Raw genomic sequence first — 72,089 nt, forward strand, 5'->3', positions numbered from 1 at the left:
TTTACTTAAAGTTGTAGGATACAATTTAATTATATGTAAAAAGCAAACTTCTTTATAATAAAATTATTAAATCTAGTGCTTGATATTTTAATTGCCCATTAATTGCAACTTATTACTTTAATATTATACTTGCTTATTAGGTTTAATTAATATTGGTTATTTGTATGTATTATTTGTAAATTGCAATGATGTTAACATATTTTCAAGATTCAAACAATATGAAATTGATCATAATTATAATAATCTAAAATATAATCAAAATATTTATCAAATTATTTCATAGCATAGTTACTTTTAATACACAGCATATAAACATTTAGCAAATGTAAATAAGTAAATGTAAATTGTACCTTAACTAACAAAGAAAGCTTTACAAGAAATTCTTAATTTATAAATTAATTGCTATTATTAACAAATAGAAGATCATATTTTTAATTATTATGGAATTTAATGTATTATGCAATACATTTAAATATTATATCGGTAAAGAAGTATATACATAGTATTTACATAAAGAGAAAATGTAGCCCACGCCCTCTTGACCCAAAGGCATTATGACTTGCTTCAAGTAATGTAGGCTTAGGTTAATGTGTTTCGTCTTGGATTCAAAATCGTGGTATATTATCACACTTTAATGTATTCAGAATGCGAAAAAATTTTGAGATTTTTGTATCATAAATCGTGGTAAAGTAAAAACTTGGCGTACTCGAGTAATACTATACAATAATTATGTTTTATAAATTTATAGTATGAAATATTATACATATATTATTATTGTATATTATTAAATATTATTTATTAATTATATGTACTAATAAAAAATTTATATACAATAATTGTAAAAATGTATAAGACTGCATTAATACGATCCGGATACGTTAGGTTTTTGCTTCACTACGATTCTATTAGCTATTTTAGTTACTTTAAAATTGTTTTATAAAACTTGAAATTGTATAAAAACACAATGTCATTAAACATTTCCTGCATGTTAAAACACAAGGAGTATTCTAATTTTTAACGTAAAAAATGTCTACTGTAATGATATTACAATGTACCAAATGTTAAAAAAGCGTTTTCTCTGGAATCTGTAACAACTACCAAACATACAAAACTTTAATAGTACATATTCTGTAAATTAATTGGAGTAAAAAAATTTATATGTAGGTAATAATATCAAAGTACTGACATTTTTTTGCAGTTTATTTTATGCAATTTCTTAGTTCTCAAATTCTATTAATTTACAATAATAATATAACAATTCTCAGTTATCCCCCTCTCCCTCCTTCCCCTCCCTCTCTCCCTCCCTCCCTCCCTCCCTCCCCCCTCCCCCCTTCTCTCTCTCTCTCTCTCTCTCTCTCCCTCTCTACTAACTGAAAACTTACATCAAGAATGTAAACGAATAAAACTTGTTCAAATTAGTTGATAATATTTCGTTATTCTCCCAATTGTTTCTTGTAATCTTCATAATAAATTATGAAATTATTACTCAAGATTAAATACAAGATTAAATATAAATTTGTCTTGATATACAGGGTGTCTCAAAACATACTGGTCAACGCTCGTAAAAAGGTAGAAGGAATTGAGATGGACATAAAAGTCCAATATTGCCTTGGGTTAGGTCCACCAATAATCGAGATATTAACGTATAAAATTGACAAATAATCTAATTAATTTCTATCGTAATTGTGAACAGTAATTTAATAAAAGCTTGTTATACATCCACGATAGATTTTTTTCCGTGTTATGGCTCGAGCGAATCGAGCTCTTCTCTCGGCGCGCTTTCATTCGCATAATTTGAAAAATTAATACCTCAATTATTGGCGGACTTAACCCAAAACCTAACTCAAAATCTAACCTATCCAAAGACAATATTGGACTTTTATGTTCATCTCAATCCCTTCTACCTTTTTACGAGCGTTGACTAGTATGTTTTGGGACATCTTGTATATACATATGTATGGTGTGTGTGTGTGTGTGTGTGTGTGTGTGTGTGTGTGTGTGTACACACATACATATGTATATACAAGATGTCCCAAAACGTACTAGTCAACGCTCGTAAATATATATATATATATATATATATATATATATATATATAAGTAAATACTATAACCTAGAATTGTGTAAAATTTTTATATCTAATCCCTGTGAATAATTCACAAATAAAAACATTATTTAACTAAACAATACTGTATATTAATTACATTTAACATGTGATGTCTACTTTTTATAAATATAATGGATATACTTTTATATTTTATATTTTATAAAAATAAGAATTTTTATACATGTAGGTGATACATTATAAGTTCACTCAAAATTCTCGTGTTACTCTCGATAGAGAATGAGCTACTTCAATATTTTGCAGCAATTCACTGCAATCTGATCATTTCGATATATATCTCGAAATGTCTGTTCGATTCGAGAAATCGATTCAATTATGAGCGCACGAGAGAAGACTGCGCCGCGCGCCGTCGCCTTGACGATGATGACGATGTCGACGTCGTTTTGACGTCGGCGCAGTGCGTCGTCGTGTAACCAGAGCCACTGCGTCGGGTCGACGATCTATCCGATGGCAAGCCAGTGTTCCGACTTTTCTCGGCTTTTGCGTCGCGTATTCTGCTTCCGTCCCAACGCCGCCGCCGTCGCCGCCGCCTCTTCATTGTCATTATGCTGTCCGATCGTTAATATCAGCACTGTCTGATCGCATTAATCTTGTATTCAATAGTTGTCACGTCAAATTTGTATACGTTAACTAGACATTGCTCCGAAATTTTCACAAAGTCATTTGACTCGCCGACGACGTGTAACATCGTCAGACGATACTGTCGGAGATACCTAATGTTAATTTTTATAAACACCATGGCGTAAGAAACCATCGGGACATGTGCCTTTCCGCTTCTTATTGATCGGCGCATTCCGACCGGCGCGGCCCTCAAAAGATTTGGTAAGAGCTCTAATATGATGCCTATTCTTTCTCATAATTATCTGAAACAGCTATTTATTTTGCTGACAAAGTACCTTAAGCATTAAATAAATATTTTATAAAAATAATTTAACGTTATCAAACTCTAAGTATGACTAATAAATGTCAAATGTCACTTACATCAGAACGTGCGCGCGCGCGCGGGTGTGTGTGTGTGTGTGTGTGTGTTTGCGCGCGCGCGTGCGTGCGTGCGTGCGTGCGTGCGTGCGTGCGTGCGTGCGTGCGTGCGTGCGTGCGTGCGTGCGTGCGTGCGTGTGCGTGTGTGTGTGTGTGTGCGTGCGTGTGCGCGCGCGCGCGCGTATGTATTTTTGTGTTTTTTATAAAAATGCATTACAATAAAATACAGAAAATAATATAATTGTTAAGTATACATTTTTCAATAATTTTATTCCTACATATTTGTGCAATATTATTTTGAGAACGCTGATAATGAATAAATATTCTAATATATGAAAATAAAATTAATATCTTAAATATAAACAAATTTCGTAAATTTGATACCTTTTTATATATTTTAAATATACTGTAATTTTTAGTACAAAATATGAGATAAAATATCTTGTTTTAAAAAGAAAAGAATTTTAAAGAGAAAATAATTTTAGTGATTAAAAAAGTTTTAAAAGTTGTAACCCTGAAAAAAATGCTTATTAGTTGTAAGGTTTGATCTGGAAACAATTTTTTTTTTAATACAAAGAAAATACAAAGTCCATAATTTAAATGATTACGATAAAAGAGAAATATTTTCTATTATACATATGTACTTAAATTTATAATAAAGGTACTCAAAATAAATTAAACTTTAAAAGTAGCTTTCTTATGTTGTTCGGTACGCCATTGTTTCAGGCTCTTTGTTATAATAATATTTAATGTATATTTATTTTTAAATAAACTACCACATTAACACTTTAATAAATGCAACCATATGTACAACAATAATGCAATTAGGGTGAATAAAGCGATTTAATTAAACAATAACTAAAATTGTGAGTCTAAACTGTTAATGAAATTAAAAACTATTATAAATTAAATACTATTATAACTGTCGTGCTAGATGATCGGGAAGAGGATTTTGGTTTTCTATAATGTAATTTACAATCTATAGATTTGAAAAACTGTCAACATTTTTAGTTGCGATCAATTAAAAGTCATTGATTAATTTGCATAAGTATAGTCAAAAATTAAGTGTGCAGCTAATTAATAAATATTAGATATATCATATCGATTAATTTCTTAATCTCTTCTTATTTTGTTTATATTTCACATATACATAATGAAGTTTATTAATATATCAATTCTAAAGGCATTTCTCAAGATATTCTCTCTTTCCTCCTCCCCCCCTCCTTTCTCTCTCTCTCTCTCTCTCTCTCTCTCTCTCTCTCTCTCATGCCATTTAACATACAATACAGGGTTATATGTATTACAATTAAAAAAATAAATAGCGCATTGCGATAGGGCTCGCTTGACATTTGAAAAAGTTAGTAATTACGTACACAAATTCCATATGCTACTTATTAAATTATTATTATATTGATATTTAACATCAGAAACTAAACCATTGTTATTCAACCGATAAGTACACATACATATGTCAATTTATTTTATCTTTTCTTACTTATTTTTGAAATAAAACAATTTTTAGGAAATGCAATAATTTGAAATCTGTTACGCTGTAATTTCTTTCAAATTCTTTTAAAAATTAATGTTAAAAATATTTATTAACTAAAACCAAATATAGAGTTTATGTATATAAAATAACAAAAGGCTCACTCGCATTTTTAACACTTATTACTATTTTTGCTATGTCTTTACGATCACACTCATGTAATCAGACATTATATACATATATAAAAATACTGAAACATTTTACATATGCATATTATTTTACAAAAGTAACATGTATAAAACGATAAACATGAGTCTTTATTATTTTTCTCGTAGCTGTTTCTAGAAATAATAGACTAAATACAAAGTTATAGAAATAATAGACTAAATACAAAAAAAACAACAAAATTATGTAACAGTTTATGTACACAATATAGTTACTTTTATAGTGGATTGAGTCGTGTTTAAGATTTGAACGGTATATATTTATAATCAAGAGTTTTATAATTAGCTCACTTATAAGAAAAAGTACATATCATTATATCAAGGTACCAAATATTTAGAAACGGATTGCATATGCCGTATAAACTTTCCAATGACTCCGTCTATAGTCTCTTTTCGCTTTTACGTGAACTATTTTCGGCATCCCTTGTACCGATGCAGTGATACTTCTCACAACCTAACCTATATTTTATCACGTCATTTTATCTTATTATCAGTCTTATTCTTTTTTATATTGTAAAAAATGAAATTTTTACATTAAAAATTTTACAATAATAGTAAATTAATTCTTCGACCGATAATATTTTAAACATATCGACAAAGTTGAAATTGCCTTTTCGGTCTACAGCGGATCTTGGTGTTGAATATAATTTTTCTATTAATTTATAATAATGTGCTTAGCTCATATAACTACGCGCCGACAATTTCCTTAGTCTTGAAAGAATTCCCATAAGAAAAAATTATGCAAAAATTACTGCACAAAAAACTGCATATTTTTATGCATGAATTTCTGCAGTTTTTATAGATTTTTGTACAAAATTTTCGCCTTCAGAATTTTTCTGCAGAATATTTTGTAGAATATAATTTTTTCTGAAAACAAAAAACTTCAAAAAACATTACATAAAATTCTGTACAAACTTACTTTGTACAAAAATCTGTAAAAACTGCAGAAGTTTATGTACAAAAATATGCAACTTTTTGTGCAGTAATTTTTGCATAATTTTTTTCTACGGGTTATTAAGATAAATATTGATACTCAGAATCATCTTAAAATCTTCTCTTACCCGAAAAAACTAAATAATTTATTGCGAAAAATTATAGTTATATAAACTAAGAGTATTAAATTAAGTAAAAAATTATATTTAGCACCAAATTCCGCTACTGTACAAATATGCAATCTCTACTTTATCAATGTTTAAAATTTATATTAAAAATTTTAATTTAAAAATTTTTTTATATTGTATATTGTAAAAAATGAAAATGACAAATTATTCGAGTAAAAAACTTAAAATTAAAAAACACGATTGTTAATTGATTATAATGTAAAGAACATAATTAATTATAAATATCTAAAAGAATATATTATTCGTAAACTGATAGAAAAATATGATATTTGTGACTATAATTGCATAGTAAAATAATTATAGTAGTATTATTTTTATAGTGATTATTACTATAATATTAACTAATAATAACCGTATACTTGTACCTGTGCTACCAACTGTAAAAAAATTGTATTATAAATTATATAGTTTTAAAATATAGCATATGGTTGTTATTACTAAAGTTATAGTATTAATTACTATAAAAATGTTATTCTCAACTATAATTATTCTATTATGTAATTACAGTCACAAATACAACACATTTTTCTATTAATGTACTCATAATTCTTCCTAATCAAATAATTTTTTATATAAAATAATGTTGAGGTTTGACAAGCAGGCTTATAAACACTGTGTATTTAAAGCTAATTATATATCTTGATGATTGCGATAAGATTCTGTTTCATAAACGGACAATTAGCAAAAATATAAATAAATTAATAATCGTTGGAGTCATAAAGCGATTGCTTCTAATTGAATTGTCCGTTTTTTCGTCAAAGAAAAGACAATAAAATCAATAACTCTGTATTCACATCGACGAAAGTAAAGAAGTGTCATGTGGGTTATCGACCACAGCTGTCAACTTCCTAGTAATATTGTATACCTTTAAAGCTTTCTTGACACAACATATCATAAGGAGAAAGAAACAGTTCAAGTTGCTGAAAATCCTCATAAGAGATTTTTCTCGTCAAGTTGTATACTTTCTTTTTTTAATTTCAATATTTTATAGGATATTTACGCAAGATATCTGATATTAATAATTAAAACATGAAGTGATGCAGATTGAAATTTATTGACAATGATCATACATATGGCAATAATGTTTTGGTGCAATAACATATGTGGGTAATACTTGTATATATATTTAAATTATTTATTTAAAAAATAGTATACATACCATACGTATAACTAAATCTGGTTAGCACAATAATTATTACGCACACGCATACATGTGTGTGTGTGTGGGGGGGGGGGAGTGTAAGTAATACAAATGTGTAAACATTTTATTTCTACAAATAAAACTAATAATATTATAAATTATAATTTTTAATAATAGATTGATAAAATGTTACAAAAATACATATTAATTTTACACACATATATTTAATCCTTACCCAGTACACTTCAGTGGAATTTCATAACCCATATCCTAGAGTCTATTGAGAACGAACAAAATGCATGAAAAAATGATTTAGATATAATTATATATGACGTCATATACAATTATATATAATTATATATGATTTATATAGACCAGCATATATAATTATATATAAATTATTATATATAGACTTCATTGTTCTTGCCGCGTTATATCTGAAGAACTGCAAATACTTTATATGATTATATATAATAATATCTGGTCATATCCAATTGGATCTATTGAAGTTGAGTGATCATATATAGATATATATATATATATATATATATATATATATATATATGTATATAGTTATATAAAATCATATATAGTTTTATTATGAAAGAACAAGAACAACGGAGTCTATATATAAGTCATATATAAATTATATATGAGACCCATATATTTTTATAATTTATAATTTATAAATAATTATATATCCTGGTATATATAAATCATATATAATTATATAAATTTGGATATAATTATATGTATATAATTGTATATGACGTCATATATATAATTATATCTATAAAATCATTTTTTCATGGAATATTAACATTAATAACTTAAAAACTTTACAGATTACTTCTTAAATATTTTATTTTGTGACAAAATAGTTGTTTTAATTAAAATTTAAGTGTGTAAAAAAATTTTCACGATTTCCGTGAATTTTCGATAATTAATTGAATGTTGAATTTAGTTGGGGTCTAATTGATCCCACAGTACCGAATAAGGATTAAGAAATATTACAATGATTATTACAGTATCTTCCAAATGTGTAACAATAAACGCACTTTTATAACATTGCACACATTACAATTATACATAGTATAAATACATAAAAATTGATGTTTTATTGAAAGATTAATGTTAAATAAATTCGTGATTTATTCACACTAGTATCAATTGCAGTCTATTTTCTTATTTGTAGTTCTCTTAAGTAATTTTTCTTTCTTAAATCTTATATGTGTAAACCTTAAAAATAAATCTTTTATATTAAAAGTTTTATTTACAAATAAGTCAGAGAAGGACGGTATATTTATCAAAACATTGTACACGCATGCAAATGAAATTTATAGATTATGGTCATAAAAACGGTATATTAACATATTATTCTTTTGAAAAGAATTATAATGCATTTTAAAATAAACTATTATATTAAATAGTAATCGTTTTTTAAACATAATTATTATGAACACAACAAAAGAAAGAATCCAAAATGATTCAAGCATGTTCGTGCAGATTTGTGCATATTGTTCGATATATGATTAAAATTTATATTTTAACGCTTATATCTTACAAAAATCCCTTTTATACACTTTTTACTAGCTTTTTATTTTATTAAATCTTTAAGAATTTATTGTAAAAATATTTAAAATACAATTTTAAACGAGTGTAGTCTTGAATTTAAATTTTACTGGGAGAAAAGTTAATTCTAAATTGGCAAAAAGATTTACATAAACAAAAATACGGACAATCTAACACTTAATAATATGCGCATTATGTTACATAATTAAAGACTAATATAATCATTACTTTTTGTTATTGTTAATATAATTATCACTATGTACTCCTTTTATAATAGCATTATATATATATTATAGCATATACGTAATGATATGAAGACTGTTGAATGTCATCTCAATACAAGTAAATTACAGCTAGAGAGATAGCACAGTCACTCGACAATTGGTAGCAATTGACAACAATTAAGGCCAGTCAAAAATGTTGTGATTTTATATCGTGTTGATAATTTACAATGAGGACAAACAATACCTTTAAACTTTAAGTTCTAAATGATGTGCAAAATTATTAAAGCGATCTTGAAAACAACACACGTTTCTTATGACACACATACACATTCAGGAAATACTACTGCAAAATAATTATTTTTGAATGAAGAAGAGTATATATGTAACAATATTAACAGTAATAAAGAAAACATTTATTGATAATATTTAATTATACAATATTATGCTATTGCATTTTTCAGGTTTTTTATATTTTCATATTTATCTTTTTGCTTATTTTACAAAAAATAACTTATCTTATGAACATTGAATATAAATAAACATTCATAAAATCTAAATCAGCAACTGATCTTAAATATTTAATCAAATAATAAAATAAGAAGAAAATATATTTTATTCGAAAGTAGTAAAACGAATATAATGCAAGTGGTAGAGTCCTTAGACAGATGTTTAGTCCACAGCGCAAGGGTCCAGTTCCCCTATCAAGAATTATCCCGAGAACTACCCTCCATTGATGATTACGGCATATGAGTGCAGCATCGGCTGCTAGTACCCACGACAATAGTCCTACTATTGCTACCTCTACCCTTCTGAGCTAAGCTTAAGGGACACGTGACATGTACTTGCTTGGGAACAAACGCACACAAATACAAAACACACACACACACTTAATACATGTGCCGCTTTCTAAACAAAATTTGTCAGACCCTTCTAGGCTGTCTCGGCGTTCGGTTTATTACATGGACTTCTCGCGTGGATAAAGATTTATGGAAATATGCAAAAATGCTGCTTTAGTTACAAAATTGTGTTCCCGTAATATTTATGTGACATTGTTTTGTGAATATATAGTGTATTACCAGAAGTAATCACGCGCGGTAATAAATAAAACATAAATAAGTGTAATAAAAACAATAAGTGTTATGAAGAGAAAAGTGCATTTGATTTGGGATATGTAAGTTAACAAATTATTATCAAAAACTAATTAAATGGCATTGCCGTACTAACAATATATGTTAATATAATTTTTAAATAGTAAAACAAATTTGGTAATTATATTTTTGTGTAATATCTGCGTGTATAAAAAATACGAAGTAAAACGAAAAAGTAAAAGATATAGTTTATTATTTAATATATATAGTACTATTATATTTATTATTCAACTTTATACTTATTACATATTCATTAAGTATAAATTTTAATGTAAAAAACGTTGATAAATTAACAATGAGAAAGTATAAACAAAATTTGTTTCTAAGATTTTTGTGTTTAACAATATGTTTTAAGCAAAATAAGTTATTTTAAAGTGTTAATGCAATGACAGTTGTACAATGTTGAGAGAAATTCTTCACATTGACAATATGAATTAAATGTAGAGAATGAGAGAGAGAGAGAGAGAGAGAGAGAGAGAGAGAGAGAGAGAGAGAGAGAGAGAGAAAGAAAGAATAACAGACACTGCGTATCTCCCTAAAGACCACCGAAGGGCGATGTTTAATGCATATGTGCGAGCAGTTAAGTGTTATTTTCTAATGTAAACGAATATACACTTGGTAATTGGCAATTGTGAAGCGGAAATAACCAATACTTTCATTGTCGATGCATGAAATTCTGCGATACAGATTATAAAATTCATTATTAATGGATATCGTTAACTGCTGTATTATACTTATTTATTGCATGTTATTTATTACAATATTATATTATTCTGATATCTATTATATTACTCTACAAAATCAAAGAACTAAAAAATAAATTTTAAATCGTTTTTGTACTTATTGATTCTATTTTATATATAAATTATTTTTTGTAGTGTATATTTATATGTGTGCGTACGTGCGTTCGTGCATGCGTGCGTGCGTGCGTGTGCGTGTGCGTGTGCGTGTGTGTGTGTGTGCGTGTGTGTGCGTGCGTGTGTGTGTGCGTGTGTGTGTGCGTGCGTGTGTGTGTGTGTGCGTGCGTGTGTGCGTGCGTGTGTGTGTGCGTGCGTGTGTGTGTCTGTGTGTGTGTGCGTGCGTATTCACGCATATGTACACACACACACGCACGCGCGTGTATATATGTATACAGGAGAAAATTTTTATAGTAACAATTATTATGTACGATAGCAGTTACGGATTATAAGAAGAAATTTTAGAATATTATAAGTAGTGTGTAAATATTACAATAATTTAATGAAAAACATAATAAAAACTTTCATAATTTCTTGCTTGGTCCGCGCTTATTATTTACCATACACTGAGAAAAAAATGTTAATTTAATTAAATTTTTCAATTAAATTAAATTTTGTTTATTCAAGTATTTATATATTTCGATTAACTATATAAAGTTGACTTGAATTGAAATTTGTGCACTTAAGTTAAATGCATAAATTCTTGAACTGACAAAATTTTAATTTATTTGAAAAATTTTGTCACATTAACATTTTTTTTTTTTTTTTGGTGTAGTAATTTTTACTATAAAATTTTTTTCGTGTACATAATTATTATATATATATAATAATTTAAATATTTCAAAAAAATGTGCTGTATTGACTAGTAACTGTAATTTGCACTGTAGTAACATTAACTAATCAATTAATTAATTAAAGTTATTAATTTAATTACTTTTTATTTGCCTTGAAATTAATGTTCCACATTACTTAATTAGCGATTATGTAACTACTATATTTTCTAATCGCAAAACATATTCTTTTATATGTACAGACTTTCCGCATCAAGGAATATTTATTACGGCGAAAATTTGTTTCCGTATTCATAATACCATCATAACGTGCGTCTAATGATGTTGTCACGCGTCGTGATAATACATTGTGTCGTAGAAAACTTTTTCGTCACCTACTACAAACAGATATGAGCATGTATTATTGATTTTTTTGATATTTTTGTGCACAATTTTTTTTTCTAAATAATGTGTAATTCTATGTGTAAATTCTATTTGATAATACGAACTAAAACTTTTGCTATGTATTCAAGCATTTAATGTCTGTTGCATATGGCATAATTGTTTCTTCTATTATTCGTTTCTGTTTGCGATTGTTATTCGAAAGATATTCTAAGATTAAGTTCAGTTAAATTTATGATAAAAAAGGAGAACAAATTATAAGAGAAATTCGGTTACGTTATTTGTTTTGATTTACATTTTTATTTTGCATTAGAAAAGAGAAAAATATATCCAGAAATTCAAGTCTATTTAACCATGTATTGCGGTTGTAATTATTTTCCTGCTGTCAGTACAGTGTTACACAGGCTGCGTTCCGAAATTTACTGCCAGTACTGAAAATCTATAGTACATGTTACATAAACTATAAATTTTCAATACTACCAGTGAATTTCGGAACATAGCCACAATAAAAATTGTATATTAAATTTAACACATTTTACATGGTCCTAAACGGCCTGTTCATTTTTTGTTGTGTTAACGCATAATAAATATATAAAGTAACACAAATATTATGCAAAAAATTAACATAAAAAATGTAATAATTTTATTAAATTGGGGAAACATATATCTGTAGTGAAGTTAACACTTATAATATGTTAATGCTTGGATTTTATTTAATTACCTTAGAATTTATTTTTTATATCTGTATTATGTTTATTTACCCGTACATCGCGTTATTTTAACACTAAGAAGTTAGTCAACACAAAATACAATTATTATCGATAGTTAAATGATTTATTAATCAGATATTTGGTTCAAAAGAAAAATCCATAAAATCCTTATAAGTGTACAAGTGCATTCATGTTTTTCATCTATTGAATCCATACTAGGTCAATAGAACTAACATTTTTAAGTTAGAGAGAGAAAGAGAGAGAGAGAGAAAGAGAGAGAGAGAGAGAGAGAGAGAGAGAGAGAGAGAGAGAGAGAGAGAGAGAGAGAGAGAGAGAGAGAGAGTGTGTGTGTGTGTGTGTGTGTGTGTGTGTGTGTGTGTGTGTGTGTGTGTGTGTGTGTGTGTGTGTGTGTGTGTGTGTGTGTGTGTGTGTGTGTGTGTGTGTGTGTGTGTGTGTGTGTGTGTGTGTGTGTGTGTGTGTGTGTGTTAAGTGCCAATCCAAACGGATATTATTTCTAACGCTTTTATTGCATTCCGTTTGCGATTTAACTAAAAAAATTTCATGCATGAAGACTCTCTCTCTCTCTCTCTGCGCGCGCGTGTGTGTGTGTGTGTGTGTGTGTGTGTGTGTTTATATTATTATAAAAGCACAGGATTAAATGTATATTGTTTTAAGAAAATGACAAAATAATTGCGTAACATTTATAAATTCCGTTCAAATCTGTTTTATGCAGATAATTTGACCAATTTTAAAACAGTTATTAGAAATGGTACAAATATCCATAACAAATGTCCAATCACGTTACGTGCCAAGAAATAAGAATCAGTCTTTTTAAAAGTTATTTAAATGCTGCGGTCATACGTCAGATCTTTGCGACTAGTGAATTAAAATGCGCCTTCTATCGGATCGGAGCACCGTTAACGTGAATGTTGGGGCACGGCCATTTACTAAATTCATTCTAAAACGCACCTCGGGTCAGTGTGTCACAGTTTGCATCAAATAGCAGGTAACAGATCGGGATATGCTTCTGATATCACTTGTGCCTTATTGAACAAATTTTATTTTAAACCAAAATATTAATAAATTATTAATTATTTAGAAAAAATTATAAATAAAGACACGATATTCTAAATCATATATTTTTAATATCATAATTTAATATAATTATAAAATTATATTATTATTTCACAATTAGGAACTAAAAAAATTTGTGTATGTTACGTTACATATATTATTTAATATAATTAATTCATAAATTAAAACATTTATCAACAAAAAATATCAAAATGTTAAAATATTTTTAATTAAAAAAATAAGAACAATCTTAAAATTTACATTTTTACATTTTATCTCTCATAATGTTCAGTATCTAATTTAAATTATTTAAAATTTTTATTAACAATAATTTTATATTAATATATTTAATATCAACAATTATTTTACTAACAATAGTAATAACTCGAGAATTCAATGATGTATAATGTAGAATATTAATTATTTTCGTAGTCAACCAACATATTCTCTATTGCAACTACAACTAACTACTAAATTAATAACTGTCGTTATAAGAAATAAAGAAACCATATTTAACAGTATTTTATTATATATATATATGCAAACTTTAACAACTATGTGTGTATGTTTACGTATATTTAAGAACTCTAAAATTTACTAGATATCTATTTGTTTAAAAACATTAAAATTTATTACATATGATTACAAATATTATTAATAAAAAAAAACAAAATACCGGAAAATGTATATAACGTGTGAAAAGAAGGGATGTTGAAAAATGCGAAATTTTATTATACAAAATTGTCATAATTAAAAGGCGGTCGCGTAAAAATAACGAAAATAATTCTAAACTTAGCTGCAAACGCATCTACACTGAATATTAGACAAGCCGGGTTTTATTTGTTGTAAAGTAAAATAGACGCAATAACGTATAACAGAACGTAAAATATGAATCACAAATGACATGTGAATACCTAAATAATTTTTTTCGGCATTGTATATACAAGAGGTAATTCTACAATGTTATATATTATAAATAATTTTAAAAAATACTAAATTATCCAAGCTGATACTAAATAAAATATTCATTAAAAAATACATAAACAATTTGTATTTCATTTATTATTAATATTATTTGTTAATTTAATTAATCTACTAATTACACAAGCATTATCACATTTAACTCTAATAGAATTTTACTAAATGTTTAATGCAATGTTTAATTTGCATGATTAAAAATGAAAAGGATTAACTGAAATTGACAAATTATTACGTATGTACATCAAAATAGTGTACATGCATTAATATACCGTTGATTTAAAAATAACGATGCGAGATTATTTGATGTGTAGTCGGAGTACTAAATGTCAAAAGTGAGACAGAGAATATAAGAATACCATTGCGGCGGAAGAGAAAGGAAGATATCGCATAACGGGTCTTCTCTTCAGTAGGTCGATACATGCAATAGTTGACACCGATTAGGATGCCAAGGAAAATGCATTTCTATGTATATCCATATTTTCTCAATAATGTCCGAAGTTATTACTTTTATCAAATAATCTTATATTACAAAAAGCAAGAAAGTGATTCAGAAAAAGAATAGAAAAAGAAATAAAATTTGAATACTTTGCAGCATTCCATCGTTTATTACGACTATTTTAATCAGTACATATTAAACAATATTCACAGACAGCTTCTATGAGATTATAAGCTTCTATAACATTATAATATATTCTGTACTTTTATCGGTTTCTGTACTTTTATCGGTGTACTTTTAACAGTTTATTGTTATATATATATTAATGACAATATACACGTGGAAATAATAAATATTATAAAAATTTATTATAATAAATATTATAATAAAGATCACAAATTATTACGTCAAATTAACTGATAGATTACTATTTATAGAATATAGAAACTTTATTCTTGAAATTCTTTTTGCTCAGTCGATTCTAAAAAATTTAAAACATAACTTTTATCATAATTATTGTATCTCATATAATTGCCATGTATTCCACATGTTTATCTTCCTTTTTTTAACATATTTAAAATGTTAAAAATATTATGTACTTTGTATTCTAAAATTAAATTATTACCGAATAAAAGAGTGACCTCACGAACACGCGCGCACTTGTTTTTGCGCAAAGGTTTCCTTTTTTATTTTTATATAATACTTTTTTTTATTTTATACGGATTTAGTATATATATACTTATATATACTAAATCCGAATAATATAAATGCCAAAAGTCTATTAAAGGACTGTATATGTACACTTTTTTAGCAAAGCAAGTAAGCAAACAATGTATGATCCACTAACTTTATCATTAGTGAGTTGTATGAATATCTCCACAAAAAAAAGACAAAGAAATGTACATGGTAATTCGAAAGTTTATTTATAATACTTATCTTCTCTGATTGTGTTATCGCCAAATACTAAACGTCAAAATTTTATTTTCTAGCACATCCCAGCACGCATAAAAACGTTAATTACGTTGAACTTCTCACAAGAAAATAGCTCGATTCGTTGTTTACACGCCTGTTAGTAACGTTAGCCCGATTGCTAATTGTAATATACTCGACTGGCTTAATTCAATCTAATTACGTAGAATTGTTAACAATCTTAGAAATGCGATCCGCGCAGAATAAGATTATTAAAATGGGCAGTAATAGAAGTTATTCTGATAGAACACAATAAAATTCTCCTTCTCTTTCTCTCAGTTATGCAGGACAAGAAAAGCATAAAAGTGCATGTGCAGGAAAGAAAGAAAAAATATTCTAATGGTCATGCTCTTCATTTTTCTTCTTCTTGAAAAACCAGTCGTCGCGCATCAACGACGAAATGACAAGAGTGCATTTCGCTCGGCAAGGCTGCCGAGTATCACAGGACAAACAAGAACAAAACATTTTCTATCATGCGCCAGATCAACTACAACAGATCACGACAAACAAGAAACAAGGAACACGATTTGAGGTCTAAGAAACTCTCTCGGATTCATTCCGCATGCATGGCATACATATGGCAAACCAGCTGGTTGCGACACTCCTTTCTTATCTTTGTTCATTCTTATGACGTGCTTGTGTTTAAGCATTTCAAACAACAATGATTGATTTTCCTCACCCCCTCTTCTCGCAAATATTTTAATTTATTACTTATTATCTGACTCACACCCAACTGCAAAGAATAAACACAGAATGTTTCATAACTCATAATCTTAAATTTTATTAATAGATTCTCTAATTGTCTCTATTTAAATGCTCTTTCAAATAATAATTTTTTATAAACATTAAGGTTTTATTTAAATGCTATTTCTTAATAATTCTATTTCTTAATGAAGAAACATTTGTTAAGGAAACAATGATAACATGAATAAAGATAACATAAAAATATAGAAGACATACAGAAAATAAGTATTAAGGAAATAATTAATGTTTTTGTTTTTCAAAATAAAAATATACATATGTTATTAAAGTATTAAAAGTTTTTATAAAAATGCTCGTGATAATATTTTAGCGAGCAAATTTTTTTAACATTTGGTTCAGCTTTCTCTCATATTTACTAAAAATTTATGTTTATATTGAACGTAAATCAATTTTTGTGCGATGTGAATTACAAATAATATTCCTGAGTTTTACCTCAGGCCCACATTGATCCAAGCATTCGTGGCAAAGAGATCCTAATGCGCGCAAGTAGGCCCCCCTTCTTTCCAGAGCCTGGTCGGAGGATCCCTAGGTGCACCTGTACAGGTTGAGAGGTATTTTCACCTGGCAGTTCAACCTACAATCGCAAGCAAGAACGTTCCGCGGACGAGACCATCCGCTGTCTCGTTCAAAACGACCATAAAAGTCGACTTACTATATTCATGATCGAACTTTTGATCATCATTGTTTGCTATCTAGATTGTTCATTATCTATATTGTTGAAACTTTCAATAATTATAATAAATACAAGCGTGAAATATTTTAATGAGTGACAGATTTTATGTTGACAACATTGTGCTACTAAGCGTTCAACTTTTTTCAACAAAAATCAACTTTAGTTGTTAGAAATGAAGAAAGAGAATTAATAAGATTCTAAAAGATACTTTTTGAAGTATAAAAGAAAGACAGTGAAGTGAATAAAAAGAAAATGATTTTTTGTGATAAAAATTAAAATTACAGGTCAGCAAAAATTATTTTATTATAACTTAAAGATAAATTTCAAAAATTGATATTAAATATTAAGAAATTAGTCAAAAATGAGAAATAGAAAATAATGACAGATTTTGTTACAAATTGATTAACTTTTATTAAAATTATTTTTTGTGGCAAAAATGTAATCTTGAAATATACTTTTATTTAAAAATTAGACAACAAAAATTAAAGAATGGAAATGTAAACAAATATACACTGTAAAATAATTTTGTAATAAAAGTCAAATCCAGTAATAAAAAGAAAATTATTATAAAAATATGTTGTATTCAACTAATTTAATTTTATTGCTAATTTTTTTTTTGAAAGATAAAATATAACTATAAAACTGATATAATAAAAGTATAACTTCAAGTATTATTAAACACATAATATTTTATATAGCTAAAAGTAAATTTAAAAACTTTAATAAAAAATTTAGCAAAGATTTTTGTAATGTAAAACATTATATAACTAAATAATTAATTAAATATTTTAATTGTATATAAATTTTTTTAAATAAATACATAAAAAAACAAATTGCAATTAAAGAATTTGATTTAAAATCTTTAATTTGTTGAGCTTTTTTCTAAAATAAAATTCAGCTCAAATACAACATATCGATCATGAGTATTAAAGAGAAAGCATAAATATTTTATTTATCACAAGAACTATTTTATAAGGAGGAAAGCTTCGATGCCACATATAACTTCCACAATCCACAATTGGAATCTAGCAAAACAATTAAAACATCCTTGTTATTTATCAAAATAAAGTCTAATTAGTATATTCCAAATGTTGAGCTCAAACTCTGTTTAAGACGCAATGTAATTCTGTGATATGACCCGCCGGCAAATATTGATAATTTTTACTTACAAAACCAGGAACTTTCGAACGGATACACGACACAAGATGTTTTGCTTCTCGGTTTAAAAGAAGACCTTTATTTTGAAGAAGAAATTAACAAAATAAAAAATGGACATTATGTTGGAGAAAATGGGAAAACTAAATCTGGTAATGTACATAGTTTAGTATAATATAGTTTAATAAACATTGTTACATAAGTTATATATACATAAGTTAAAACATATTACATAAGTTATTATAACATACTGTTATGGGATATTAGCAATCTAAATAATAAATGCCGCTTTTGTATGCTGTAAATCGTAATTGCAATTGTCTAGTTGCACTAAATATAACAATTGTATAATTGTACAATTTAAAGAATAAGAACCTGAATTGTTTATATATTTTGTTAATATAAATTTCAAAAAGATTTATAATAGAAATTGCGGATTAAATATATATGTATAAAAACTCCGTATATAAATGTATATCATATACAATATTTTAAATAGTGACTTCTCTTTTCTTTGGACTTAACCTTTTCTTCAATAATTTTATTGAAAAAAATGTCTAATAAATGTCTAATAAATAAAAAAAATGTATAATAAATGTCTAATAAATAAATAATGTTTAATAAAAAATGTCTAATAAATAAAAAGTAATAAAAATAACAAACAATAATATGTTTAAATTTGTAATTAAAGTAATCTTTTTTAATAAAGCAAATCTATTATTATATTGTTATTATATTAATTAATTAATTTTGTATCATATAACACATGAAAATATGATCGAAAGTACATTATGTGTACTTACTATGTGATTGAAAGTACATTATGCATACTCAATTACTACATTAAAGTCTTATTAACTTTCTAATACGTGATTGTTCATATATGAACATATGACGAAATGTCCGTAATACTTTTTTGATAATAAATTCTGAAGAAAGTAGTTTGAGGTACAATAAAATGTACGTATCAAAATTTTAATTAATATATATGCACCTTTAAGGAAGCATTTCAGCACTATTTTTCTTCTAAACTCTTTCCATTTTCTTAAATATTTAAAATGTTCTTCAAATGTTTATCTTAATTAATTATTATAATTATTTATATTTAATATATATACTAATTATTAAAATCTGATTCTATCATAAATATTAATTATAATTGTCAACATAATAATAAATATACAAAATGATACATGCAGTATATTCGAGTAAGTATCCGTAAAAATGTATATAAGTTAGTAAATTATATAAAATAACATAAATAAATAAATACTGCTAAATAAAAATGTTACTTTTTTAAATTATTTAATTTTTGAATCCACCAAAAGTTAATAAGTGCTTTTTCGCACTTGCATTGAATAAATAAGATATTTGTTTGCTTCAATAACTTAAAGATTCAAATATGTGCACAAATTAAAACAAAGTTCTTCCGATAAACTTATCTAAACTTTTTGTTTTTTGCGTACTTGTTTAAATGCTATGCGATAACACACGGCGCTATTATGTCTCCCATAATGGATTGGTTAACCTGATTTATTCGTTTACATGTATGTAGTATATACTATGTACATGTAAACATAATAAATACTGAACAAAAGATGATTTAATTGAAGTCCAAGAGATAAATAAGAATCTACTTATTTTAAAACACTCACGTTTCATATCATGCTTATCCATATCTGTAATTTGTCACATATCTGTTTACGTGGTTAAATTATTCGTGAACATGAATATTATACCTCAATATCGATTATTCTGTATTGCTGGTTCAGGAGCAATGTCTATATCATTATTACGATAGAAAAATTTGCACGCTTTCTGAACTTGTTGCTCATTTCACGGACAGTACATCGAGTAATTCATACTCTTTTAGACATTTTCGAAAGTATATTACATCATAAATAGAACATAATTGCTTACTATTATTCTATTCTATATATATGATATTTTTTTATAATTAAATATTACTTTTGAAATAATAATTCTATTATTAATTCTCGCTGTAAGTAGAAAGTTTAATCCTAAACGAGAGTATAGATTAACAATCCAAATAATGTCAATAAGAAAAAAGTAATTATAATTTAAATATCTCTAACGAAAATACTTATAAAGGAGAAAGAGGGAGGGAGGGAAAAAGAGAGAGAGAGAGAGAGAGAGAGAGAGAGAGAGAGAGAGAGAGAGAGACATATAAGAGATCAAAGAAGTAAAAAGATAAATAAAAAAATTAATGTTATAAAAGAACGAAAGATATTAAGTAATTCACCTATTTTTTATTGTTTATTAATTTATAAGTACTTTAAGTATAAATTTGTTGACATATATAAATATTGATGAATACAATTTATTTTATATTATTTATTTTATATTAAATAGAAATTTTACAAAAAAGAAACTAATATAAATGTATGTAAACATATTTTATATACATTTTTAAAATTTTATACATGTAATAGATAATTACTAAGAAACAATCTATTTCATTATTTATATATACATATATTACATTTGTTTTTTACATTACTTATTTGATCCATATCACTCTCGTACATTCTAAATTTTTTTAAGGTTACATTTTAACCAATAAGTGTTATGTAAATGTCATATACGAAATAATAAGATAATTACATCTTTTTTATAAGAAAAGGTGTAATAATATTAAATAATAATTTGTGTAATGCATTTTCTCGTAAAAATTTAATAGTCACTTCATTTACTGATTTAACTATTCGATAACACTTTGTGAGCTTGTACGGTGGTTTAATAAGTGCGTATTAATTAATAATGTTATAATAATATGTAGCAAGTGGAAAAGTCTTATTACATGTTTTTACCTTGAAAATATATTTGATAGCAGATGCGCAAAAGTTTCATTGAATTTTCAAGCTATTTTAAAATTGAAATAAATTTTAACAATTTCTAATGAAATAATTAGTAAACTTAATTTTTTCTATTTTTATTAAAGCTAAATATTTCAATCTTTTATTTGTTATGGTTAATTATATATTTAATGACTTTATATATTTAATGTGATTAAACGAAACTTTTTATTAAAAATATACAGGGTGTCCCAAAACATGTGGGTCAACGCTCATAAAAAGGTAGAAAAGATTAAGATAAAATAAAAGTTCAATATTATCTTGGGTTAGGTCCACCAATAATCGAAATATTAACGTATGAAATCTGCAAATAATCTAATTAAATTCTATCGTAATTCTAAACAGTAAATTAATAAAAGCTTATCGTACATTCACGATAATTTTTTTCTTCTGTTATGGCTCGAGCGGATCAAACTCTTCTCTTGGCGCGCTCTTTGTAATGTAAAAAACAAATGTAATATTCGCATAATTTGAAAAATTAATACCTCGATTATTGGTGGACCTAACCCAAGACCTAACCAAAAACCTAATCAAAGACAATATTGGACTTTTATGTTCATATTGGACTTTTAGGTTCGATCTCTTGTACCTTTTTACGACCGTTGACCCACATGTTTTGGGACACCCCATAATTCTTTTCATTAAATGAACAAAGAAAAAATCTGTCATTATGTTTACAAATGATTAACGTAACCAGGTTTTTTGCAGTTTTTTCTCATAACCAAAAAAAATTAAATTATATGAAAGTTTGTTACGGAGGTAAAAATAAGTTGCAAAATAAATCTTGTAAAAATTTTGTTGGCGTATCATAAAATACTTATAAATAAATTTTTATGTGTATAACGATTTATTTATAATTATATTATATAAATACGGCTAACGTATATAATTATTTGATTTGAATCACGTTATAAAAACGATTAATATGTAGATTGTTTTGTTGAATTATATTATCTTTTTTTATGTCACATAACATCAAATTGTCACAAATAGAACAATGTAATTATAATATACTACTATTACAACACAGTAATTAATAACTATTTTTTTAAACCTAAATATTATTTAATCTGTACTTACGATATACTTTTAACGTAAACCCGAAAATTACTTTATATTATTTCTTATAATGAGATTTCTTAAGATATTACTGTCACACGTATTGAATAAAAATGTAAAATGTTTGTTGATTTATAATACGATATTTATAATTGTGAATATCAATGATTATCGGTTTATCACGATAAGTCCATATACATATCTTTTCTTTTATTAAGAAAGAATTTTTAAAAGGTGAATTACAAACCATGAAGCTTTGAAAATATTATGTTTACAAGTCCGTAAATTGTTATGGTGTAATCTTCCTGCAAATTTAATAAACTTGCATTGAAAATAATAACCTTCTTAATTACTTACTTTAAGATTAAAATATAAACATTTATTTGAAATAAATTACAATTTTATTCAAGGAATTTATTTTAGTATCTGTGATATTCATTTTGTTTGCAGAACTTTTACACGTTTTTTATTGGTTTTTATAAATAAACGTAAATACAATAATAAAAGTTAATTGATTAAAAATGAATAAATATAAAATTGATAATTTTAGACTTAAATATAAAATTAATAAATTGAATAAAAATAAATGATAGTATCGAGTATTATACACATATCCAATTTTCAAAAAGCTTTTTACTCTACAAAAAATAATAGCAGTCTCAAAGAGTCTGAAAGAATAGCAATCAGCTGGTTTCACCGAGGACATCACAATGATATGCATAGTCGCACGATAACTCGCACACAATAGTTGACGTTGTACTGTTTTTTCCAACGAGATAAGAATTTCAACGTACGAGATAAAGAAGTGTCTTACCTATGGAATTGGTTAGTAACTCGAATACTCGAGTATTTACCTACATACGTATAGAGTGGTTTCATCTTCGAAGTGTGCAAAAATAACAATTATAATTAATTATAAAGATTAATTATAATTAATTATAAAGATTACAATTGGAATCGTGCCAGATGCTTTAAGCGTGATAAGCCAGATGCTTCTTTCACTTGATTATGGCTGCGGTCGGCTTGACGCTACAAATGTTTGATTGACCATCGAAACAATGAACTTTACGAATTGACCGATCAAGGAATGCTTTGAAGCATTCGTAGTGGCAACTCGATCACATCCTATAGCATAAAAAAATGATCTAACTGATACTGACATGTCCTCTAACAATAAAGATCGAGATATAAAACCTTGCCTGGAATCTAGAATTGAAAGAAGGCTTTTTTCACGTAAATGTTATTAAAATATAAAGAAATTTTGTTAGCCAGAAGTTTTTACTACGTTGGTTTATAATTCCTTATTATTGTATAATGTCATATTGTTCCCGATTTACTCAATGCGTTGTATTTAAGAAAAATAAAATTAGGAATAAAATTTTAATTATAAAAAATTTTCTTACGTATCTTATTACATATAAAATAGAGTTTAATCCTTTTAGTATAAACAATTATTATACAAAATAAGTAACAATACGTGAATAAAAAGATATGGTATATGTCTTAATAATAAAAAAATTTTTATAATTAAAATTTTATTTCCAATTTTATTCCCCTCCCCCCCCCCCCCCCCCTCTCTCTCTCTCTCTCTCTCTCTCTCTCTCTCTCTCTCTCTCTCTCTCTCTCTCTCTCTCTCTCTCTCTCTCTCTCTCTCTCTCTCTCTCTCTCTCTCTCTCTCTCTCTCCTTCTCTCTCTCTCTCTGTCTCTCTCTTTTTCTCTCTCTCAAATATGTAACGAGCAATTCAGGAGCAATGTCACATTACAATACTATACATAACAATAAACAATAAAAAAAAATACACACATATATACATATATTTTTTTTATGTACAAATTTTAAAAGAATTAATATATCTACATATATGTACATATATGTACATTATATTGTAAATTTTTTTGTACAAAATTTTATATTATTAACATTCAAAATAATAATTTTTTAATAACTTGTATGTTACTTTACAAAAATTTAATTTTGTTATATGATTTGCAGAGAATTCCAAACTGTCCTGCGAAAACTTCTCAACCTCTGAAGGAATTTGTTGGTAGGTGCCAAACTATGCCATCACGAGTAAAGAAATCATTTTGTGGGTGCCTTCAGGTAGGATTCTCAATACAATTTTTGTACAAACAAATATAACCATTAATTCAATTTAAAAAAACTTACTAACAAGGGAACCTCGCAAACCCGAAAATTCTGATTTTAATGAAACTTGGCATAAATGTAGAAGGGGTAAATACATAAATTTAGAAATTAAAAGTTGGTGCTTATAAACGGTTTAAAGGGTTGAAACCACCCTTCAAAAATGTTGAATTTTTGTCTTTTCTCGATATATCTCGTAAACTAAACAAAGTATTAATAAATGTTTCATACAAAAGTTTTACAGTATAAATACCTCTATTTAACTATGCTATTTATTTTTTCAAAAAAAATTTTTTTCAAAAACAAATTTTTTTTCTTTGAAAAAAAAATTTTTTTGATTAAAATAAATAGCATGGTTAAATAGAGGTATTTATACCGTAAAACTTTTGTATGAAACATTTTTTTATATTTTGTTTAGTTTACGAGATATATCGAGAAAATGCAAAAATGTCTTAACTTTCAAGTGTGGTTTCACCCCTTCAAACCGTTTTTGAACCAAAATAAAACATTTCTAAATTAATATATTTACTTCCTCTACATTTATGCCAAGTTTCATTAAAATTAGAAAATTTTTTGTTTAGGCTTATAAACGGTTTGAAAGAGTGAAACTATCCTTTAAAGGTTGAGATATTTTTACTTTTTCTTGCTATATCTCGTAAACTAAACAAAATATTAAAAAATGTTTTATACAAAAGTTTTACAGCCTAAATACTTTCATTTAACTACACTGTTCATTTTTCAAAAAAAATTTTTTTTTTATTAAAATAAATTTTCAATAAAATTGACTTTTATGTATATAGCATTTATACAATAATTATACTATCTTATACTACGTTCTATTTATATCATCTATGTGTATATTATGTATGTTATATGTTATCTATGTTATAATACTATACATTTATATTATCTGCATCCCTATATGTATTAGTTTTCATCTAACAGTTGCGCAATATTAGAGTAGTCACGTTGCTTTCACACAGTTCATTCTGTCTACGTCACATATTTCACATTCAAGTTTTATATTTGTCATATCACGGTATATATCAAATATGAAATGGAAATCACGTATTAAAGTTTGATATCTTTATTAATGATGTTACGCGTCATTTTCACATCTGTATCAAGTCTAACGTGTGCTTGATCAGTACATCAGTATCACATCTAACGTGTGCTTGATTTTTCTGTTAGATTATTAAATTAAGCGAAGCATAATGTTACACGTAAATGTTGCGAATGTTCTTAATATGTTAATTATTTTATTTCAAATTATACATATTCCACCTATAAATGAAAGAGAAATACAATTACGTGATGTGATAGAGGATATTATAACAAATGATATTATAACAGTGAATGTGACTTATCATTTGATGTACACACTGATACTGCTTTAGAATTTTAAAATTATTGGGAAGTGGATTTACCTGACATAGAATATGTAACAAATGTTGAGGAAGAATTTTTTAAAAATGATAATTGTGGTAGGGACTTCACCTTTCTGAAGCGACGTTGCACTCCTAAAAGAGAGTGTCGGCCTTTTATCACTTCTCCAATATTCGACGGCTTTCCTTTTATAGCTACTATTTAAAATTTCGTCTTCTGGTTCACAATTATATTTATTATCAGGTTCATAATCAACATTATCATTTTCTAAAAATTCTTCCACTTTATCTGTTACATATTCTATGTCAGGTAAATCCACTTCCAAATAATTTTGAAATTCTAAAGCAAAATGAGTGTGTACATCAAATGATAAGTCATTCACTGCATTTGTTATAATATCCTTTATCACATCACGTAATTGTATTTCTCTTTCGCGTATTTTTATAGGCGTATGTGTAATTTGAAATAAAATAATTAACATATTAAGAACATTTGCAACATTTATGTGTAACATTATGCTTCGCTTAATTAAAAACAATCTAACAAGAAAAATCAAGCACATGTTAGATGTGATACTGATGTACTGATCAAACACACGTTAGACTTGACACTGATGTGAAAATGACGCGTAACACCATTAATAAAGATACCAAACTTTTATTAATACGTGATTTCATATATGATACATACCGTGACATGACGAATATAAAACTTGAATGTGAAATATGTGACGTAGAGAGAATAAACACTGTGTGAAAGTAACGTGACTACTAATATTGCGCAACTGTTAGATAAAAACTAATACATACAAGGATGCAGATAATATAAATGTATAGTATTATAACGTAGATAATATATAACATATATAATATACACATATATGATATAAATAAAACGTAGTATAAAATAGTATAATTACTTTATAAATGCTATATACATAAAAGTCAATTTTATTGAAAATTTATCTTAATTAAAAAAAAATTTTTTTTTTTAAATAAACAGCGTAGTTAAATAGAGGTATTTATGCTGTAAAACTTTTGTATAAAACATTTTTTTATATTTTGTTTAGTTTACGAGATATATGGAGAAAAGGTAAAAATATCTCAACCTTTGAAGGGTAGTTTCACTCCTTCAAACCGTTTATAAGACCAAACAGAAAATTTTCTGATTTTAATGAAACTTGGCATAAATGTAGAGGGGGTAAATAAATTAATTTAGAAATGTTTTATTTTGGTTCAAAAACGGCTTGAAGGGGTGAAAGCACGCTTCAAAGTTGAGACATTTTTGCATTTTCTCGATATATCTCGCAAACTAAACAAAATATTAAAAAATGTTTCATACAAAAGTTTTACGGCATAAATACCTCTATTCAACTATCATATTTATTTTTTCCAAAAAAATTTTTTTTCCAAAGAAAAAAAAATTTGTCTTTGAAAAAAAATTTTTTTTTTAAATAAATAACATAGTTAAATAGAGGTATTTATACTGTAAAACTTTTGTATGAAACATTTTTTAATATTTTGTTTAGTTTACAAGATATATCCAGAAAAGGCAAAAACTCAAAATTTTTGAAGGGTGGTTTCAACCCTTTAAACCGTTTATAAGCACCAACTTTTAATTTCTAAATTCATGTATTCACCCCCTCTACATTTATGCCAAGTTTCATTAAAATCAGAATTTTCGGGTTCGCGAGGTTCCCTTGTAAGTCATCATTACCATTAAATGATTAAATTATACAAGTACTCTTTTGATAAATAAAAATTTATAATATAATTATAATGATAATTATTTATACATAATGTACAATAAATTTGAGTATTATAAAAATTTTACAGTACATTAGTATTTAGTAGTACATTAAAATTATTAATTATAATATAAATTTTTTGTAATAGTATAATAATAAAAAAATATTTCATGCAAAAGCTTATAATAAATAATATAATAAAATTAATATTTTATAAATAATAAAATTATACTATTTATATTTTTGAATTAAAAAAAGAGTATTAATTAAATGTTTACACATACACACACAAACATTACACCTGTTTCCTTTTCTCCAACTATACTTTCCGTAAAACGTTTGTAAAAGAAAAATACACATATATAAATTAGAAAATACAGAAAATGTAACAAATATAATTAGTTAATGTAGATAGAATGCAGTTATATTAATCGGTTACATTAATTTAGATTTATGATAGTTTGTTTAACTTTTTGTGCCTTCATAAATGTTAACTTTAAAATGTTTCAATACACTTATCTACACGTTATTTTTGAAAAGTCCACAGTATGTAGCTATCATCTTTATTTTAACAAACTTGAAAAATTTCCATAAGAGCCATACATTTATTTCCCATTACAAGCTGGCACATGATTATACGTTTTATTAAGAGCATTAATTAAAACATGGCTAAAATAGGCATATTATTAATAACTGTAAAAGAACGATCAATGTAATTATAAATGTACCATTACAATTTAGCTACAATCTTAACTGTAAAATAGCAATAAATATAATGCTATTAAATTGATGCAAAGAGAATGAAAAGTAAAATATGGGATAACGTATATTGTACCATTTACAAAAAAATAAGTTAGAGAATCAAAAATATAAATAAAAATTTTGAATATAATCTTTGTAAATGTATGAAAAGAATTGTCTTAATTAGAATAAATTATTTCGGGAACAAAGTATTTAAATATTTACTTTTTAGTTTTCGATTTGATTAAAAACCTTATCTGTATATTTCTGTGCCTTATCCGTATATCCAACTCATGTAGAATGCATGACAGTTACTAAATAGACAGACGTAGAGATAATCTTTCTCCATATAAACATCCATATAAATATATCTCCAATATTACAACATGTGACCACGTCATCTGTAAGCCAGCTAAGCAACATTATTAGACTGTATACTTTGTAATAGTTTTAGACATGATTTCATGTTTTTTACCTATTTCAAAATCTAAAAAAGATGGTTGTACAATATCTTTAAGAGCCACACAGCTGCAATACAATATTTTTTTAATAAAAATATAACATTTGTAACTATTCTCTTACCTGGCCTGCCCATAAGATAATGACATACTTGAAGAACTAGAAAGTACACCCTCAAATAATCCTTTCAATATAAATTGCCCTGCCAATTCTCTATATGATAGTTCACTCAATTTAAAAGAGAATGAACCTCGATAAATTCTTATCAACAGCAACACACACTGTAAATTCTGAGCTTTGATATTTTACTCATCCACTCTTTTCTTTTTTTATTCTTCTTCCGATTCAAATCAAGTGTTTCTTCCTCTCTTTAATAACTAAAAATAAAACATAACACAAAGTATTACTCTTATATCAGAATACTTATTCCATACAAAAAAGAAAAATTTTGTGCAACTTATCTGATTATACAACGCAGTATTGTTATACTAATCTTCAAATTAGGCACAGCCGTATTTCCCTCCACGATGAAATCCACGATGTAATATGCAAATTATGCATAAAACTAAAATCACAACTAACCTCGCGCACGTCAACACGTCTCTAACCTCGAACTGTCACTCGATCAACACGCGGCAGCGCGGACTCGACCACCAATCACATATAAGATGTCTGTTTAAGTTAGCAACCCCACCACAAAAATTCGAAAAAATAATTAAGCAAAAATTATGTGCTAATTTTGTGCTCCATTCGTGATTTTTGTGCTCAAGCGGTTTAGCGGGAGATCGTAAATGAAAATGGGGTTGCTAGCTTAACATAACTTAGCACCCCCACTCATTGAAATTATACGCAAGACAAAAAAATTACTATGATAGAATTATGTGCTTTCAAACGCATTAAACAAAATTAGCCTATCTGTAATAATTTAAAAGATATACAACAAAAAAGATCGATATATCACAAATACCAAAGTAACCCAGGTAGCAAGGTGTCGTCTAATTGACGGCATTTTGTGGTCATTTTATGACGAACCAGACGTCATAATGTCGACATAAAATGACGTCTAAATGTCGTAAAACTGACGTACATTTGTCTCATCTTAACGACGTCATATATTGACGTCAAAAATACGTCATTATTTTCATATTATTGACGTCATTTTCAAAAAGCTAGTATCGTACATTTGGCGGTATTTTACTGTTATTTTTATGACAAAACATAGGTTTTTAGATTACATTTAATAAAGACGACATTTTAACGTCATTTTTATGACTATCCCAGGTAGTAAAAGCCGTTACCATTATTTTGACGCTTTAGAAAATATTTCGGGTACATGTCCTATATATGCAGTACTTGCATTATGAAAATATCGAAATAACATAATTATAATGTAAAAAAAAAATTTACGTTGTTTCTCAACAAGCATCGTTACCCACCAAACCATAGTCACATACAGAAAATCATACGCAACCTAGCACTTTGTGATGATCCATGAACACTTGATGCTCATGAATACATATTTGTTATAGATCAGTTCAATAGATGCAAGAAACATGAAACTTGTAGTTAACTAATATTTTTATAAATAAATTTACAGTTTTTTTCCTGATTTTTACTTATGCAAAATAACATTATGTGGAATAACTTATAAAAATATATTTTTGCTCTGTTCTTTTGATAAAGCTAAATTATATCCCATACAACACGCAATATTTATAAAATATTTATAATATTTATTTAAATATTTTATAAATATTATCCAAATATTTTATAAATATTTTTGTGGTCTTAGATTTGACAAATCATAAAAATTTATCATAAATGTGTAAAATATAAAAATATTTATAAAATATTTATAAATATTTACAAAATATTACTTATACAAATCTTTATCTTTTATTCACCATAAATATTATATAAAATATTTAGTCTATATTTTAATAATATGTTAATTGAATAAAGATTTTTTTCTTTGTGTATATAAAATATTGTGTAAAATATTTATATAATATTTTGAAAAAATAAATATTAATAAATATTAATAAATATTTATCATAAATATTATACTGTCTGGGATAATTTTAAAATAATGATAATATTAATTATATAAAATATTATATTAATTATTAATAATATTTTGTTTATTAGCGAATCTTTAAATAATGATTAATAGTTATAGGTAGCAAGTTGTCGTCCACCGGACCTCAATAATTCGTCATTTGAGGTTAAATCGTCAATTATTACAAAGAATTATAGTTAACGTCAGTAATTAGTCACTAATAAAACCTTATTAATATGTCGTAGAATGATCAATTAGCTGACGTTATTAATTAGTCAAGAATATGACGTCGAAAATACGTTATAGTATGGATAAATAACTGACGTAATTAATAGGTCAAAAAATAACGTTACTATTACATCTTAATTTGGTAACATGACGTCCGCGACCTTAAATGACGAATTATTGACGTCCAGTGGACGTCACCTTGCTACCTGGGTAAAGTGTCAGTTAAAATAGAGATAGCAAAATGATTCTCGTCTTAAAATCTTTCTACATTTATGTGCTTCTAAAATATCCACAACAGGATTTTTGTGCTCACTCCCATCGTTCGAAAAATCACCCTCAACTACCCATACAGCACAAAAGCTTGCAGCAACATTGCTGCAACGTTGCAACATTGCATACCCACATAGCACATGATATCATTAGAATATCCTGTACTCATACTGTGAACATACGTACCGTATATAATGTACTAAGAATATTCTTATAATATTTTCTATAATATATCATTATTCGTATATTATTAGAACGGACCTGTTATATCTAAATTAGTATATTATTTCTCGTACATTCTTAGAATTTACTTTTGCAATCTAAATATCTTTTAATGTTTAAAGTTTATTTTCAGTGTCAAAAAATGTAACGTTACCAAAAATGACGAAATAATTTCTTTATTTTGATTACTGTACTGTAAATATATATACCGTACATAATATAGTGAGAATATTATAATAAGATCTTCTATTTTATATATATGTATATCATTATTCCGCAGCAGCCGCGAGTAGTTCGCGAGATCGCTGCTAGGCGATGGCACGGCGCTTCTTCTTCTCGTGAGAAAATTTACATCAAAAGACTTATAAAAGAAAATCACCCACAGCAACAATCTTTATCTCAACAAATTATCTCTCGATGTGTATAGTGAGCTCAATAGGTTTATCTAACAGCAAAGTGTAGTATCATTTTTGCCACTCGAAGAGAGTCCCTTGGGCCTTGAATAGAGCTTCAGAGAATTGAGAAAATATAAAAATAAAATTTTAACCCTTGATCTTTGGTCTTATGCAGTGGCCAGGAAGGATCGAGAAACACTATAGCTACTTTTTAGATAGATTATATGTTTAGAGGCTAAGATTCAGAAAGTTACATATACAGCTTGGTACTAGCCATTTGTTCTAGATAGATGCTAGACAGAATCTAGAAAAACTATTCAGAACCTAGTTATATGCAAGGCGAAATTTCCACGCGGGTATTGTCATTGTCATCGTCGTTATCACCCGATGCCCAGTTAACATAATATACCGTGCACATTTTATCATTGGTTCTACGTTGATACTGATGATATTCTTGGTATTTACTGCAAAATATTCTCAGTATATTCTACGAAGCAGAAGAAGGCGGAAATAGGAATGTACTCAGTATGTTCTTAATACGTATCTCGAATGTTCTCAGAACTTACGCAATGTACTGCTGCAATATTCTTCGAACATTCTTAGCATCTACATGTGCTGTATGGGTATTGCGATGTAATGTTTCAAAAATATTGCAAAGACATTATTTTACAATATTACTTCAGCAATGATGCAGCAACTTTTTAAAATATTATTAAAATAGTGAAAATAAATAAAATTAATATTCAATACAGTTTGAATAAATATATTACAGTAACTTTTCAAAAATAATGTAAAAGTGATCGTTCTATATTATTTAAAATTTTTCATCTATAGAGATACATGCATTCTGGAGTAGTTTTAATTTATGTGTAAAACTATTATTATGTAGATTTGTGTATAACAGAGTACACGGTTATTCAAAATTATTTTAAATAACTGTATTTTTTAATTTAACAAATACAGAGCGATTATAGTGACATCAACCAAACGATCATCCAATCAATTCATTTGGTTTTAAATAACTATATTTTGAATTTAACAACAGAGTGCCCACATAGCACACGTGGATTCTGAGAACGTTCCGCAGGATATCGGAACAGTAGATTGCGTAGATACTGGGAACAATCGAGATACGTACTGAGATATACTACAGTACAAACTAAGTATCTTCCTATGTCTCGCTTCTCCTACGGCATAGTACGTACCTGCGAATATCCCGCAGTATCTGTATAGTATGTGAATCGTCAGGGAATGGTCGATCATGTATATGCACGCATACATTTACACGCCTATGCGCGCGCGCTCACATCGAATCAGATTTATAGGTTAGATAGGCGTATCCGTGGAATTTTATTAAAAAAGAATTTTTTTATGCAACTTTGAAATAAATTTATTATTTCATTTTAGTCTACAAAACAATATTGCAACCAACCATATTACAAAACAATATTACAATCAATTACGCTGAAAAAATCAAATATTTCCTTAACTGGTCCTTAATATTTTTATCCGGTTTTACATCGTCCGGATATAAAACTAATTTGAGACACCTCGGCAGTTCTTCGGCTGCTTCCTACGAATAATAGAACATAATTCTGATAACGTACAGTTAGAATACTTATAAAACTAAATTATGTAATAATTTTTTATAAGTCTTGTTAATAAATTCGAGATTATCTTTATTGCCGCTGAGATCTCAGAAAGAACTTATATGGTGAATAATATTGTCATAACTAACAAATATTGATAACATAAATCGTAAGCGGTTAATGTTTGTGCATTAATAAACAACAGAGCTGATGGAGCGTGGCTCGCAACCTTTTCTCTTTATCTTTCTTTCCCTCCTCACCCCATCTTTGATTATGAGATATAGAAATAATTAATTTGCGAGACATGCTTTGTCAGCCCTGTTGTTCATTAATGCACAAACATTAACCGCTTACGATTTATGTTATCAATATTTGTTAGTAGGTAATGACAATATTATTCATCGTATAAGTTCTTTCTGAGATCTCAGCAGCAACCAAGATAACCTCAAATTTATTAACAAGACTTATAGAAAATCATTACATATATAAAAAAATATTACATAATTTAGTTTTGTAAGTATTTGTAGTAATGTATTCAATATAAATATCAATATTGCGTGACATAAGGGAAAGATTACCTTGGATAAAGAATCTCTTGCGAAATCGTGCAACCCAGCAAACGTAAACTCATCGGAAAGACAAAACAGCTAGGGACACTGTGGGAACCGCCGACACTGCCGTAGGTAGCGCTTAAACTGAGTATGTTCTGCAGAATATACGTTGACAGTTTTACGCTCAGATTAATGTTTACAAGGGAGAATAAGGTAATGATAGCACTTTGGGTGTGAATCAGTGCGCGATCGATGTAAATTTTTATACATGAGATAACCGCAAGGTTCTTATTTATGTTCTCATATATTACGGATAATCACAGTGTACGGATAATCAGTATAAGCATCGTAGTTTGTTCGTACATTCTGAGTATGAACTTAAGAACATATGAAAAATGATATACTGATCAAGATGTTATACGAATATACTTAGAATGTTAGGAATGGTACGTACGACTACAGTACTTTCAGTATGAGTATATAATATTCGTATAATATCATGTGCTATGTGGGTGATTAGTGATTACGTCAACCAAAAGATAAATTTTGTAAGTTTTGTCTCTCATCTTATAATGTACTTATATAAGATAAAAGACAAAACTTGCAAAGTTTATCTTTTGGTTGAAGTTTCACTAATCACTCTGTATTTGTTAAATTCAAAATAGTTATTTAAAATCAGATGAATTATTTTGAATAATCTTTTTCTGAATAATATTGCATACATATTTTACTGCAATATTGCTACAATATTACGTAACAATATTTCTAAAAGCGGACATTTTACCATTGCTGCAATCTTGCAGCAACCTTGCAGCAATATTTCACAACGTTTATGCAATATTGCAATCTTGCATTGAAATGTTGCCACAATGTTGCTGCAATCTTTCTGTGCTGTATGGGTAACTTTTTTAACGAAGAAACTATTATGCATTAAAGAATATAAATAAAATTTATGTCAAAAAAATGTCGAAACATTATTATTTTAACTGTCGCTTTACTCTAGCAAATTCATGTCGGGGGTGGTTTTCCGGCCAATGAGGGTGAGCACAAAAATCCTGTTGTGCATATTTTAGAATCACATAAATGTAGAAAAATTTTAAGACGAGAATCACTTCGCTATCTCTATTTTAATTGTCACTTTACTCTTGTAAATTCACGTTGGGGATGGTTTCCAGCCGGTGGGGGTGAACACAAAAATCCTGTTATGCATATTTTAGAAGCACATAAATGTAGAAAGATTTTAAGACGAGAATCATTTCGCTATCTCTATTTTAACTGGCACTTTACTCTAGTATTTGTAATATATCGATCTTTTTTGTTGTATATCTCTCTTCTAAATTATTACTTCTAAATATTAAATAAGCTAATTTCATTTAATGCGTTTGAAAGCACATAAAAAGCACATAATTCTACCATAGTAATTTTTTTCTCTTACGTATAATTTTAATGAGTGGGGGTGCTAACTTATGTTAAGTTAGCACCCCTATTTTCATTTACGATCTCCCGCTAAACCGCTTGAGCACAAAAATCGCGAATGGAACAAAATTAGCACATAAAGAGCACATAATTTCTGCATAATTAATTTTTCGAATTTTTATGGTAGAGGTGCTAATTTAACAGATATGATACATAAGGTGCGTTCCATTTTATGCGCATGGTACATCGGTCATTCTTGTTGTTTGTCAAATGTTGAACGAGGATACAACAGTACAAATCCCAACCATTCGTCCTAAGCGCCGGGCGACGACAACGATGACAATGACTACGACGTTTCTTAAACAAATTTATTCTCGAGCAAAAAATTTTAATCGCGATATCTCGTAAGTCATATAGCGGAAAAATAAAAACACTTTTATTATATAAATCGGATGTGAGCTATTCATTAAGCCTAATGAGAAATTCATCAGTTCAGTCGTTATTGAGAATCCGATAATTACGGATTTTCGCAAACGACGTCTCGCGTAAAAGAAACAGCGGTGGTGCCTCGCGCTGCGCGTATGATTAATGTTCTAAAAAATGCTCATTTATAACTAAAAAATATTTTTACCTTCATTACCGATATGAATAATTCTATAGTAAAAAAGACGTATTGCCGAAATGCACACACATTTACATAAATAACACGGCAATAACATTTAAGTTAATTGTTAACACATAATACCATTTTAATATATAACACTAATCTAACATAATTGCGAAACGTCATATATTTCTATTTATTAAATATTTAAGAATATTAAATTTATCATTAATATTATTATCATAAGATTGATAGAAATTAAATTTAAATATCCTCTGGCGGAAAAAGTTTTACAAAATTCTAAAAAAACTACCAAAATTTACAAAAGTGTTCCAATTCTAGCATTTCTCTTATAAACACTTAAGCGCTAAGAATATTAAATTACTAAAAAATTAATTATACTCATTATCAAGATCCGCTACAGACCGAATAAGCAATTTTTTTATTTATATGTTTAAATTTATTTACAATATTTCTTGGTCAAAGAATTAATTTACTATTATTTAAAAATTTGTAATTTTTGACCATGCATTATCTTCACTTTTAAATATTCTCTTTTATTGCGTAATATAAATATTAATTTATTTAAAATAATATTACCATTTATAGCAATACATTTATACACGTATTCCATATACAGTAGAAAACAAAGGAATTTAAAACAAATAAGTTATTGCATAGGATTAAAGTAAAAAAATAATTATTTTATAACTTTGCTATAAATTAAGCTATTTATTGATATAATAATATTTACATGATCTATAATATTGTGCACAGAAAACTAATCCAGTTACTTCACAGGATGACGAACCACCGGAAATCACGTACTGCGTTGTGGAGCATACGGGTACGCTCACGCTACAAGCAATGACCCCGACCTTACCAATGCCAGCTGAGGAAGAACTAAATAAAATGTTTCTCGAGCTTGTTGATGAACTGGACTTGACTCAGACCAATCGACAAGCAGTTTTAGCACTTCCAGCCAATAAAAAGTGGCAGATATATTGCTCCAGAAAAGGTAATGACACGCTGAACAATGGAGGCTTGCGCACCACTGATCTTAGTGGCGATCCCGAAGACTATATCAATAGATTGAAGACGATAGCAAATGTGAGTGAAAGAACTTATTTGATAGAATCTATTATTATAAAATTATTTGGCTGTTTTGTTTTTCTTTTGTGTAGAGTATTGTATTAAAAAATTTTAACATTCTGATTCTGATTAATTTTGTATTCATGTGTTTGAAAAAAGGGCATAGCGGAATAAGCAGGTGAAATCTGCTTATAAATCGAGCTCAAATTGATGTCATTAGTTAATCTTTGAGATGTGAAACTTCCCCAAAAATTAGCTACAAAATTGCATTTTTGGGGGAGTTATGGAGGGGGAAAGAAAAATAGAAAAAGTAGTTTTTTTTTTAAACGGTTAAACCGATGTTAATGAAAAAAATATATGTTGTAAACATTGTTTAGGTAAGTTTAAGAAAATTTTAAGTAATTTTTGTGATAAAAAAATCGATAAAAAAATTTTTGAATTTTTTATACATTTTTTTAGAGTGATATTTCTGAGATACCACTTTTATATTTTTACAAAAACATCTCTAGATTCTCTAACTTTAACACGTATTTTTTTAAAATTAATCGGAGTGGTGGAACATAGTTAAAAATAATAATTCACGCCACGCCGCAGCACACGGCGATTGTTGTCATGTTAAACTTACATACTAGCCTTGTTGCAGTGTTGCAATGTTTAGTTGCCAAGAAAAATTATGATATAATAATATATAATAATATAAATAATATTTCCAGGATATCTGCAGTTAGCCTATAAAACTTATAGTTTCCGGAGTTTACCACGAGGAGGTTGCAGTACGGTTTTAAATTTCATATTTTCGGGGTGCTTTTTTAATGTGAGTCACTTCGTCTCCCACATTATTTATCATCGGAGTGCTTTTTTAATGTGAGTCCCCTCTTCTTTCACATTATTTATCATTGGAGTGCTTTTTTAATGTGAGTCCTCTTGCCTCTCACATTATTTATCATCGGGGTACTTTTATAATATAAGTTGCCTCGCCTCTTACATTAACTGAAAAGAATTTTGTTAATCGTCTTCACTATCACTTTCAATCACTGGGATTAAATTATTTTTTTTTTATCTTTTTTAAATATATTGCTAAGTATTTCTGCCGGTTTAAAAATTTTAGATAAATATCTTGCATAAGATAAATAATAAATTATTGTGGCAATATGCGAGCAACGCAAAAAAAGATAATTTAATCCCAATGATTGAAAGTGATAGTGAAGACGATTAACAAAATTCTCTTTAGTTAATGTGAGGGGCAAAGGGACTCACATTAAAAAAGCACCCCGATCATAAATAATGTGAGAGGCAAGGGGACTCACATTAAAAAAACACCTCGAAAATATGGAATTTAAAAATGTATTGCAACATCCTCGTGGTAAACTCCGGAAACTATAAGTTTTATAGGCTAACATCAGACGTCCTGAAAATATTATATGCATTATTATATTATATACTATTAATATCGTAATATCATAATTTTTTTGGCAACTAAACATTGCAACAAGGCTAGTATGTAAATTCAACATGACAACAATTGCCGTGCACCGCGGTCATCCAGCCGGCGGCGCGACGTGAATTATTATTTTTAACCATGTTCCACCAGTCCAATTGATTTAAAAAAAATACGTGTTAAAGTAGAGAATCTAGAGATGTTTTTGTGAAAATATAAAAGTATCTCAGAAATATTATCCTAAAAAAATTCATAAAAAATTAAAAAATTGTTTTATCGGATTTTTTTCATCACAAATTTACTTAAAATTTTCTTAAACTTGCCTAAACAATGTTTACAACATATATATTTTTTTTTATTAAAATCGGTCCAACCGTTTTCAGAAAAAACCACTTTTTTTATTTTTCTTTCCCCCTCTATAATCCCCCCAAAAAATGCAATTTTGTAGTTAATTTTTGGGAAAGTTTTACATCTCAAGGATGTCAACTAATGATATCAATTTGAGCTCGATTGGTGCCGGGGCAGATTTCACCTGCTTATTCCGCTATGTCCTTTATTCACGCAATGAAAGTAATTTTTTATTGAAAAAAAATAAGTACAAAATGCGCAGTTTTTATAATATAATAATTTTAATATTTGGATTAAATATTATTATCGGAAAATAATATTAACACATTTATTTATTTTAATCATGATCACTTTGCGTTTGAAATTTTCTTGATAAAATTATGAAAGTTGTATAAGAAGGATAAGTAAAAGAAACGAAAATTAATAAATAGATAAACAAACAAACTTATAAAAAAATTAAAAATTAATAAGTGAGTTACCTTACAAGTTACTAGACATTGGACATTAGACCTAACAATTTTTAGAATTTTGTATTTTTATATTGTGCCATATTGTTGCGTATAAATGTACTATATTTATAAAATAAGATTGCTTAAGTTAATAACTTTGCTGGAAAATTGTAGAAACATTGTCGTATTACAAAGTAATTGTTGTTTCTAAATGAAATATTTTTTGAAAGAATATAATATTTTCTTAAAAAAAAAGAAAAAAAGCGATTGTTCCGTCAAACAATATGATTTAATGTAACGAAACAATCAAATTTTTATTTAATAAAATAATATTTTGTAAAAAATAAAGTTTTTGTTTGAATCAAATATTTCAAGTATTATCTCAAATAATTGTGATTATTCTGTCAAACAATATGGTTTAATGTAACAAAACCATCAAATTTTTATTTAATAAAATAATATTTTGTAAGAAATAAATTTTTTCCAGTAAAACAAATATAATTCAAACAAATCCATATATTAAATTCAAAGAAACAGTTCTCTCTGTGTATAATAAGCATATTCGTTATTGTATTTGACAGAATCCTTTCCCAGAAGAAGATGAGGAGGTGTCAAATCAAATGCGTCAAGCAGAAGCTCTAAAAACTGCCCTGAGAACGCAGCCGCACAGTTTTGTTCTCAGATTTATAGAACTAGATGGTTTAAATGCTTTATTACAAGTGCTAGGAACTATGGATACTGAAGCAGCTAACAGTAATCTGCATACCAGCGTTATAGGATGTTTGAAAGCTTTAATGAATAATTCGGTGAGTTTTGTCAAGTAGAACAGAGATTAAATCATATTTCTAAAAAATATTATCAAATGAAAATATGTGCGCGTGAATCATCTATAAGTATCCCAAATTTTAAAAGAAACATTGTATGTATCACTGTTTTTTTCTTCATATTTTATTATTTTAATTAATATCGCTTTCTAGAATGGCAGAGCACACGTATTAGCACATCCAACAGCAATCAACACGATATCGCAGTCACTCGCGTCTGAGAATATAAAGACAAAAATCTCTGTACTGGAAATTCTCGGTGCAGTTTGTCTGGTGCCAGGCGGACACCGTAAAGTTCTAGAAGCCATGTTGCACTTCCAACAGTATCATTCCGAGAGAACGCGCTTTCAGTGTATAATTAATGACCTTGACAAAAATTTTGGTATCTATAAAGACAATTTGTCTCTGAAAACAGCGATTATGTCGTTTATCAACGCCGTATTAAACTATGGACCTGGCCAGGTGACGTTAGAGTTTAGGCTGCATCTAAGATATGAGTTATTGATGCTCGGTATCCAGCCTATTATCGAAAAATTGAGGAAGTATGAGAATGAAACACTTGATAGGCATCTCGATTTTTTTGAGATGGTACGAAATGAAGACGAAAAGGAACTGGCCAGAAAGTTCGAAAAAGAACATATAGACACAAAAAGTGCTAGCGCCATGTTCGATCTTTTACGACGAAAACTGAGCCATACTGCTGCTTATCCCCATCTTCTTAGCTTACTTGAGCATTGCCTTTTATTACCACGTGAGTTTTTGAATTGATAAGTCTTATTTTTTGTTAAAGATATGCCATAATGCTAATTAATTTTTTCCAGTGGATTACGGTTCGCATCCTCAGCATTGGTTATTGTTTGATCGAATTGTTCAACAGATTGTTTTACAATCCGAAAGTAACGAAACGGGATTAGTAAGAAATCCCGATGTGGCACCAATTGAAATAAATGTGAAAGAAATTGTACATCTTCTCGCAAAGGAAGAGGAACTTGTGGCAGCAAGAAAGAAAGCCGAAGAGATGGAACGCGAAAATTTAGACATATCTACAAGACTGGCTAAGAAGGAACAAGAACTAGATTTGAGGACTCAAGAAAAAGTATTACTATTATTATTTTATTTAACTCCAAAGAATCGCTCACAATAACAATAAAATTTTTTTAATAACAATAATATTTTACTTATAAGAGATATTCACATGTACTGTATTACATACAATCTATACATAAAGAAAATTTTAGTTTCTTACTCTTTAAATTGCAATCAGTGTATTTTCACTAATTTGCAGTAGTATATTTATAACTGTGATAATCAATGAGTATCCACTGACTTTTTGTGATTTTTACTTCAGAATTAATGTATAATCACTGGAAGATCATTGTTGTGTATTTATTTCACTAATTGACAAATTATAAGTACATCACTGAAATCAGTGTATTCATTGATTTCAGTGATTTTTCACTGATTGTAATTTAGAGAGTAGTTTAATTTATTTGCCAAAGCTATATATGCATTTGGAAGCTATAGACATTTAAAATATTAAAATTGATGGATATGTTTTTTAATAATATAAAAATAAAAAACATATTATTTAAATCTAAATTTTTTAAATATATTTTTTGTATATTAAACATAAATCAAACATATAAAACATATATCAAACATATTTAAAACTAATGACATAAGAAAATCTAAATAATAAAAAGTTTTCGTCTTTTATAGATTTATTTAATATGTGTAAATGTATGTGAAATCTTCTTATTGTTATATATTAGATACTCTACTAATTGAATTGTCATTTACTGCCTGATGTCTACTTCTTTGCTACAAAGTCGTACTTTGTAATTGGATTTGTGTAGGAAGATATGGAATCAAGTTTAGCAAGGATTAAAGAGCGTCTTGAAAAAGAAACATCGATGCACATAGAGACAAAACAAAAAATTTCTGAACTGCAAGATAATCTTGAAACGTTGTCGCGACAAATTAACAACGAAAAATCTGAACGGAAACGTCTAGAACAACTAGTAGCTTCAGGAAGTTTGCCGGATGACGCAAAAGCCACTCTAAAAATTGTAGAAGATGAAGTACTCGAAAAAGTTGACACCAAACCTACCCCGCCACCACCGCCGCCACCCCCATTAGCACCTCCACCACCTCCTTGTTTGATGCCAACTGCTCCTCCACCTATGAAGGTTATTTTACTATATATTTAAAATCAATTACATATAAAACATGTATATATATTTTAAATTAGTATTGCTGTTATTATTATATAATTACACACACACACACACACACACACACACACACATATATATATATATATAAAACTATAATAATATGATAACAACAGCAATAATAATTTAATAATAAGTTAATTTAAAAGACTTTTTTTTTTAGATTGGTGCAATTAGTGGAATAATTTCAATTAGTAATGTAGTAATCTTTTTAGTCTAAGAATTTAATATGCATAATTCATGTATAAATATTGTAGATGGAGATAATAAAGAATGTTCCACAGCCAAGTAATCCTTTGAAATCGTTCAATTGGTCCAAAATACCCGAGCAGAAGCTGCAGGGCACGATATGGTCAGAGTTGGACGATACAAAGCTTTACAATGTAATGGATCTCGAGACCATTGATAAAATCTTTTGCGCTTATCAAAAGAACGGTGTTTCTACGGAAGGCTCAATAGAAGACTTGAGGACATTAGGAAAAAATAAGAAGACAATGTCGGTAATCGATTCAAGAAGAGCACAAAACTGCACTATACTATTATCAAAATTAAAGATGTCTGATAATGAGATTACCAGAACGATATTGTCGATGGATCAGCAGAATATTTTGCACATAGATATGGTAGAACAATTGTTAAAGTACATACCAACCTCGGAAGAGGCTGCCTCGTTAGATATCCACCAAAAGGACTTGCAAAACAGAGCTGACTGTTTCTTATATCAAATATCAAAGTAATTTACTTTTAATGCAATTAGTACTCTATTACGTTATGCATTTTTTTAACTTTTTTTAATAATTATGATACTCGATTAATTATCTTTTAAAATATATGCAACTTGGAAATTTAATCTTTTTTTTTATTTTAAAACAAATAAACACGAAACATTGAACAAATAAAATATAAATTCTTCTTCTGTCTTTAGGGTGCCACATTATGAACAGAGATTGCGTTCTCTTCATTACAAAAAAAAATTTGCAGCTAGCATTGCAGAATTGACACCGAGGATGCGGGCAGTTTTAGAAGCGAGTCGACAAGTAGCTAGATCAAGGAGACTCAGAAAACTTTTGGAATTAGTTTTAGCATTGGGAAATTACGTGAATCGCGGGAACGCGCGGGGTAATGCGTGCGGCTTCCGATTAGCTTCTTTAAATCGTCTAGTCGACACCAAGTCTTCTTGTTCCAAGGGTACAACATTATTACACTATCTTGTACAAATTCTCGAAGCTAGATTTAGAGAAGTCCTAGAAATGGAAGAAGATATGCCACATGTTAGAACAGCTTCTAAAGTTAGTATGGCCGATTTGCAGAGAGAGGTGGCAAACTTGAAAAATGGACTACAGGATGTTCAAAGAGAAATAGGTAATAACGGATTATTATGACAGTTGATTTTTAAATCAATTATGTTAAAAGTAAAATTAAACACAATTTGAAAATAACTTCAAAATTTCTAATCACTCTTTTTATATCATTAAGTATTAGCTACTTTGACAAGGGAGACTAATTTTTTTTCTATGCTTTTCCAATAAGAATGACAACAATTGCTTTAAAAAAATTAATATGCGTAACAAAGAAATAAGCAAATTATTATTTTATTATTATCTGTGCTATTCTCATTTTATTCCATATTCTAGAATTTCATCGAGGTCAATCTCAAGTGCTTCAAGGTGATATGTTTTTACCAGCAATGAGGGACTTTCAGGCGCAAGCCACATGTAGATTAGCAGAAGCAGAAGACTTATTCCAAGACATGAAAACTAGGGTAAGAATAAATAACTAACATTAATTGTAGTTGTGACAAATACTTGACTAGTTTTTTCCAAAAACAGTTTGATCGAGCAGTAAGATTATTCGGTGAAGATTCGGCCGGCGTTCAACCAGATGAATTCTTTGGTATTTTTGAAAATTTTTTGCAAGCTCTAGCTGAAGCCAGACAAGATGTAGAAAATATGAGAAAGAAAATTGAAGAAGAAGAACGAAGAGCAAAACAAGAACAGGAAGTAAGTAATTTGGATAAACTTCCGAAAAGGTGAAACCTCCGATCGCGCTGAAATTTTAACCAAAGCTTACCTAGAGAAGAAACTCCCTAAAAGGATTTTCGCTGCAAAGCTTTGTTTGCCTTTCATCACTTCTTAAAGTTGCAAACATTTTTACTGTATATCTCTAAAAATATTGATTTTAAAGAAAAAAGTTTCAAACAAAAAATGAAGCTCATAACAAGCTCTATAAAAAAGGTTATATACATTTTTTACGTGAACCTATTATTTTGGCTATCATGAAGAAAAAATGTATTTTTTTCCTCAACATTTTAAAAGCTTTCATTATGTATCTCGGAAAATATTAGCGTAAAAAATAGGTATAGAAAATGCGTGCTGTAGAGAACACACACACACACACACACACAGGGGGGTGCAAGGAGGGCCTTTGGCCCTCTCCCTCCCCGCTAATAGAGGTGCCCTGGGCAGAAGTGCGCAAAATTCAAATAAATACGTATAATGAGAATCTCGTTTCGCGGGGAAATTCGCAAAGGGTTGTGCAGAGAATGCGTAGGCGGGGGAGGGGCTCCGCCCTTCCCTCTGCACCCCCTTCCCGAATTTTTTCCTAACCTAACCCAAACATTTTTAATTTGTTATTTGACCACAGTTTTAAATCTGAAGTCGCAAACCCATGTGGTACAGTACAGCGTGGACGTCGTTTCGCTCTGTTACCGGCGGGGTAATGTGATTATAGAATTATTTCTGTTTTATGTTATACTGTAAAAAATTACTTCTTTTCAAATTTGCAATTCAACTTTTGTTTACGTTAAATAAATATGTATAACTTTTAAATTAAAAAGTTTTCACATATTTAATAAAACTGACCCCCGCCGAGTTATTTGGGTCATAACAGCCAAAATATTAGGTTTACGTAAAAAATGTATATAATCTTTTTTATAGAGCTTTTTATGAGCTTCATTTTTTGTTTGAAACTTTTTTCTCTAAAATCAATACTTTCAGAGATATACAGTCAAAATGTTTGCAACTTTAGGAAGTGATAAAGGGCAAACAAAGCTTTGTCGGCGAAAATCCTTTTAGGGACTTTCTTCTCTAATCAAGGGTAAGCTTTGGCAAAAATTTCAGCAAAATCAGGGATTTCACCTTTTCGGAAGTACACCCAGTAATCTTATCATGTCAATCTTATATGTCATATAAAATACATAGAACATAATAATAAAATACATTATATTATAATTTCTTATAGCTTCGAAAGAGAACAATAGAGAGAAAGAACTCGCGGGAGGGTATACTAAACAGCATATCACTAAGTAAGAAAAATGAAACAAATAATAATGGACAACAGAATGATAATAAAGGCGAATTCGACGACTTAATATCTGCTCTTCGAACTGGTGACGTGTTTGGTGAGGATATCGCTAAATTCAAAACAAGATCAAAACGGCGACCTGTTACACCTAGCGGTCAAGAATCACGCAGGCACAGCACTCACAAGGAAGATTCCCGAGAACGTCATTAAGAATACTACAATATGTCCACCAAACTTGATAGATTATTTATCTCGATATAAAAGTTTTTTACATATAAATATATTAATTTATTAGAATTTATCACGTTTAAAAACATATTATGAATAACCTAATTACAAATACGAAAACATTCCATAAAATTATTTGCAAACATCTTGTGTAAATAATTTAACATTTAACATTAACATGTTATACTCGCAAAAATTATATTAATTTGACAATATATCTCTATACACATATAATATATATATATATATACAGGGTGTCCCAGAATGAATAATTTTTATTTTACAGAGTGAAAGAAAATAAAATTTTAAACTAAAAGTTTCTTTAAAAATTTTGGCTTAGACTATTATTTACTGAATTATTAATAAATAAAGTTGATCAATCAGACGGCGCGCGGCCGGCATACGCAGCAGCGTAGCGTGCCATGTGGCTCTACGGGCTCTCCACGCGCTTATTACACATTCCGTTACTTAAAGCTTTATTTTTATTTTTTATATTAATGAATAATTAAATAAATAAACTTAAATTAATAAATAAATAAAGAAATAAATAACTAAGTAAACTAATAAGTAAATAAATAAAAATAAATTAAATTAAAAATTATTTCAATTCCTTATTATTTTTTATTTTTAGTTGTTAATTATTTATTTGTGTACTTGTATTTATTTAATTATTTAAAATATTTATTTGATTCAATTACTTAATTCTCATAGTTGACTTAACAACGATAGACAAAATTAACTACAGAGAGTGTGTTATACAAAGGTATAAAAAAAATTGTTGATAAAAAGTATTAAAATAAATTGTTAGTAAACAATTTGTTTAAACAATTTTTTAAAGAATTATTTCAGCATGTGTTTTTAGGGCCACAAAAACCTAAAACGTGGAACAAATCTTAGCCGCAATTTACGTAAAAATGTTTTACTTTTAAATAAAAAAAAATTTTAATTTATTTTACTCCTTCCTCTCCTCTTTAAAAAATGTTTTCAAATAATAAGAAAAAAATAAAAAATGGTAGAATACGAATTATTTTTATTAATTGAATTTAAAATAATAGCACCGAATTCTACGGGAAAAATTGCATAAGGAACGCATGATGCATATCGATATTAAGAAATTATTTAAGAAATTGTTTAAACATTCTTTTTAAAACTGTTTTTAAGTAAAAATTGATAGCTCCTTTGCTACAAAAAATCACTCTAATAATTAAAAAAAACACATGCTGAAATAATTCTTTAAAAAATTGTTTAAACAAATTGTTTACTAACAATTTATTTTAATACTTTTTATCAACAATTTTTTTTATACCTTTGTATAACACACTCTCCGTAGTTAATTTTGTCTATTGCTGCCAAATCAACTATGAGAATTAAGTAATTAAATCAAATAAATATTTTAAATAATTAAATAAATACAAGTACACAAATAAATAATTAACAACTAAAAATAAAAAATAATAAATTATTGAAACAATTTCTAATTTTATTTATTTTTATCTATTTACTTATTAGTTTACTTAGTTATTTATTTCTCTATTTATTTATTAATTTAAATTTATTTATTTATTCATTAATATAAAAAATAAAAATAAAGTTTTAAGTAAGAGAATGTGTAACAAGCGCGTGGAGAGCCCGTGGAGCCACATGGCACGCTACGCTGCTGCGTATGCCGGCCGCGCGCCGTTTGATTGATCAACTTTATTTATTAAAAATTTAGTAAATAATAGTCTAAGCCAAAATTTTTAAAGGAGCATTTAGTTTAAAATTTTATTCTCTTTCATTCTATAAAATAAAAATTATTCATTCTGGGACACCCTGTATATATATATATATATAAGTACACACACACACATTATATATATATATATTATATATTATACATATAATATATATAAAAAATGTTATTTTGAATTTAATTAAAAAAATATATATTAGAAATTTATTGTCTTTAAATGGTTTTAAATAAATTTTACAAAATATAAAATTACACACACACACACACACACACACACACACACACACACACACACACACACACACACACATATATATATATATATATATATATAAAATATTAATGCGATAAAAATTGTCTATAACAAATTAAGTTCTATTGTAGCACACTTTCTGACAGAAATTTATATTATTCATATTCATGTTACATAACATTCTTTGCAAAATATAAGGTTACAAATATATTATTAATAGAACATTTATAGCAATCTGGAACAAAAAATTTCGTTTTTATTTTAAAAGAATTTTATACGACAGGCTAATTCTTTCGGTGGAAAATTAATTGAATGTAGAATTAATGTCAATATTTTTGCAGTAAGATTTTATGGTGATATAATTCAATATGATTTTCTAAATAATAGATTTTATTAATATTAATTAGATATTGCATTTTTGTATTGTCATAATTTTAATATAAATAACTTAATATACATATTTTAAATAATTTTTTTTTTTTTTTTACGAGGCAGAAATGTAATCAAGTCATATTTTTCATAAAATTTATTATATATTTTAATTATACATCAATTTATATTGGTCTATAAAATTAAATATCTGCATTGATAAAAAAATGTGTCGTATTTGTGACTATAATTACATAGTAAAATAATTAGTCACGAATATTATTTTTATAGTAATTATTACAATAATATTAATTAATAATAACCGTATACTTATAGTGATTTCAACTATGAAAAAATTGTACTTTAAATTATACAACTTTAAAATATAGCATATGGTTATTATATTAATATTGTAGTAATAATTACCATAAAAACAATATTCCTATCTATAATTATTTTACTATATAATTATAGTCGCAAATATCACATTTTTTATCATTGTACAAATCTGCAATTAAACGTATAAAAAATTTTCAGACAATTATTATATTATTTAATCACAACTATGAAATGAAATATTCTTTATGTATAAAATTCGAAATAATTGATTTTTGTTTGTAAAAGGCATATCAAATTTTTAATATTTTTAAATCAAATACATAATTTAAATTAATGTAAGGATGTAAATTTTGACTTACGAATATAACATTTTAGATAAAAATGCAAATTTAAATATATTATTTTTTATTTATTATTTTATTTAATATTGTTTTTATTTAAATAAATATATACTCTTCAACACATATAACTTGTGCAATCATGCGCACAAAACGTTTTTAATTAATGAAAAAAGTAATAGTAAATATTTGCATGTAATAAATTGTATAAGACAAAATTTTTTGTACCAAATCACTCCTATTTTTATCCATTTTTATCTATTTTCATTAATTCAGATTGACTGCAATTAAGCAAAATTAACTTTGCAAGATCTTGATTATGGCAATTTTTCCATTAATCGGATATGAACTGAGTAAGACAATGCATTCAAGATTCGGTATTAAAATCTACTATGTCAAAATCAAAGTAATATAGCACAAATTATCTATACAACGTATATTTAAAAATATATTTATTTATAGACATTTTAATTATAAATATGTCTCTTCTTCATTATGTCTCATCAAATAACTTTGCCTTGAGCAAATGTGATAAGAGTTTTGTCAACATGCGGTATAAATATGTAAATCTCATGAAATTTTTAAATATAAATACAAATAATTTTAATCAAGAAGGAATGAGTTTTTAATGAATCTGCAAACAATAATAAATATTTAAAAGGCCTAGAGTAAAGCAGTAACTGCCAGTTAACTGCTTTTAATAATTAAAAAGTCTGATTTTCTAATTTAACGAAACAGTACGAGTCAAATTATACGATCTAGTATCTAGACAGTTAGAAAACTATAGTTATATGCTAGCTTAGAGCCATTAAGACTATATAAAGTTTTCAATTGTAGAAATAAAATAATATAATAATATAATTAAAAGAATTTACTGTATAGTAGTCGATGTTTTGTAAACTTTTGTACTTTTGTAAATATTAAATATTGATGTTCTTGTTCTCGTGGAACATAGCTACTTTACAAGAATCAATGTCCAATTAATGTATTGTATAACCCTAATATATTATACGTATATATACACGTATATTAATGTGTAAGGAAATATATTAAATAAATAAAATTTTCTCCAAGATTTTAAGCATCTTGTTTGTTTTACCTCAGCTCGACCACGACTTAGTTGTGATTTTATTTTGAAAGGTCTTTATGTTAAAAAATATGGACATCGAAACCAATATTTATGATTCCCATAGATAATGTCCACGATTTTGTGATTCTTTTCCGTTCTAAATTAGGAGTGAGATAAATGATGATTACGAGTTAGACAAATGATGATGAATAATCAATCCCCAGATGTCTTTGTCTATCTAAGCCACTTCACTTCTCGATTACCTGCACTGTCTTGAATGTTTTTGTGTGCGATATGTAATGGGGCAATAAAAATAAGAACATATTTGTTCAGAAATTTTATTTATTACGTATACTAGCTGACTACTATGCATGCGTTGGAGCATTCGGATACAGACAATTTGCTGTAAATCCAAAGTCCATTGTTAAGTGTTTTCACAATAACAGCGGTGTCACTTGCATTATGATTCTTAAGTTGCTTTTTTTCTAAATGTGTGGTTACTTCGTTTCTCATGATCAAGTTTTTGTTTTTAATTATATAATATGTTACGTATTACGTGTATAACTTGATAAATTTAAGCCAGACGAAACACATTATTCAGAAAAAGTTATGATTGACATTGATGATTAATCAACAATGATCTACGTTGTTATTTTCACAACAATTAAGTTTATATATTTCAAATTTAATAGTAACGCAACTATGTCAGTAAATTTTTAGACTGTTATATTAAAAATTAAACGAACTTTTTTAATTATTTTGTAATTGTTCAGTTATGATATCAGTATTGCACATTTTAAAATAAACAAACCTACGAGCTTTACATCAAGTCAAGCAATCTTCACTAAGTATTTTAAATAAGTAATTAAGCCAATCAGATGGAAAACAAAATTAAAATTGTCATATTATTTTGATTTATATTTTACAAAAATTTGCTTTGCAGAAATTTAATAACAAAAATTATAAATAAAATATTTTTGTGTTTAATCACTCTTATGTAATAATTTTAATAATTATCAACTACTCAAACTTGCAAAAAAATTTTCGTCCGGCTCAGTATCTTGCAACCACGTTTAATTTTAATCATTTTTTATACTTATGCATGTATGTATATGCAGGTGTGTGTGTGTGTGTGTGTGTGTGTGTGTGTGTGTGTGTGTGTGTGTGTGTGTGTGTGTGTGTGTGTGTGTGTGTGTGTGTGTGTGTGTGTGTGTGTGTGTGTACACACATACACACACATTTCTTATCTATGTATATTTATGTACAAAAGGCGGACGTCCCGAAACGGCGGTGTAACGCGGAAATAAGTTTATTCGCAGCAAAAATAGAAAGCATAAGATGTGCAATATTCCACCAACTTACTTTATACAAACTTCGAGAGACATATTGTAAAATTTATTTATAACAATTACACCGACGTTGTTGTGACTGCCTTAGGTAGATGTTTTTTGTTACTAAAGTATAATATATCTTATCGAACTAGAACTTATATCGATATATTGCACATTTGACAACAGTTACGTTTCTTCTTAAGTACTTGGATATAGGAAGTTCTCGCTAATAAATCTTTGACTCACATCCCCTCCATTGCTTTCTCTCCCTTTCTCTCACTTTGTTTGACACATCTACGTACACACTGTTTCATTTTATCTCATATACACGTGAATTTAATAATCGAATCAACTTTCGGTTGCATATTATTTTTAACTTGTAAATCTTAAGGGCATTTTTATGTGTACTGTAGAGGTCTTCGAACACGCTTCTCTTCGATGTGTGTTCATATATTTTGTAATCTTATTACTACATTCCATACAATCTCTCTTTTTTTTTATTTCTTTTATGCTTTGCGTTGCTCAACATTCGTTGCAAATTAACATTCTGAAGAGAAAATCTTCAAGTTTTCTTATCACTCTATGTTTTTCTTCTCGCATGCGTACGCATGCAGATAACCACACATACGCACACCCACATATATTTACATGCACACGCTCTACACAAAACTCATGTATACAAATACTCAGTCGCGTTATTAAAAGCAATTATATTCTAATTAGGTAATTCCATTTGCTCAATCTCAATTGATTAAATTAACAACTGAACAAAATAATCAATTATTTATCGTCGATTTTTTTCGGGAAAATTTTTCTTTTTGAGTATTCACACTTGAGTTCGTCAATGACAAAATTCCCTGATCAATAATCTTTTATTATTTATTATATAGATCATCAATAGGCTATTATTTCGTTGATGAGGATTCAGCTTAACAATTAAATTTTATTGTTTATTCTGCGGTATTTCCGACATTTCGTTTTTCTCTAAACGCAACATTGGGGCACCGCTTTCGTCATTGTACGTACGTCAAGTCGTTGTTGAGGCTTACGTGAATTTATATCGATTTAAAGGCCTACTTAATTTTTGTGCGAGACACATAAGCTTGTATAATGCAAATCAGGCGTTCAATCTATTGTGTTCACCACATTTCGTTGTAATTTTATATATATCTTGTATCTTGGAACTTTATCATTAACACGGCAGATTAACAATTGCAGACAATGTCAGTCGCAAAAATTCATGAAACTGCGTTTGAAAACGACATAAGGAACATAGAGCATTGGAATTGTGCAGGAACAATTCGAGATTCTTTGTTGCGAAAAATTTGTTCAATCGACACCATTGCTACAATTTGACTGCGAGATTAATCATACGTAAAAGTGATCTCAGAAAGACCCTTACATTTCGAAAGAACCGACCTTTGCCGAGATATTCATTAAAAAAATATCACTGATTTTGAAATCGGTGCTGCCGATTCATCTACAATAATCCTTCAGGCAGGACACATGTTTCTGCCTTAACAGCAAAAATATCGGACACGGAACTATCAGAAAGAATGTCTATATTTTTGCAATTAAACAGAAGTATGTAGCGTGCTGGTCTGTGGTGCTGACGGATACGATCCACTTGGAGGCGTCGACGTTGGTTGCAGACTCAATTGCAATTGATGCTGCTGTGCTTTTGCTCTCAAGCAAGCAATACTTTCATTTCTGAGTTGTTCCGTGTCCTGCACGACATCTGTAAATACAATAACACTTTATTATTATGTCTACAGTACTTTACAAATTATCGATAGTTTTGAAATAAATTTAAAAATTTTCTTGTTTTTATTAAATTTTCTTCTTTTATTTGTAATAAAATAAGTATGTTACACATAATTTTTCATCGAGTGTTTTAAATTTAACAGAAACAAGTGTTAATAAAACTTTTCATTAATAATAAATATTATAAATTTAAAAAAATATGTTTGGAGAAAAATATTAATTATTATTATTTATCAACGTTTTTATATAACATCTACGACTTAAATTCTATTATTCCCAATATATTGCAACATAACTTTTATTTTGCTTCAAAAATATTTTATTATGGATTATTTATATATAAAATTTATATATATAAATATATATGTATATATACAGGGTGTCCCAACGCACATGGGTCAATTCTCGTAAAAAGATAAAAGGGATCGAGATAAACATAAAAGTCCAATATTGTCTTGGGTTAGGTCTGCAAATAATCGAGATATTAACATATGAAATTCTCAAATAATCTAATTAACTTCTATCGTAATTGTGAACAGTAAATAATAAAAGCTTATCAAACATTCATAATAGATTTTTTTTCCGTGTTATGGCTCAAACGAATCAAGCTCTTCCCTCGGCGCGCTCTCATTCGCATAATTTGAAAAATTAATATCTTGATTATTGATCTCGATTATTGGACCTAACCAGAGACTTAACCCAAGACCTAACCCAAGACAATATTGGACTTTTATGTTCATCTCGATCCCTTTTACCTTTTTACGAGTATTGACCCATGTACGTTGGGATACCCTGTATATTGTGTGTGTGTGTGTGTGTGTGTGTGTGTGTGTGTGTGTGTGTGTGTGTGTGTGTGTGTGTGTGTGTGTGTGTGTGTGTGTGTGTGTGTGTGTGTGTGTACAAAATCATACATAGAATAAGACTCACTTGTAGATGACGAAGGTCCCATACCATCCTGACTCTCTTGTCCACTCTCCGAACTGGTTGGTCCTCCTTGATGATTATGATGGGGACTGCTTCCGCTTCCGTTTTGATCATTGCCGCTGTCCTCTCCACCGGATTTGAGATGCTCTGCTGCCTCGAGCGATTTCCGATGCATCCCTACAGGTCCACAGTCAATCAGTTCTTGATTATATTCGAAATCTTGATTAAAGCTGCTTGTCTTAGATGATTGAGCTGACAAAAATCAACAGAAAAAATATTCGGAATTTGTTCCGCCGCTTTAGCTTAAGTGATCTTATCGGAACAAAGTGACAGGATGTTTCCCAATTTTTAATAATAATAATGTGAAATTGCTTTAATGAAATATACAGTTTAGAATTATTTAATGTCTACAAAAATAAACAATGAATAATAAGAATATTTCTTATACGTTTGAATATTATCTCTGACAGCCAAACCTGAAGAGACACATTACGCACAAAGTTCCTGCTGCCAGGAACTAATACTAAAAAGCAACAAATTTCAAACACACTTTGTAATATCTGACGATGTCAGTAAACTATTGCTAGCAATTTAACAGAATCTATTGACATTCTTTACAGCAACTGGCAGCAGTAATCGAGCAGAACCTGTTGACAGGACTTGACATCAGATTGGTGACAAAAAGTGATTAGGATCTGCACGATAGTAAACAAAGATTGGCAACAGAAATACAGCACATTTTATTGTTTTGCAAGAAAGTCTGGTTGATTTCTGCTGCCACTCTGCTAATGTAAAATGTCAACAAGTTCTGTCAATAAAATAAGGCCTCAGATGAGTTCTACTGTCAATTTGCTAACATTTTCTGATATTCTGTTGCCAGTCTGCTGTTGACATTCTGCCACCATTTTGCTGACTGAGATCTTACATTTATATTTTCAGAGATATATTTTCTTAGACATTAAATAATCTATTTTCTCTTGTAATATAAAGTTATCATTATTAATGCATCTTGTCCAATTTTATAAATGAGAAAGAGAGAACGAGAAAGATAAAGAGATTTGAATGTAATTGCAATTAAATAATAATAAATTCAAGTTTAAAAAGTGCTTTAAAAACACACGTTTTGTGTATGTGTGTGTGTGTGTGCGTGCGTGCGTGCGTGCGTGTGTACACATTTAAGTTATCAAAATCAATTGAAAATTTTTGTCAGAAATGTTTTCTCTTACCTAACAACCATGGTGCAACGGACTCATTTTCCTTGGCACTTCTTAAAATTGTTTCTGGAAGTGGTAAAGAATGTCGAACCATTGCTCCATATAAACCATATTCTGCCATTATGGTACTTCTGCCCCAACATTTCTCTGTCTTGCGCCATTTTGCTCTCCGATTTTGAAACCAAACCTGAAAAAATTGTTAATTAGTTTAACAAAATAGTTTCTCTCACACATAAAAGAAATTTAAAATTTATTTTGACAAAAATTAATATTACTGACAAAATCGGCGAAAAATTAGATCAAATTTTTCGCCGATTTTGTCAGTAATATTAATTTTTCACTGATTTTATCATTAATATTAACTATGAATTTAAGTTTGCAGGAACATAAACACTTAACAATTAATAATAAAGAGATAAAAATTCCTAATCAGTTTATATGTGTTACAGTTATATGTCATATTACAGTTAAAAAATATTTACATTAGTGTTTTAGCTATTCTACACGGAGAAAATTTTGTAGTAGAAATTACTGTGGTAAGTAATAAGCACGGACCAAGGAAGAAATTAATGAAAAATTTTATTATGTTTCTCATCAAATTACCATAGTATTTACTCTACTTATGATGTAATTCTCTGAAATTTCTTCTTATGATCCGTGACTACTACAGTACATATTAATTTTTACTATAAAATTTTTTCTCTCTGTGTATCATTCTTAATTAGAATGTTTTAATTCTAGACGATCAGTTACTTCATCCAATTAACACTTATACGACACGTGCTACAATGCTGTTCTATAGTTAATTATTACGCTTAAACGATCTCGTCGAAAACTGCATTTTTTATGCTCTTTAGACTACTTGTTAGTAATCCCGCTTATTCGACCTCCTATGGTGAAGACGCGTGTCTTCAACACAATCACATACGTAATGGGCATTTTTAAAAAATAACAGGCATTATCTTATTTGATAAATTATATACATATATTGTATTTGTGTAACATATTTTTTTCCTATAATTTTTAATTTTTATAAATTTTTTAACATTAATCTGTAATTTAAAAGCTATAAATGTCATAATATAGTTGTATAAAAAATTAGATTTAAATTTTATGAAAGATTCCACAGTTTAGAAAAAATACTAATATACTAATAGGATATTCTGTACGTTTATAATGGTTTGACACAGAAAGTTATTTAAAAAACTGAACACACACATTTATTTCCCAAGCGCATGTACATCTAGCAGAAAAGGGGGGCCAGAGGCTAGGGCGTGGACCAATTTACAGCAACAATGCCAAAGTCACCGACAGAATTGGTGTGTAATTTGAATGAATGGGAACGCGTCGCCCTGTCAATTTGAACTGCCACCCCGAAATTATCTTCCGCTTAGATTTCAACGGACATGCAGGTTTTCGCGATTTACATGCAAAGATATTGGTGTAAATTAACGCATACAGTCAATGAAAATGGAAAAATTTTCTTTATTGATATATATTTTTAAGTTAATTTTATTTTTAAAAGTACCATTTTTACGTTATTAACATTACAAGACAAAATATATTTCTTTAAAAAAATTGGAATATTAATTTGCACCATTTATATTCTGCGAATGTTTAACAATTTATTATTATAAAATTATTATTATTATAAAATTAATGAAATTAATAAGTAGAAGAAATCAGTTAAAATATATTAGCTACATCAAATCCATAAATGAACAGATCATACAACACCTGATCTCTTCATCGAAATATGATAACATTGGTACTTCCACACTGAAAACCAAGAGGATGTTTAGTAAGTGCTAAAAGATATTCACACACACAAACACACACACACACACACACACACACAATTTGCCTTGATATTGTTTGAACGTAAACCAAGAAAGCTATGAAACATCAGCTAAGACGTTGAATAATGAAAGAAGAAGGAGAAGAGAGAGAGAGAGAGAGAGAGAGAGAGAGAGAGAGAGAAAGAGAAGCGGAGAAGCCCGAAGATAGCGGATCAGGATTCGATATCTCATTATCGGTCGAACTCAAATTGAAGTCACCGGTGGGAAGTAACGAGATCTCCAATTATCCTTGGGATAGTGTCACCCTATCTTATCATTTATTTTACACACACACACACACACACACACACACACACACACACACACACACACACACACACACACACACACACACACATATATATATATATATATATTCTTCGCGCAACTCACAAGAAAAAAAAGAAAGAAACAGCACTTCTTAAACTTCCGTCCACTATTATACTATTTTATGAGATACGATTAGTAAAATATATATTCTTCCAATTATTCAAAGTTCTTTCTGAGATTTGATAATCGTGCAAAAGAAATCTCAACACTATTATTAGTTTGCAGCAAAAAGTTTATGATAAACTTATAGTTTGACAGATAACTATTACAGTAACAAATAATATTATGTTTTGTATATTAAATAAGAATAATTATTTTTTGCTAATGCTCTTTATAAAATTTTTTTCTATTTGTTTGTCTAACTACAACAGAAAATTCGGTCTTAGCATGTTGCGCCTTCCTACTTTTCCTACTGTATCTCCGTTGTACTTCTACTAGCCGGTACTCCCTCCTCTCTCTCTCTCTCTCTCTCTCTCTCTCTCTCTCTCTCTCTCTCTCATCTCCATTTCCATTCTCATCCTCTTGTTTTGGTCCAATAGTCAGTCGCTGGTCTGATCGATGATACGCCAACAGGCAGTACTGCGCATGGCCGACTAAATACAAACTCGCTCCTTATTATACCGGGTGTGTCAATAAAAGGTATGAAGGAGGAGGAGGATGATGAAGATAGTGGAGAAATGCAAGAGGAGAAGGGCAAAAAAAGAAAAAAAAATGCCGACAGAACATTTTGTCGGAGTTGCTCGCTTCAAAGCGATTGTATAAAAGATCTTCTACCGCATCTTGCCGCTACCGCTGCTTCAGCAATGCAGACCGGTTGCACCCCTTCCTTATATCCGTCAGTACCCTAACTCAGCATCCCGTAATATACCAGAAGATGCCAAAGGATAATCCGGATACCCGATTTTCAATCCCAATGCTGCGAAACGACACCTCCGCATAGCATCATCGATCCTCTTTTACGAACTTGGTCGACAATGCTTTTCAATACGACTTTTCTCCTCTGCTTCGAACACCGGCAAATCTTAAAACATACATTCCAACATTTTTCGCAATATATATTTATAATATATTGCATATCTCTCGTGGATATTCATCAACATTACAATTTGCGATAAAAAACGGTATTGTTCTATATTTACAAATTTTTAATTTAGATTATTTTTTATGCGTACTATGTTTAAAAAATTTCTAACAAGCGATGAAAAAATCAAGAAAAACCAGAAATACCATGTGATATCATCGCACAAAGAATGCAATAATTTATCAATTTATAATGCAATTATAAAAAGTTAATACCTTTGTAGTTTGAATAAGAGATGGGTTTAAATAAAATCTTAAATCTTAAATAATATGAAAAGGATAGAATTGCATCTGTACAGATCTGTACGTACACACACGCGCGCGCGCGCGCGCGCACCACACACACACACACACACACACACACAAATACTAATAGAATGATAATGGCGATATGGAGTGAAATCTCATTACTTGTGGTAACGTGATATTATGCACAGGAAAGATGACTCCAATGTGGCTGTTACATAAGCGCAATATCGGGGAATATAATGAAATACCTAAATAATTTACGGCTATATAATTTTCGTGTTATTATTAGCGCCGACATTATCGAACTGTGCGCACGCGAATGTATAAACAGTCATTACATAGTTCGGCAAAATTACTACTGATTCCTGATACATTGTAACATCATATAGAAAAAATTTCTCCTCACCACAATAAAATAGCACATTGGAAATAAGTCATATGAATGCCGTAATTCATTAATCAAAATTATCCAAACGTGAATTAAATATATCAGCACAAAAAGTTAAAAATGACACAAAAAACAAAATACCTTTATATATCTTTCTATTCTTTCAACGCGTTACTTGTTAAAAACATTACTATTGGATATTCCTTACAAATGACATACATTTATATTTTGGATAAATTGTTGATAAAAATAAGGCAATTTTTTATTCATACATAGAAATTTTAAAAGTGATGAGATTTTTAAATAGTTACTTTTTACAACAAATATTATTGTGTATTACTAATCAAAATGAATATGTGAATGCGTCTGTATATTTATGTCTATAATCTAAACTTTTTCTCTATTATTAGTTATTGTAAATTTTGCTAGTAAACACTTTTGTTGCTTAAAGTACGAAAGAACAAGAAATATTTGCATTACAATCAAAGACGTTTATTCCATATTTATTTAATGAAACACAATAATTGTTGTGATCAAGAAAAAGACCTAGCTACGTTTCACACGTGGATTCCCACAATCCCGACGATCCCTGTGATGGGGGTCCATAAGCCAATTAATCTTGGCAAATAAGCAAGGGGGAAGAGACAGAGCACGCGTTATCCCTCGGAAACGCATGACTTATTTGCCACATAATACGTGCATAAGAGACTGGTCTAGTAGTGGTCCCTTCTTTGAGCATCGGCTGGTAATAAATAGTTAAGTCGCGAACGGATCGTCGCGGGAACCCCATGCTGTGAAACGGCACGCGTCAGGACATCATTACGTGAGACACTTGCCGGGCCACCCGAGGGTGGCCAAAGAGGGATGTTCGCGTTAGCCATCACTCGGCGTCGATAAGCAGAAAATAATTCAGACGAACAAACGCATTAACAAGTGAACTCAGCTTCGATCGGCGCATTCAAGTAATGAACCGCGATAAATTAATTGACGTCGGCTCTGCTGAGCTGAGCTCTGCCACCGTAGAATTGCGAATTGAGACATAGAGTAATTGCAATGAAGCCACTTTTTCGATTAAAAATTTTATTTAATTTTTTTCCATTTGAAAGTATAGCAGTTGCAATTACAAAGTGCCACGTATCTATGCTTTCTGTCACTGTTACCTAATTAACATGTGTTCACAATACATTTTCTCGTTATTGAATTTTCTTCTTGATACATATTGGACGTTAGCGTGCTTCCATATTCTCGATTTTCACCACGCAGACTCAGTTTCGGTAGCATTTCATCGGCGAAGTGGGCGTGGCAAAACTTGGGTCCATGCTTCTAACTTAATTCGGTTAAGCGAGATTTATATCTGTTACTGGCAGTATTCCCTTGTTCAAAGTCATCGTCGGCGTGTCCCTCTCCCCTGATCTCGCCAATTCCCCACCAATTCGCCGTGTTTTCCTCTGAGCACAAGTCGAGTTTATTAGAATTTATAAGCGGTCCTGCTGACAGTACCGCAACGCCCAAACTACCAGATATTTCGCGAGTCGCGTTCTCGATTTTCGTTGGGAACCCTTATTTATTTGCCACCCGTTACGCAAACTTCGACCAAGCTCAGTGGATACTCCGCGATGTGCATTATTGGTCAATTTTTGGGGTAAAACGCGCCCATCCGGAAATCATCGCTTTGTTTGTCGGTGGTTTTACGATCGCGGCAGCGGGACACGGCAATGAGTCTTCGTCCTAAAAATCACCAAGAAATCCTCTGTGCTGCTGCTATGAAAATGATTTAAAAGATTGCTATTGTTCAACAATCAACGGTCATAAATGTTAACTCAAAAATAGAGAATATACAATTATGTGAACACAGAATGACTGCTTACAGTGCTATAATAAAATTATAAATTTCTTACTTTAAGTGTGTTGTGTTGGGAAATTTTTTTGTAACAACTTGTTTAGAAATATTTACTCTATTTTTATTATGTCGAATTAATCTAACATATCTTACTATTCCTTATAAATAGATGTTTTTTTAGTTTTGTGATGCTTAAACAGAAATAATTGGCACGTTTAATAATCGACTAAACGATATAAAGAATTGTAAAATGCATTTGAAATTTTTTAATTATGACGTAAACGTGCAAAATGCGTGTATTCAATTTCATCGCCTCGGATTGTCAGCCAAGAGATCGCCTATTAATATAAATAATAAATGATCGCATTAGAAGGGTGGATGCCACTTGTCACCGTCGCGCTAAATACGCAAAAGTCGAAAGGGCACCCTCCAAGAAGATCATTTAATCATTTCGACAACGAACGATAGAAAATTCATGAGCCTGACGTCAATGACGGCCGCAACCCTATTATGGGGGTTGCTTCGTCCATGGTGTATTGGACGCACGAGGGTGATGATGCCCTGACTTTATAGTGATAGCTGCTCTGTTATATACATCAAGATATTTTGGCCACTTCGTCATGGAAATACTTACAAGTTGAATCACTCACACACACACACACACACACACACACACACACACACACACACACACTCTCTCTCTCTCTAATTCGCTTTTAATTTGATTTTCCGACAAGCAATCGACTTTGCATTGTAAAATTTATTCAGTTTTGCATGACAAACGCATATTTCTAATAACGCAAAAGAGAGATGTGCAATGTATAATATTCTTATCGTGTACGTATTTTCAATTTTTAGTAGACATTGAATTATAATAAGATCTTTATTTTATTTTACATTTTACAAAAAATAGCCTCAGGCCCAATAAAATAAAATAAAATCATAGGACAATTAAATAATATATACAGCAATAAAAAATAATTAAATGAATTATATGTGAGTAAAATGTCTTTTAGGAAAAAAATAATTTATTTTTATATCTTTATTAGAGAAAAACTTTTTTTTCGACGAGAAAGAAAGATTTTTCGTTGTATTATATTCTTAAGCACATTTATTGCACGTGCAATAAGATCTTTGCGCGATAAAATCGAGTTATAGTAAATGCGAGAAAAAGAATCTTTTCAAATGTTATTTCAAATGCCATTCCTGTTTATACATTTATCACCGTAAGACCCAAGAATATTACATTCTCAAGTATTCAATACATTTGCTGCTCTGTCACCCTTTACAATGTCATACACATTTATATACGCATGTACAGATATACGCGTGTATCGACTACTCGTTGATTGCAGACATACAAAAGATAAAATCAATAATCAGTCAGCGGCATCAAAAAGTTCTCCCTAAATTGTTATGCATGAAAATATGATCATAATTTGTGGAATTATTAAAAATATATAACGTATTAAAATTGATAATTATTTAAAACTATGTTTTAAGTGGTAAATAAAAAAATATTAATCTTTTACACACAAACACATTTTTATTTATATAATAATAGAGGCGAGTGCTAATATGGCCACCCATTTACATTTTGTATAATAACTTTGTTAATAATTAATATTTTTAGTCGAAATTTTACGATTATATTCATAAAAATGTCGTTCATTAGATTTTAAATTCAAAGTTATGAAATATTTACCATATTATATATTACTTATAAAAATGTAGCGACACTGCATAATAGGTCGAAGGGAAACACGGAGGGTAATATGGCCACCACAAAAATAGATGTAAGAAATTGATTTTGTTTAAAAAAGTGACAGTATTTTGTTAGAAAATTATATGTTTATGTAAAATAAGTTGTTATATTAAAACAGGTAATTTTTTTATTTATAGTTAATAGGAATTAAATAAAAATAACTTTAAATTGAAAGAACAAATTGTTAAATATTTGATAAATAACAAGGATGTTCGCACGTTGCAAACGTTAGAGTTAAGTAGAACGCACCCAAAATATATTATGCTATAATTATAAAAAAAAGTAAAATATTGCAAAATACATACATTTACACATATCCTCTTCCTTCTGTCGCAAGACATACTCGATATGTATATTGTCACGTGAATGATTAATACCACAACAACAATTGATTTATCGCTGTCGAAGAATTGTCTCGATATTGAGATCTCGAAGACCATATTACCAGCACGCTTAGATGGCTATATTAACAAAATCTTATATTATTGTTTAATTTTGTATAACTCGAAATATGTACAGCCGAATAAAAAGTTATATGACAAAGAAATACTCAAGTGTATATACCTTTGGGTGATAATGCGTTTAAGTGTAAAAAGAATGAGAAAGTATGTGTAATTAAACCTTAAAAAATTTTCAAAATTCTTGATTGGAAAAATGTCTTATAACATACCATATGTTGGCTGTTGCGCTTTATCATATTAGCGCCGCTATATAACATTAGGCTACTAAACAAATAATGCCACAAATGATTATTAGAATTCGTCAATTAATAACGAAGATAATATGGGTAGTCATATTATCCGCACTGATCATATTACCACCTTTTCCTCTATTATATAAATAAACAATTGTTTTAAGTATAACATTTTTATGCATTAAATATATAACATTTAAAATTTGTTTATGTTATCAGTTCGTTTTATCATTTTTATAAAGAATTCAAACGTTCTATTTTTTATTTTAATATAACATAAAATTTTTGTTCTCTCTCCACCAATTACCTTCATGATTTTTTATAGTATATATTTTAAATATATACTACAAAATATTATAATTCTATAATATTGTAATTATTATTATAATGAATACTTCTTATTATTTTATTTTGTTCTTTAACGTTAAATATTTAATTAAACAGATAAAAACACATGTGTACATACAGTTATATAATAAATTCATATAATACAAATATGTAGACATTTGATATTTTTAGTTTTCGTTTGAAACAAAAGAATATTTATATTTATAAATTACAAGAAACTACATTTGACGAAAATGTATTTGACACATATTAAAAAAACACTAATATATTTATTATGTTTTTTGTTTAAATTTTTTGCAAAATATAAAATAACATTATAATTGTTTATACAAAATGTATTGCAATTTATAATTACAAGGAAATTAATATTAAGATTTCAAATTTTTTATTCTGGAGAGTAAAGTAAAAATTAAGGAAAACAAAATTCATTATAATTGATTTTTATAAGTTCAAAATAATCACGCCATATGTGATCATCGAGCCATTATATATAACATAATATCCACCTATCTTCCCAAAGATTTTCATAATCCTTTAAGAACGGTCCGATGAAAAAATATTTATTTTACTCAGCCGAAAATAGCTAATTTCAGATCTCCGTGTTATTTACTCAGCATTAGTCCCACTTTTAAAGATGTTGACGTCTTCTCTAGATACTTCTCAGCTTCGAATCCTTATGAAATTCTTAACCAGGATATCTACATCTGTCAAGCTTCTATACAGAAAGATAACTTTCCGAAACATAAATCTTTCATAGTGTTCGTTTATTTACGATAAAATAATAAATAATCTTAGTTAGATCCATTATTTACACCAATTAGTAATCGCAAACGATTCAGCAATAAATAATAAATTATTTAAAATAATAGTTGACAAAGAATTGTAAATTGTACAAGTTAATAATATCAAAATAATATAAATAATTTCTATAAAGTGAGTATAAGAAGAAATGTAATAAGATTTTTTAAATAAAATTATTAATATATAGAAATGTTTTATGTTACATATTTTAATTATGTTTACAATTAAATTATGCGTTTTTTCTTTTTCCTAATTTTTAAAAGTGTTACGTTTTAAATGGTGAATAATTATATATATATATATATATATATATATATATATATACACATATACTGTCACTTAAAACATATGTTGACAATACCAATTCATCAATAACAATTGTCGAAGAATCGTACAAGAGATCATTATCGAGAAGGATACAAATAATAAAGAGGAAAACTATAACTGATTTGCAAATTATCATAAATTTCCCGTGTGAATGGTAATATCCCCGCATAATTCTCAACGACTTACGACGCGACGGTGGGTGCCTACTAAACATAAACATGAATAGGAAGTCTCGTCCGCTTGCTGAAAATTTGCGGGTCATTTGAGCCGTTTCCGCACCATTACCCTTTCTTAGCACGTCTCCTCTACGAGCAGTAGAGTCCTGCGACTCAGTCCAGGAACAAGCAGAAGATTGTAAAATATTGTAGCAGAAGATCGAACACAAGTTAAAATAAAAGAAGAAAAGGAAGATACGTAGCAAGAGAAAGAAAAAGAAAATGAGAGTACGAAAAGGGAAAGAGTTAGTTGTAGCAACACAGACGTGACTCGATTCTTCGTTATGTCATTCCAGAGAATTGTATCTTCCAACGAGTTTTCTCCTCTCCACTCTGCTGTTCTAAATGTCGGTGATACTGAAAATGCTCATTTTGCATTTTTAGTATGATGCACGCATTATAATAAATATATTTGACATATCAGCAAGTACACTTATGTTAATAATCAAAATAACTGAAAACACTTCTACAATTTACAATCTTTGTAAAAAACTATCAGGAAAGTGTAATGCTATTTTACGTTCGTTATAACGTGTGTGTGTGTGTGTGTGTGTGTGTGTTGTGTGTGTGTGTGTGTGTGTGTGTGTGTGTACACATAAGTTATTAGGTTTAGGTAATACATTTAAAATATTCAATAAAAATTTCGATTTTGATATAAAATAGAATAACTTATTCATATAAGTAATTAAAATAAATTTTATGACCTTATGTATATAATGACATATATATCATGTATATTGGTTTCATAATCGTGCATGTTTGTGTTTCTAGAAATACACAATTTAGAAAAGAATTAAAAATTACTATATATATATATATATTTATTTATTTATTTATTTATTTATTTATTTATTTATTTCTAAATTATTCTTTGAAATAATAAGAGCTATTGAAATATAAACAATTTATAAGCACTTAGCATCCCAAACCTTTAGATGTTTCTTAAAAAAATCAGATTGTAAAACTTGAAATTTTATTATCACTTATAGCAATAAAAATTTATGAATAACTGCAGGTATCTACAGTTATGAATGTATTGATTCTTTATATGCGAGCTTTATATGCGACCATTATATTAAAACTGTAGCAACATATAGCAATAGAACAAAATACCTTATCTTCTCGATTCGGTCCTACAAGTAATTCAATAACTGCAACAGTAACAAATGCATTCGGCAGCAGCTATGTACTACAGAAAGGTTTTTTCAACGGAACTGAATTAGAACAAGCTACTTGCATCGGTTTTACGCTCATACGAGCAATGTTTCTCGCGTTGTCTCCGCAAGTGCCAGCCCAAACCGCCATTTTAAAGATTGTATCAAGTTGTTCTTCCAGTACGTAAGACATAATGCATTCATAAAACGTTTATAACGTTAAGTTTTAACATAAATATATTATATCAAATTATATTATAAGAAAACTAATAAAATATTATGTTGAGTTATTTAAAATTGTGTCAGCAATTCACGATTTAAACGCTAAGAGAAATATAAATGTCGTTAAAGAAACAATAATTACTAGAACAACTTACATGTTCATATATTAGAATAACAAAGTCCGAGCCATAAAAATAAATTTTAACAGAAATCAGAGACATGAACCAAAAATTAAAAATGCGTTATTATTGATTAGTAGTATCCGTCGAACTGATAGAGAAACGACGAAGAAAAGCATGTACAAAACTAAATGTAAAAAACTAAATATTCATGTGGACTTAATGACTCTACTGTAAATTAAATTTAAATTATCAGTGTCTTTTTATAAGTTTATGATATTGGCAATCTTTTTAATAAGAAACATTTTCCCGATTTTTCTCTTGATTGTATTTTTTTGCAATATGCGCGGTGCTGACCAATTAAATTAGTATTTGTCATACAGCTGATGTAAACTACCTATAGATTGACAACTTTTATGTTTTTAACGTTATTCATATACTCTTTAATCCGCGTTTCTAATGCGTCGTCGTTTCATCTGTCCAATATATAAAGCAAAACAATTGTTACAATTAATACTAGAAACTACGTTCGTTTTTTTTTTAAAGTTTAATTTTATTTTTATCTTGTCTGAGTGGTACATTTAGTTTCTTGAAAGAATCATGTTTGAGGTTAAAAAACATGTTTAATACTGACTGACACTTTCACTGTTACCTTTAATATATGACAATACTATACATTTCTTGAAGTGAAAAATCTATTATTAGCATATATATTGTCAAGGTACACTATAGTGTTTTAGAAATTTCAATATTTTGTTAACATACCTATTAATTATATAATTAGACATCTAAGGGGAAAAAATTATTTAACAAGATGTTCTTGACAATGTTAATATTTTATTCATGAAAAACGTACTGTTCAAAAGTAGAATCGCATTGACTAAACTAATGATTGCATTAATCTTGTATTTGAATGGATAGCTAGAATAAAAATTGACGTATATAGCGGCCAAAAAAAGTTAGTTTACGATACCATTTAATTAAGTAATTTCTGTTGACATTAATTTAAATATTACACAGCGATGCCTTATAACAAACGTTATAATGATAATCTGTTTTTAAAAAATTGTTAAGATTTAAATAACACAATTATTAACTTCCAATTAGAACTTGTACCCTTCAATTTTTATTTAAATCATCTGATACGTATTTTGAATATATAAAGCATAATTTTTATTATTATATATTGTATCATTAGTGATAGACACACGGTCTAAACTGCCGATAGTCTCGCAAAAACTACAACATGACATATTAATAGCGTCAGCCAGTATTAAACATGATTCTTAACCTTAAACATGATTCTTTCAAGAAACTAAATGTACCGATCAGACGAGATAAAGATAAAATTAACTTTTTAAAAACTGCAACATGACATATTAATATATAAGTTAGTTAAATTATATTACATATTAACTTAACATACACTCACACAAATATTGTGCTTTTTATTTAAATAAACATAATATACTATAATTTACTAATTTTATTTAATTATATAATTAATAATTTAATTATAACATTAAAATTAAAAGAGCTAAGATTATAGAAAATAGATAATAGACGAGAATATAACAAAAGAATTTTTAATGACGCGTAGTTCATCTTCAAAAACTTAAAAGTATAAAATGATTACGAGATACTTTAAGCGGAACTGTTAATTATGAAAGAACGATATGAAATATATCGTAGGACGTGGCAGAGTGATCTTGCAGAATGAGAAGGAAATGTCGAACGCCTTGTCGGAGAAGCAACTCGCGCCTCCTACCTGGCAGACCATTCTAACGAATCCTCAATGGCGCCCGAACGCAAACGGGGCCTTGACAATGGGGCCTTGTTGTCAGGAAGGGAGATTCCTTCAGAGAAACTTTTGTCAGAGAACTCACGTGGAACCCGGGTGAGAACCCTCGAGAGCTCTGTGGATGACTTGCGCATCGCGAGCTGCGAGCTGCGAGCTGCTACTTGAAATAAACTTTTTTTCTCCTCGACTCGAAGGCGGCTTTCCATCCTTCTGCTTTCTTCGTCCAGTGGACGCGTGACGATTGTGTGAATCACGTCAAAATTCCTCGCTAATGGGCCGTTTACGGCAGAACACTAGCACGATCCTGTACCACCGCCTTTCCTTTCACGAGTTTACAATCTCGTTACACGCAATAAATTCAAAATAATAATAATAATAATAATAATAATTAAAATTGTTGCCCTTGCAAAAATACAATTTTAAAACCTATTTGGATTAGCATAGTCAGCAACTCTACAATTTGACAAATACATTTATTGGTATACATATACAGTGAATATCTATGACATTTGAAATAAATAAGCTTGTGTTTGAGTAAAATTTATTAATTTTATATATGTATATATATATATATATATATATATATATATATACATATATAAAATTAATAAATTTTACTTAAACCAATATACATGATATATATGTCATTATATACATAAGGTCATAAAATTTATTTTAATTACTTATATGAATAAGTTATTCTATTTTATATCAAAATCGAAATTTTTATTGAATATTTTAAATGTATTACCTAAACCTAATAACTTGTGTGTACACACACACAACACATATATATATATATATATATATATATATATATATATATATATATAAAGCTTTTTTTCTTCTTATTATTTATAATAATATTATAAATTTAATCAACTTGTTGATTAACTAAAAAACAAAAGTTCTTAAATAGTATAGAAACATGCGAAACGTGAAATGAAACAACTTAATTAAACTAATTAAACAACAGTCTCTCACAACGTTTAGTTTTTGCAGCTCTATAATAATCATATAATATCTCGATACTCATTTCTGTTATAATTTAGTTCAAATCACTCTGCAACATAGGACCCTTTCTGCGTATATCGATCGCGCCAAAAGAGATGGTGAGAATACAGGGTGCAATTTTCACGCGCTCCCCAGAAAGAAACCATAACCCTCAGATCGCTGAAATTATGTCCGTTTGTGCGTGATTCTACCCACCAATCATACACACCCAAATTGCGAACATGAGTTCACTATAATGAGTTGCCTCCCTTATGTCACTTACAGGGAAATTGATTGTATGTTAGAAATTCCAAGCATTTAATCTTTTTCAATAGTGCAGTAACATATCAAAGAAATTATAATCAAGAAAAACCATCAATTGCTTTCTTCATCGTAATGATATCCAATACACAAACAAATGTATACTTTATTAATAGTGATATTTAGAACATATAAACTTCAAATATATAAAAAAACCAGTACGGTAATCTGTTAAAGACATTTCAATTAATGTCGCTGTAGGAGATTCCTGCTCTTCTTTATAGTAGTGTCATTTTGATACAGCAATATTATATATCGGGAGAATAATAACAAAATAAATTACATTGTAACTATAGTAATAAGAACAATGATCAACATATAAAACAAACTTTGCAGAATTTATTAATAACATCGATACTTTTCGTTGTAATTAAGTCAAGTAATCTTTCATTTTATTAAGACCGTTTCATTTTGATCAATTAATCGACAAGCATTTTGATTATATTTTTTACTTAAATGTTATTTTATATAATATTTATCTACAATTTTTAATGGTAGCAATTTGGTTTTAGCAGAAATATCATTTAAAATTACATTATACGCGAGAATAAAATATACATAAATGTAATTTATTTTATTCTCTCTTTCTTATTATCTGATCTTTTACCTTACATGTTATTTATTACAAATAATTTTCTTCTTTTCCATATTCATCAAAATCACTGTTTCTTTACTCTTTATTCAAAAAATAAAAAAATTTTTATTAAAACAAGCTCCATATAATTACATATTTGTATTTTCAATTTAGAACAATAATTCAATTTAACCAATAATTTGTGAAGTTTAATAAGTATAATTATTTTATATCCAGATGTCAAGACAATGGCCGAAATTATATTAGTTATATTAGTAATAGCATTTTGTCGCATTTAGAAATTAACTTATCAAATTATTGAATGAACACTGAACAATTTCATTAGCACGATGAAATCTTTTGTTCTAGTTATTTCTTATGACCGTTACACTAAATCAAAAATTTTTTAAAAAATTAATTTAATAAATTTTATTTAACTTCTCACTTACATTAAGAAAGTAAAATCAAATTTTTAACATTTAGATAACATTCTCCATAAAAAAAATAAAATATATACTTTGTAATTAAAAAATTCAATAATGTATTTATTGATTGTCTAATATTATTAATAACATTGACTTCCTTCTTAAATAGCTAATATTACATTTTTATTTCAATTTTATTAATAAGAATTAATAAGTTTTGCTGAATAATTATTTTTAAAAGAATAAAACCATTATATCTCTAAATATTAATGATAAAGAGCTTTTTTAATCTTAACCTCTAATTATACATCAACCAAGTGTTTCTCGAAAATTTATAAGCATATAAAAATTAATTAAATATATATAGAATTATAGATTCAATACGTAACAAGATTTTGTGTATGTCTGTGTATGTGTGTACATTATAAAAAATTTTTCAATGCAATCGTGAATGAACATATTTAGTAAAATAAAGAAAATAACAAGGTATAATTATAATAAAAACAAATAAATTTAAATAAATAGTTATAAATGTTAACAGAAAAATAAAAGATAATATACATTATTTTAAACAAATAAACATAATCTATAGAGTAATTAATAGTCTCTTGATAATCGTATAAAATTTGAAAATTTTAAAAATCAAATAATCAACGAAAACACTAGACACTAAGTAGTATAGTCTAAATAATTCATAAATCTACTCAAAGAAAGAAAGAAATTCCAAAATAAAGAACAAAATATGCAAGACAGAATGAGAAGGAATGAAACGAAATGAGCGACAAAGAGAGAGAGAGAGAGAGAGAGAGAGAGAGAGAGAGAGAGAGAGAGAGAGAGAGACGCCACTCCCCGCGCAAAAATATCCCCGTTAACGATTATCAGCTCCTCTTTCCGTCTCGCGCCTCGTTATATTGTGTCCCCGT

The 72,089-nt window shown here is 28.4% G+C and overlaps 2 protein-coding genes across 6 annotated transcripts in view; one reads left to right on the top strand and one right to left on the bottom strand.

The window, feature by feature from the left end:
* Nucleotides 1-2,502: 2,502 nt before the first annotated feature.
* LOC105832136 (disheveled-associated activator of morphogenesis 1) lies at nucleotides 2,503-46,331 on the top strand. Of its 2 annotated transcripts, XM_036289425.1 has the most exons (13): nucleotides 2,503-2,947; nucleotides 18,711-18,840; nucleotides 24,617-24,724; nucleotides 37,235-37,543; nucleotides 40,342-40,566; nucleotides 40,738-41,335; nucleotides 41,406-41,680; nucleotides 42,441-42,773; nucleotides 43,076-43,551; nucleotides 43,744-44,180; nucleotides 44,453-44,580; nucleotides 44,648-44,818; nucleotides 46,059-46,331. In XM_036289425.1, exons 2-13 carry the CDS (start codon nucleotides 18,802-18,804, stop codon nucleotides 46,329-46,331), a joined length of 3,372 nt encoding a protein of 1,123 aa, XP_036145318.1. In that variant the 5' UTR covers nucleotides 2,503-2,947; nucleotides 18,711-18,801. The 2 variants fall into 2 exon arrangements, with proteins under 2 accessions (XP_036145318.1, XP_036145319.1); XM_036289426.1 differs by lacking the exon at nucleotides 18,711-18,840 and having other exon boundaries at nucleotides 2,505-2,947.
* Nucleotides 46,332-50,773: 4,442 nt separating this feature from the next.
* LOC105839514 (visual system homeobox 2) overlaps nucleotides 50,774-72,089 on the bottom strand; it is a 62,495-nt gene continuing 41,179 nt past the window's right edge. For 2 of the 4 annotated variants that reach the window (XM_012685885.3, XM_012685886.3), the window contains exons 5-7: nucleotides 55,695-55,869; nucleotides 54,472-54,645; nucleotides 50,774-53,518 (exon numbers count right to left, since the gene is read on the bottom strand). In XM_012685885.3, the coding sequence (XP_012541339.1) occupies nucleotides 53,355-53,518; nucleotides 54,472-54,645; nucleotides 55,695-55,869 (513 nt within the window). In that variant the 3' untranslated portion in view covers nucleotides 50,774-53,354. Of the gene's footprint in view, nucleotides 53,519-54,471; nucleotides 54,721-55,694; nucleotides 55,870-72,089 lie in introns of all 4 variants that reach the window. The other 2 variants (XM_012685883.3, XM_012685884.3) reach the window with 1 other exon arrangement.

Source organism: Monomorium pharaonis, chromosome 7 (genome assembly GCF_013373865.1).
Source record: "Monomorium pharaonis isolate MP-MQ-018 chromosome 7, ASM1337386v2, whole genome shotgun sequence".
Taxonomy (NCBI): domain Eukaryota; kingdom Metazoa; phylum Arthropoda; class Insecta; order Hymenoptera; family Formicidae; genus Monomorium; species Monomorium pharaonis.

Excerpts from the sequence above, each read along its gene's own strand:
- LOC105832136 (XM_036289425.1), top strand. The coding sequence starts at position 18,802 with ATGGACATTATGTTGGAGAAAATGGGAAAACTAAATCTG. Across the intron at positions 41,336-41,405 it reads GCATTGCCTTTTATTACCAC|TGGATTACGGTTCGCATCCT; the intron begins GTGAGTTTTTGA and ends AATTTTTTCCAG. Across the intron at positions 43,552-43,743 it reads TTCTTATATCAAATATCAAA|GGTGCCACATTATGAACAGA; the intron begins GTAATTTACTTT and ends TTCTGTCTTTAG.